This window comes from Cibotium barometz, chromosome 44, assembly GCF_041138505.1.
Source record: "Cibotium barometz isolate CiBa-2024 chromosome 44, ASM4113850v1, whole genome shotgun sequence".
Classification (NCBI taxonomy): domain Eukaryota; kingdom Viridiplantae; phylum Streptophyta; class Polypodiopsida; order Cyatheales; family Cibotiaceae; genus Cibotium; species Cibotium barometz.
In genome coordinates, this window is record NC_141089.1 from 12336874 (window position 1) to 12408962 (window position 72089).

Here is a 72089-nt window from a genome sequence, read left to right on the forward strand (position 1 = left end):
AAGGCCCCATTTCAGAGAGTTCTAAGAGAGGTTTATGATCAATGGTCTTGGAATGAGGTGGCAGAGAAGTGCACTCTACACCCTTCAGGAAGCAGCTGATGATTTCCTTACAAAATTCTTTCAAGACACTATGTTAGTAGCTGCACATGCACACATGTTAACAATCATGCACAAGGACATGGAGACATTAAAGAGGGTATGTTGGAGATATGACAAGCTTCTTCATCCTGTTGAATGGGTGGACATCAAGATGAGAGATATTCTCCTAGTACCACCACCACCACCAATAAGAAAATCAAAGCAAGTTGAAGAAGTGAAGGTGCTAGAAGTGACACATGAAAAGAAAACAAGGGGAAATCTCTTTATGAACAATCTCTCATGAAAAAAAGAGATCCTGAAGGTGATACTTTGGCTCAAGAGATTGCCCTCCAAGATGTTTAGAAACTTGAAAAGATTAGCAGATCTTGGAGATAGTGTGTATTGAAATAGATGAGATTGATGTTGAAAGTAGGACTGCACTATACAAAGACTATTTGAGGATCTTGAGAAGGAGCACAAGTGAATTGTTTGACACAATAACTCTTGTGGCCTTAAGGTAATTTTTTGAATATCTCATTCTGTAGTAGCATGTTATAGGCTATCTTTGGAAGCACTCTCAAAATTAATTTTACTTATGCAGGATTTTTAGGTCTGAGTTATCTCTAGATGTACTGTAATGAATGAAATTTATCTTGGATCCACACTTTTCATTCTTTTTGAGGAACCCAAGAGAATCAAACAAAAAGCTTGTAAAGTGGTTCACCCATTGTAATTTTGAATATGTTAGCTTAATCTTCTTTCCCTCTACCATGTAGAGTAAGTAAGGTACTAGAGCTTGTCCTCAATATTATTCACTATTGTGAAGGGAGACTGATTATCCTGTTCTTATATTATTGTAGATCCCATTGGAGTCTTGTGGTAATCGATGTTACTGACAAACAATGCTGGCTTTTCATTTCTCTTAGGGATACGAACTTGGATTGTATGTATTATCTGTTTAGTCAGTTTGTTCCTTTATGTTTAGTTAGTTTGTTTTAGTTACAAGATACTAAAATGTCATATGTTGTAGATGTTTGAAGAGGCTTTTCTTTGTGTTGGGCCACTTCCCTCCAAATACTGATCTTCTGGGGTCTGTAACTCCACTTTGGATTCCTGTAAGTACCTCTTCCTCTTTCCTATGTTTCAAAAGTTTTTCTCTTAAATGGAAATAGTCTAAAGTTTATATTTTTTGGTATATAGGTTCCACCTCAACATGATGGTTTCTCATGTGGGTGGAGGATACTTATCCATGCAAAATAGACAGACCATAACTGGTAAACACAAAACCCTCAAAACCAATAATGTGATGCAAAACACAAAATAGACAGACCATAACTGGTAAACACAAAACCCTCAAAACCAATAATGTGATGCAAAAGCATAACACATAACAAAATGTAATCATTATTATTATTTGGATTGTAGAGGACCTAAGAGAGTTACGATGACATATATGTAGACAGATTTAGAGCTAGAATGAAAAGTTCAATACTTGATCATGCAAGGAGACCCCCCCAACCCCCCTGCTATATAGAAGAAACACCTCAACTAGTAAAAGATACAGGGGAGGCCTCCAAATCTGCCACTACAAAGGAGGATATCAAAATTGAAGCTACAGGTATAGATACTTTTGGAGAAGTTAAAACCATAGAAGATATGCCCAGGGAAAAAGAGCATGTGCTGAAGTGAAGGCTATATAAGAGCATGCTAAAGTAAAGGCTAGAGAAGAATAATCCCCATCTGTTGAAGTCAAACCCACATAAGAACCCCCATCTGAAGTAAAAGATATAGGGGAGGCCTCCAAATCTTCCAGTATAAAGGAGGATATCAAAATGGAATGTCCAATTACAGATACTTTTGGTGAAGCCAAAAACACAAAATATCAGTCCATGGACAAAGCAAAAGAACAAGTTGAAGTAAAACCTACTTAGTAGTACAATGCAATTGTATATTTTGAAGATAACAAAATGTACTTGTTGTCAATGTTATTGATATGAATTCAAAAGACTGATTTAACATAAAGTGAAATAATAAAGCATTACATGGAAATTACCTTTTTGTTGTTAATAATGAATGTAAAGCTCTTTGTGGCAAATTGGGTTCAATTTCGGTAAGACGGTTATGGCGTAGTTGAGTGAGTGTACAACATTGCCTAAGAGATATAACAGCCAATAATATTCCCCCTTCATATACCTCTATGTTAATAAATTGACTTCCTTCACTAGATGCATCCAAATCTTGATCCATTGGGACAATTTTGTCACCAATGAACTGACTACGTTGATAATAGACAGACATTATATAATTTTGAGACCCAATCATATACTTCACTAGAACTATTTTTGGCACAACTTCACAAAGCACCTTATTGGGAATTTTCTTGTCCCAACCATAATCAAGAAAATCAAGACCTAATGCATCATTAACTCTATATGTGAGAACTGTCTTGCTAACCTTTATTGGGTACTTGTTGAAAAAGTCTACAAACACTGAAATAGGCATGCATATTTTCACTTTAGTAATTCTTGTTCCAATACCTGGCTGTAATGAACGTTGAACTTACGCAAAGAGTTTGGCTCTATAGGATTCACTAATAGAAGCATTTGAAATTGGCTAGCATAGAATATTCCATGATGGTAATTGTTGTCTTTCCAGGATACCATATGTGTGTTGGTTATCCATTAACTTATAGAAATGGTCATAAAAGAAAATACCAGTGTGCCAATTATTGTGTTGAAGATCTACCTCTGTATTGCAGTTCTCCTATTGTCCCATGCAAAACATCAAATAACCCCAGTATGCATTGTATAGACTACCATTCTTCATAAGATGATGGATAAACATCGGTGTCAGTAGAAACAAAAACAAAATTATAGTTAGATAATTTTCAAAATTAAAACAATAGAGATAACATATTTATCTATCATTTTTTAAGCACTTATAGTTGGCCGATGTTGATAGTTTGGATAATCATGGACAATAAGCTCTTTGTGCATATAAACATGCTAGAATAATATTTCCTTAACGTTTTCCTTCCAATCAACAAACCTAAAGTCTTTCACTTTGCCTTTCCATGCTACTAAGAAAAGGTTATTAGATCTTGCTCTCCTTCTCCTATTTGGTTATTAGATCTTGCACTCCTTCTCCTGTTTGGTTGCATAAGTACCCAGTTTCCTTTTGACACAACAAGTTGCTCCCATTGTTGACTCATTGAAGAAATTGTATTTGCCACTACTATTAAAGAAATAGAAGAAGTAGGTCTCCGTTGTTTAGAAGTTACCTCTTTACATATTGTTTGTTCCTCCATATTTTGTTCCAAATGACATTTTGCACATGCACGTTGATATTTTTCAGTTAACATTTTTTATAAACAGAGGAGAAATAGATGACAAAGAGTAGAAACAATGGAGAAATACCTATCAAAGAGTGGGAAAAAAATTGCTTAGCCATGAGTGGGAAAAGTTGTTTGGGAGGGAAGTTTTTTCACTCAACTTTGATTTCCTCCCAAGTGCATTGACTGCTGTTTGACAACCTAAAAATCTGGTCAAAAATAAAAAAAAATACACCTACATTAAATGCATGACATTCACATTCAAAATAAAGAATAGTTTTAGTCTTTTTTTACAAATTAGAATTTGATTTACGAGTTTTCTAACATTACGTCGGCCTTTCTCTCATTGGAGGAGAGGGAATTTTCATTCAAGCCAAAAGGCCCCAAAATGAGTTCTGATTTTTCCTAATGTGATGTGTGCATATTGATGTGAGCATAGGGTCCCTTAGATTTAAGATGATGTTTTGTAGAATGTTTACACACAAATGGAAACATTATGATGTGTCTCATGGTCCAAAATTTTACCAACTTAGTGTATGGACACTGAGTTTGGGTGATAGTTGTGGCAATAGGCACAACATACCACAAGTGGGAGAGGTTTTAGGGATTGTGTTTGATTGAGCTCATCCCCTTTTTGGAGTTTCTTCTCAAAGTTTTCAAGTAAGGCTATATAGAATTTTGTAATTGACATTTGAGAGATCAATTTCTCTTTAGCCCTTGCTTTAACCAATTTCAATGAGGAAGAGTTGATTTCATATTTATCCTCCATCATGTTATTACTTCTTTGCAATAGTGATCAAAAGAATGTGAATTTGAGACTATGATCTGGGGTTGTGCAAAATGTTTCCCTTTAATCGCATGGGGAAACATTGCTTCATTTTCCCATGGTGTATTTATTTAGCAAGCATTTTTGGCCGAGCACACATTTTTTGGTTTTAAGGCTTCTCTCTCTATTGTTTCTCTCTCTACTCTTGCTATTTCTCTCTATTGTTTTTCTCTCTCTCTTCCAAGCTTCTCTCAATGTACTACAGTTCCATAGTGTGTTTTTTTTAAAAAGAGAGTGTACAAAGATGAAAATTCCAATGTATTCCAAGACATTTTCATATTATGCCCACCACGTACGAGATGTTGAGCACAAGACACCATGGGCTACTATCATTATTATTACTTTTTTACAAAGACACCGTACAGAGATGAAACTTTTAGTATATTCCAAAGAAAAATTACAGGACTAAAACATATTATGATGAACACCTACAAGATGTTGAATACCTACAACATATTATGACGAACACCTACAAGATGTTGAATACAAACAACAATACAACAATACATGAGAGCATGTGGGACCTCAATTGTCATCTTTAACTTGAACGACTACCCTAAATTTGCAATGAAAGTGGCAACTTCTCCTCAAACAGGAGCCTCTTTTTCCTCTTCAATAATTCCAAAGGCTCTCCACATCCCAATGGCAGTTGACACTTTCACCTCTAATGTGTTCTTGTGAGGTCTACCACCTTCTCCATTGTGAGCTTCTTGTAGAGCTCCTGTAGTTTGGACATTGTTGCCCAGGCCTCCAAAAGGGCATCCGGTCATGGTTCTTTTTCTTTAAGGTGCATGAAAGAGACAAGAGATTTAATTAAGATTCTTGTAAACATCTATTATTAGAGGGATTGTGAATGAACCCATGATAATAGATATGAAGAGATTCACGGGGTGTAGAGTACTTGAGAGGGTGAGAGGGAGAGAGGAAAGAGTTTGAGGGAGGAGGGTGAGAGGAAGTGAGACTAGTGATTATGTTTGAGAGGGGAGAAGGGTACGAGAGGGTGAGAGTGGAGGGTTTGAGAGGGTAATAGGGGTGTGAGAGTGGAGGGTTGAGAGGAGGGTGAGAGGGGGTGAGAGTGGAGGGTTGAGAGGAGGGTGAGAGGGGGTGAGAGTGGGGGTTTGAGAGGGTAATAGGGGTGTGAGAGCATTTAAAATGGGGCCTTCCCAACACGACAGGCAACCATGTGTTGCATACATGCATGTGCAACACACGCATACATGTTACGCATGAAACACATGTGGTGCCTGCCACATGTGTTTCATGCACAACACGTAATACACGTCATAGTACCATGTGTGCTATATGCACAACACACACATGCATAGCACACGTCATAGCACCACGTGTGTAGCATGCACCACACACGTGGCATGCCATGTGTGTGGCTTACACACAAGCAGGTCACGTGGCAGTGCCACATCATTGGGCCTCTCCCCCCCCTCTCTCTCTCTCTCTCTCTCTCTCTCTCTCACACACACACACACACTCATTCACCCACCCACTTCCTCCCCCCCCCTCTCTCGCTCTCTCTCACACACACACACACACTTACCCACCAACTTCCCGCTCTCTCTCTCTCTCTCTCTCTCTCTCACACACACACACACACACACACACATATGCACACATTTCCTCCCACCTCCTTCTCCCTCTCTTTCTCTCTCTCTCTCTCTCTTTCTCTCTCTCTCTCTCACACACACACACATTTTCCCCCACCTCACCCCACCCCACCCCACCTCACCCCACCCCACCCCCTTCTCCTCCCCCCCCCCCCTCTCTCTCTCTCTCTCTCTCTCACACACACACACATTTCCTATTGGAATAAATAGTTCAGCTTTAGGATTATCTTTAACCTTTGTGGTGGGTACTTTTATAAGGAGTAAAAGGGACTAGATAAGCTAGTTAGACATAGGAGTCTAGGTGGCATGGGTGTCACATGGCATGGGTCAAGTAGGAACCCTATTTGAAGAGGTCTTGGAAGTGGCCTTAGATTCTCTCAAGGGGCACTAGACATCATGGATGATTTCATGGAAGTAGGCGCCTTCTTCTCCCTCTCCCTATAAATTGGGAGGTGACACTTAGCTCCTTTACGACCATTGTTTAACTCTTGTATTAGCACTTGAATAAAAGGGCTGTGTGCCTAGTTCTTTGTGGACTACATCTAGTGTCTTCTTGAGTTATTTTGTTGCTTAACATGCTTATGGAGTGCTTGTAGATTTTGGGTCAATTTCTAACATGGTATCAGAGCCATGTTGCATATGGCAACACTCTCTATGTGATTTTTTCTTGGTCATGCACTTGGTGAAGCATGTCTAGCTTGTGGTTTAGCTCTTTGTGATGCATGTTTGGGTAGGAGTTAACTTTGTGTTAAGTTCCTAAACTATACATTGAGTTGGACTTATCTTAGTGAGGATAGAATCCTATGTGGAGCTATTTAACTAATTAAGTCATCAGTATGTTTCATGTCTCTCTAATCATGCTCTTTAATCCAATAAAGCTTATATAATAAGAAGCATTCTCTAAACGTTGTTAAGAGAGTAGAGGATAATATTATATAGGGCTAAACTCTATTTTGAGAACCTAAACATTATGTTTGATGGGGTTTCTATGAGAGTAACCATTTCTTATTTCTAGAGAGAGAGAGAGAGAGAGAGAGAGAGTGATAAACTTCACTTCTCTGAGAGAAAGGGAGAAGGAGGGTTCTTTGTGAGAAAACTTTTCTTAGAGAGAGAAAGAGTTTTGAGCCTTTAATCTGAAAGAGTGTTTCTTTAAAATAAGAAGCATTACTACTGATTAGTTGCTGAGGTGATTTGCTGCTGAGGCCAATACTGAAGCTACAAAAGAGACTGTTTTTTTCTTGATGTCTGACTGAAGGACAACAACCGCAGCCATAAAAGTGGAGAGCATCAAGTAGAGGCAACTGTGGCCATAGAAGAGTGGGATTTGCTGTGGAGGACACCTTGGAGAGTGTTGGCCGACTGATAGACGAATGCAGTGGTCATCCTACAGTGGTCGAGAGAAAGGAGGTTGACTTTCAGTAGTTGACTACAAAGACAAGAGAAAGGCTTCAAACTCTTGACAGTGCTTAACCGTGACTAAGATCATTGGGTGAGATCCAGCTGAGAACTGATTGTGGTTGAGAGTCAGTTAGCAAGGAAATGACTTAATTCAGTTATCGTGGTCAAAACCAGTCAAAAGCTGCTCAAGTGCAAGGCGGTGAGCAGACAAGCGAAGGCCAATTGAAAACAAGGTGGTGAACAGATTAAGAAGAGCTGACTGTGATTAAAGCGGCGAGCTGGTGCTTGTGCACCATTTTTCAGTGAATGGTGTAGAAGAAGGTGAGTTGGAAGATTCCTTCAAAAAAAGGGGAAAGTTTAAATATGGAAAGGTTCCATGTGGAGGCTTCTTAAATCAAGTAAAATAAAATCACTTTAATGCACCATCCAAAAGAGGTAATTTTTGGTGGGTGGGTCAACCATAGTATATTTATGTAAGGGTCTTATTTGGGGCAAGTTTTGTGTATACTCATTATTGTGAGAGGAAAAAATCACTTGTAAAAGGTTCTTACTCGGTATGATGAAATGAACATAATAGAAATTTCTTCAAAGGAACAAGAGTACAAGGGGTGGTAGAAGTATCTTCAGACTCGTCCATTGAGTTTCAAAATACTCAAGCATGGGTCGAGAGGGAGTACTTTGCAGCTCAAAGCACAGAGGAGGTCACATCCAAAAAAAGAGAGCAGACTTCTAGAGTAAAACAAACTGTCAGAAAAAGGACAAGGCATTTTGATACACTTCGGGTTAGACAACCTAAAAATCAAAATTCAAAAAGGGAGCAATCAATTGGGAAGGGAGAATCAGACAAGGAAGGAGCAAAAGAAAAGCCCTGGTATTACGAGGTTGCCCTAGCTCAAGGACTTGGAGATTTCTTAGCTTCTAATATGGAGCTCTATGGCTATGGTGATGGATTCTAAAACATTGGTTTTATCATTTGACTTGTATTAATCTTTCAGTTGTTTCTAAATAGCCAAAGTTGTTTGATTTTTCTTAATCTTGCTCTTCAAAATCTTAGTGATGGGAAAGGACTTCTTTGAAAAGAGTGATGGATTTGGCCCCATGAAAGAGAAGGACTATTGGACCATAACAAAGGGTGATTACAAGAAACCAACCAGAGATACAGAGGCACAAAAAGTCTGGAAAGCACTTGACACTCAAATACCATAGGTAGCAAGTGCTGCTTCAGCTAATGAAGCATGGACTAGGTTTAAAGGTATCTTTAATGTTGCTTCAAGATTGTGGTTAAGAAAGAGACTGTATAGACTTGACATGGCAGACAATGATAATGTTGCAACCCATCTAAGCAATATAAGAAGTCTTATGAATCAACTTTCTAGGGCAGGGGTAATCATTACCGAGGAAGAAGCTGTCTTTGTGTTGCTTTCTTCAATGCACCTAAAGTTTGATAATGTGGTTGGTGTTATTGCCAACCAACCAAATTTAACCCTTGTTAGTGCAGCATCTCATTTGGTCATGAAAGAAGCTCGATTTGGAGTTTCAACTCATGGCATTGATTCCTCAAGTGTGGAAGTACTTATTATTACAGAATCTGCCATGATGTCCAAGGAAGAGAAGAAAAAGAAGAAGAAGGGACCCAAACCTTGCTTCTACTGCAAGAAGAAAGGTCATATGATCAAAGACTGCTTTCAAAAAAAGAATGATGAAGAAAAGCTGAAGGAGATTAAGGAAAAGGGCAAGGAAGAGGCCAACATGGTCATTATTGATTCAAACTATGCTTTTTAGCAAAGGGTTGAATAAACATTGTAAATATTTTTAGCCAGTGGGCATTTTTATGTTTTTGTGTGTTTTCAAAGAACTTGAACTTGAACTTGGTGAGAGCTTACCCTGTGTGGTGAAGCTAAACCAAGAGGGAGTATTGGAATTAATGGTTTAGCTTTAGGATTGTCTTTAACCTTTGTGGTGGGTACTTTTACATGGAGTAAAAGGGACTAGATAAGCTAGTCAGAAACAGGAGTCTAGGTGGAATGGGTGTCACATGGCATGGGTAAAGTGGGCACCCTATCTGAAGAGGTCTTAGAGGTGGCCTTAGATGCTCTCAAGGGGCACTAGACATCATGGATTATGTCATGGAAGTAGGCACCTTCTTCTCTCTCTCCCTATAAATTGGGAGGTGACACTTAGCTCCTTATGACCATTGTTTAACTCTTGTATTAGAACTTGAATAAAAGGGATGTGTGCCTAGTTCTTTGTGGACTACCACTAGTGTCTTCTTTAGTTATTTTGTTGCTTAACATGCTTATGCAGTTCTTGTAGATTTTGTGTCAATTTCTAACATTTCCCACCACCCCCTTCCCCTCTCTCTCTCTCTCTCTCTCTCTCACGCACACGCACACACACACACACACATTTACCCCCCATTTCCTCCCCCCCCTCTCTCTCTCTCTCTCTCTCTCTCACACACACACACACTCACACACACATACATGAAGGAATATATACTATTAGCACATGTGCAAGTGTTGTGTGTGCATGCACATACACACATGTATAAAGGTTGTACAAAGATATAATCCTTGTGGCTACTACAACTCTCTTCCTCCCTCTCTTGATGGAGGGAGATAATCTTTTTGGAATTTTCCTGATTCCAAAAAAGCACTCGACAATGGTTATCTTCTAAAGCCTCTAGGAAACGCCTGAGCCATTCCACTCGGATCCATTCTCGAAAATGACACCCTCCTTGTACTTATCATTGCCTATTTCTATAATACTGAAGGAGCAATCTTCATGCTCAGCTTGAAGTCGGTAAAATTGCTTCATGTTCTGCAGAGAGTAGCAAACTTTTCTCCTGCCTATAGCCTCTCCCTTCCCTTGCATCTCCCATCGACGACTGGTTCACCCTCCATCACAAACTCGGTTTTAGGTAGATTTCGGGGTGCCTCAATACGTGGCACCCCATTTGATCGGGCCCACTACAAGACGTTGCTGCCATACACGCGTTCAATACACGCGATAAGTTACGGGCGCGTGTATGGTCGCGCATGTATATGAGTAGTATCGGGCGCGTGTATATTGGCATCTGAATTCGCGTGTATACTGGTTTCAGAAACGCGTCTACCAGCGCGTGTATATTGGCATCTAAATTCGTGTGTATATTGGTTTTATACTGGTTTCAGAAACGCGTGTATCAGCACGTGTATATACACGCAATTATACACGCATTATGACACGCGAGAACTTTATTAAGAAAAACTCCATTCCTTTACAAAATTTAAAACCATTTTCTTTAAACCATCTCATAGTACATTATAGTATATATCATTACACAATCCCACTACATGCATTTACAACAATGAAATATATTCAAAAATAAATCATGAGATGATAATTAAAAGACAACATATACAATAGAAATGTCATCAATTTAGAACGATACAGTGATGGATTGGTTAGGGTTCGATCTCATCTTCAATAAGATCCATCCTTACCAAACGATCAACATCAATATCCATTTGATCAGTTTGTAAGGCTACGATTAAATTTATTCCACTATCGATATTCTATCCATTGATAATGGTATCGATGCCCTGATCATCCTCATCAACATCACCATCATCCTCAATGGTAGGGTCATCCTCATGATCATGAGAAATGGCACGCTCATCCTCATTATCATGATCATCTCTTATTTCTTGCAGATCATCGATCACAACATCATTAACATGTTCGACATCATGTTCATTGCGGCTTGTTACATCCTCCATATGCTCCATATCAGTGAATGTATTATACATCACTTTGGAACGTAGTGCAATAGGGATGACGTACCACCATTTAATGTCATACACCATTGGCAGATAGATAACCTACTCAAATACACATACTGCAGTAATTTAATTAGCATATCAAAAGTCAAGGGGTATGCGAGCTTAGATATATATGTACATGAAACACATTAGTAAAAAAATGCATACCTGCTCACATTGTTGTGGCAATACGAGCCTATCTTTCTTTGTTTGCCAAAACTTTGTAGAGTCAACAGTTACATAGCCACTTGCATGGTGTTTTATCGTTGCATTAGGCCCTTTTTTCACCACGTTCATTTGCCATTTGACATCCAAAACATACACAAAGAAGCGACGAAAGTCAAGCCTAAATATGTCTTGGATTGTGCCACAATAATCATCCATTTTTCCATTAGCTCCCTCAAAGCTACTAATGACACCGCAATCTTGTGTATTCCTCTTTTCATCAATTCTTTGTGTTCAAAAATGCTTGCCTTCACACCATATAGCATTGAACATAGTGCACTGGACCAAAATAGAAGCAATATTTGTGTAAGCAATGTGAATAAATATTAAAAGCAAATCACTTACAACTAATGTAAAACATTAGTTCTATGTACCTTTAACATGCATCCTCGTGCATACACCCATTCTTCCGTCGTGATATGCAGCCCCTCGCCGCTCTCTGCTCTCTCCATTTCCTCATGCAACCAATCAACATGGATATCATTCAGAAGTGTTGCTAGATGCTTAGGGTACGCCTTACGAGAGCCATGTTGCCTCCGAAAGAGAGCTCTTTTTGCTTACCTTTTTGTCTTTGCATCCTTATATCTTGTAACCCATCTACTCATCACATCACTATTAAGGATGCAAGTGAAATTGAGATCATCAACAATCAATGTTCTGTCAATTACTTTACTCTGTCCTTTTCCTTGAGGCACAATAGAGGTCATCCTCAAGTCCTCTTCATTGCTCCATAGTCACGGCAAAGAGCTGTCCACCTGACCAAGAAATTCTGAAATATATACAAGAGACTCTTGTATCAACCAACCCTCGGCCATGCTTCCTTCGGGCCTTGCACTTTGCCTACAAAGTCTTTTAAGGTCTTCATGAAGCGCTCTAGGAAGAACATCCAACGTGCATGCACAGTGCCACATAAAGCAATTTCGTCCACTAAATGCATAATGAGATGTAGTTGACTTGTGAGAATGGTTCGCGGAAAAGTCTCCTCTACCAAACAAACCACCTCCACTGCCATAACACGCGCATCATCCAACGTGGCATCTAACGTGGCTGGATCAATTGCTTTGGAACTAACATATCTGAAAAATAAATGAATAGTACGTTAGACTATAATGAAGGGTGATCTGACATGGGTTTTACATACCTCAAAAGCTCGCCCATCTTATAAATACATTTTTTCAAACTCTTGTTTGCACAATGGTCGATGCTAGTAGGTAGTATGAACTGTGCACATAAGAGCACATGTATGTATGGGTTATGGCATTACAAAACTTAATTTCAATGTACAAGACTTGGAAAACACTTACTTGGAGCATCTTGTGCAAATCGTGGGACTTCAACCCATATAGTTGCTCAACGCCTCTTTTCTTAGTGGTTGTAAAGGCTCCCTTCAATGATCTCATGCATCCAATGGGAGTACGCAAAGTGGTGATGGCCTGTTTTACCTGCTTCTCCTCTTTCTTTGATATAATCCATGGTGCAGGCGAAAGACGAACGTGTCCACCCTCCTCTCGTGGCCAAGCTTGACGCATACGTCCTGCGACCCGCAAGTCCTCCCGTACGCTAACATTGTCACGTTTACCAATAACATGTTCCCAAATACCAGATCCCACATTCTTGAAGATGTGCATGGGATCAAGAAGATGGTTGATCTTAAGATGGGTCCAATATGGTAGTAGCCGAAAAAAATGGAATACCTACACAAGGGATTGCTCTATGTGATCTTTAATCCAATTAGAGACTACACAAGGGATTTCTCTATGTGATCTTTAATCCAATTAGAGACTACACAAAACAAGATTGAAAAACATTACCGTACCTGTTCGTGCCATCTAGAGGAAGAACATTTGTAGACTCCCAAATATGCTTCCAATCTTTTGCATGAAGCGTTTGTGGAGGAATGTTACTCTTACTAGACATATTTAGGATGATCTGACGGGAGAAATCGATGATGATTATCGAATATGGTCTTACACAAACTGTCAGCATACTCATGTACTAACGAAGGTCCACAAAAACAGGACATGCATGTTTACTCGATGTTTTCAAACCTGTTAAAATATAAATAAAAGTTAGAATAATAAAGTTAATAGTTATAATTAATATAGCCAATAGTATTAGAGTAGGGAGGTAATTAGAATTCTTACCAGAATAATCGTTGTATCCTAGAAAGTTATGCATTGTCCACATCAACACTGCTTTTAAGTCGAACTGTCGAGAGGAGGGAGGCCTACTAATGTCCATCACCACAACACCTCTCCATAGTTCCTCTAACTCATCAAACAACGGTTCGAGATAAACATCCATATGCTTGACTTTATGTTTCCCTGGAATTAGAAGGGATAACATAAGATGTCCCTTCTTGATCATCATTGATGGTGGAAGGTTGTAATTCACCAACACAACTGGCCACACGCTGTATGCGGTGCTTTTGAAACTGAATGGATTCACTCTATCCATACCTAGGCCAAGTCTCAAGTTTCTGGGCTCTGTTTTAAAGATGGGCCACTCATCTTCAATATGCTTCCAAGCAGGAGTGTCCTGCTTCCAAGCAGGAGTGTCTGCGGGAATTCTCCACATGCCATCATCCGATCGATGTGAGGAATGCCATGACATGAGCTCTGCTATGGATTTGCACTTGAACATGTGTTTGATGCGAGGAATTATAGGAAAGTGTCGCAAGACTTTACGAGGTATATCAAAACTCTTCACATCTGTTCTATACCTTGCTTCACCACAAGTGGGACAATGTCGAGCCTCCTTATGCGTCCCACGAAAGAGAATGCAATCATTGACGCATGCATGTATGCGATCATAATCCAATCCTCCAAGAGATGCATGCGTCCCACGCATGCATGTATGCGATCATAATCCAATCCTCCAAGAGATGTCACATAGCGCCTCGCTATGTCTCTTGAGGTGGGTAGTCTATTCCCCTTTGGAAGCATGTTTGATAATAGCCTGCATCCAATATCATCAATTAGCCCTAAACCCTAAACCACTAATTCAAATTTGCAAGTTAGAATGCTTACTTCAATAATGCATCAAGACTTGCATTACTCCATCCATAAACTGTTTGTATATTGAGTAGTTCAAGTGAAGCACGTAAAATAGAGAATGTGCACCCTTCAAAAACCGGTGTCGATGAAGCCTTGTAAAGATGCTCTTGTTCCATATCATCGTCGTCCATACCTTTGGGATCATTCCTAAAAAGATACTGCACACCATATCATCAAACACTTTCTCTTTCACAACTTCGTGGGGTGTAGGGCTATTGTCATCCCTTTCCCACTCATCTCTGACAATAGATCCCAAAGCTCCAGCATCATCTCGTTGACGTTTTGCGTGCTCTCCCCGCGCGTACGGCACCATGTTAGGGTGTGGTACTGCATCCTGCTTCAATTAGAGTATATATATTACAACTCCATTAATTTAATTTGGATACCATGAGTCATTTGAATACTATCAATTTACATCTACTCACCTCTAAACCTGTTTAATTCCATTCTCCATACATGGAGATGTGATTCAAGGTAATTCGATGCGCTCGTACAATACATCCTTGACATCGATTACACATACACTTGATCCTTTGTCCCAACCACACATTGCGATTACGATGACGCATTGTCTCATCCTCACCAGAACTGCTTGAGGAGGTTGATGACATCCTATGTACAAAAGAGCAAACACATAATCATAATCAGTTTTTACTGAAAGTATAAAAAGTTTCTCTGTTTTAAATCGCGTGTATCAGCGCGCCTACATCCTAAAAATCGCATGTATCAGTGCGTCTCACTATTTTAAATAACATGTATCAGAGAGTCTACATCCTTAAAATTGCGTGTATAAACGCGGCTACATCCTTAAAATTGTGTATATAAACGCGGCTATTTTATTATACACGCGAAAATACACGCGCTCCTACACGGGACCACCTGTCTATACCTAAAATAACCCGCCATCTTCTCCAAAAAACCATTTTCAAACTCAACTTTCCTCTCCTTCGTCACCGCCTCTTCTTCCAACAGAGCACTAAAGCCAAGTGCAAGGAGCAGACATGGGTGCAAGGAGCAGACACGGGTGAAGGAAACCAGCCAAAAAGAAGACTCACTTTTTCAGAGGTGAGTCAGTTTGTCCTTTGTCCTGTCTCTTTTATTCCATTTGTTTATGTGATTGTCTCTTTTCCTTATGCGATTGTCTCCGTCCTTCTCTGGTAGTACTTTTGTGAACGATTGTGACAGTCTGGGCTTTTTTTATAAGAAAGATTTGTCGGTGGTTGGTCATTTTCGAAAAAAAATTTGTGCAGGCCGCGTGTAGGAACGTGTGTATGTCTGCATGTACCCTGTTTGCGCAGACTGTTCACGCGCATATACATGCGTTTTTGGACGGGTTTTTACACGCGACTGTGTTTCACCCATGCTTGCGATCCAGGTTCTTCAGAGAGATGATCCCATCTGCATATGGCTTGCCTTCACAAACTTGCCTTTACAAAATCATATGTGCTAGCTTGCATTTGTGCTTTGATAAAATCATGTATATACTTTTATTTTTGCAGATTCTTCATGGATCCAGGTTCTTCATCCGATCCATTTGCATACGGCACTTGGATGATGGAGATGCTAAATCATTTTAGGTGCCATCCTGGTCCAGTTGAGCTTACAGAGTACATGTATGCCCATCCCCCTCCTGGATGATGGAGATGCTAAATCATTTTAGGTGCCATCCTGGTCCAGTTGAGCTTACAGAGTACATGTATGCCCATCCCCCTCTTGGATGATGGAGATGCTAAATCATTTTAGGTGCCATCCTGGTCCAGTTGAGCTTACAGAGTACATGTATGCCCATCCCCCTCCTGGATTGCCTGGTATCTATATCCCGCCCCTGAGTATCCATGTCACTCCACTGCCGTCTATGCCTGCGAGTCCAGCGAGATGGCATGCATCTTCTCCTCTTCCACGCCCATCGAGGAGACATACCCCGTCCCAGGAGACATCATCCATGCTCGTGCCATCGTGCCAATCTGAGTTACTTGTGGAGGGACATCCACAATGTCAAAGTCAATGAGGTCTTCATCAACATCCCGGATAAGGTGACAGTAGAGCTCTTCCTCCCTCAAATCCAAGACCTCCAGGACATCTTGCATGAGCAAGTACTGAACACCATCTATAGTGATAGCACTCAATGATGCAAGTTTTGTATTCTCAGTAGGATGGGTTGCCTCTTGGTGGATAGTCGACAAGTCCAAAGACAAGCTACGTGTCTCCTCTTCTTGCTTGTCTAGGACTCTCCTCTGGCTCCTTCTCTTCATAGGTGAGAAGAGGCACCACTAGCTCCTCATCATTCTCCTCTTAAAAATCAAAGCATAATATATAAATAGCAAAGGAAATATCCCACTCGATGAGATCGATCGGGTTTGCCTCCTCAAAAGTGAGGGGCATAGAGGTAGATCGGAAGGGGGAGGGGGAACATGTGCAAGTGCTCTTTGCACAACCTTTCTATGGTTGTCACCACTCTGCATAGAGAAGAGGAACTCTAGGGGTATCCACTAAGCAGTGGAGTCAGGGATTAAAAATGTGATATCATCATATCCCACGCAAAAAAAATGCAAGCACTGAACTATCGAGCTCTAGAGTCCTAAATATATTCTCTAGCTCAACACTCTAGCAAAACCTAGAGTAAATCTGATCCCACATCTGACCGTTAACGGGGGTTTCACTCATCCACTATGCGAACGCATCATGATGAGAAGCCATGGGGTGAAGACGTAAAGGGAGCAACAAGCAAGGTGGATAGAAAGTGAGAGATAAATAATACAATAGAAGTGAATGAAAATAATCCCTATTTATACTTATAAATATAAGTTTATATATTATTTCATTAAAACTTTAATAAAGTAATATATATTTTATTAAAATTTTAATGGAGTAATATTTATTTCATTAAAACTCATGAGGATGTGATGGCACTCAATGAAGCTAGTGGTGGATCATGACTTTGGGTTTCGTAAGATTGGATGGATGCAATTTATACTTATGTTTATTATTGTACTTAAAATATCTATAAACTTATATTTATTCTAATACCTTATGTTTATACTTTAGTAAATAAAAGACACTTTAATAAAATATAATAAATAATAAATCATACTTCTATTTCTTGTCACATATTATTATTATTATTATATTTTATTATTTACAAAGTTACTTATATTATTACTTGCACTTAAATATATACTTAAAGTTATATTTATTTTTATACTTATATCCATAGACTTAAAATTAATGACACTTCATTAAAATATAAGAAATCATACATCATATTTATATTTCTAGAATAATTAATTATATTATTATTTACACTTAAATATATATTTATACTTATGTTTACAATTATACTTACTTATACTTATCTTTATTTTCTTACATATTAATGGGTTTGAAACACAGTAGACTTAAAAAAACCACTACAATTTATGAAAATGAAATAAAATTAAATTTACAACACTTTTAGAGAAACAGTTTTCAGTATTCACTTGAAATAATAAGAATTACATGGACTCTACAATTTCAAGGATGTATGAAGCAACACACTGTTTGCATGTTTTGCAATGTTCACTTCGACTCTCAACCTTCCTACCATCCACAACTCAAAATAAAAATTACAAGGGGGATCATTGGACATGAGTTGAATTTCCTGCCTCGGAAAACTAAGGGGCCAATGACTTTCTACATTAACACTAAAAGGGTCATGACCCTCCCAAAGAATATTCACATCAATGAGTGCTGAATATGTGCCATCTTGCATGTCTTGGTCCAAGCTAAGCCACTCCCCTGTAGAAGTCACCACCTCCTATACTTAGAAGAATGCACAAAGTTTGTCTTTTTGCAATGAAGTACATGTCATAAAAAACAAACAACCAATATAAAAACATAAAATCAACAATCAACAATCAACAATCAACAATCAACAATCAATGTCTTGCAATGAAGTACTTATAAATAAAAACCATCAATAAACACACATAGTAATTCTGCAATCTTACCTAAAGGTAACATCTGACACAGTAATTTTGCACTCAATGATATCATCATGGTGAGTTCTTTTGAGATGCCATGACTCACCTAGTAACTGAGTCATCCAATCCTCAGATGGGCACTTGCTTTGATAAGTAATCTTAGTTTTCTTAACTACTTCACAGGATCCAAACAAATGTGCAAACAAACCAAATGGTACAAACCAACTTAGATGCACATCTCTAGAGCCTGTGAATAGTTTCATGGCAGCATGAACATCAGCATAAACATGTTGAATGAAAGCCTCTGTTATTGTACTCATACCATTTGTGTGTCTCCTGAACTCTATGATTCTACCTTTCCATTGCTTGTTGGGGTCTGTGACATCTTTGAGCTTGACCTTGAAATTACCACGAGTACTTGGTCGCATTAAAATCTAATTCAACTTACTGTACTAATCAGGGATCCAATTACTTTCATCATCTCTCTTATTAAACACCTCCAGTGTGTGAATATTATTGATATTCCTCCTCCTTGAAGACATCTAAATTAATAAAGCATAAACAAATCCTAAACCTATGATCATTACTGTGGTATTTTATGCCACTTTAAATCAATACTATGCAAAGAAGATTGAAAGTAACAAATAAAGATTAAAACAACAAGAAATAAACAACTTACTGCTTTGATTTACACAACCTTGTTGCTCACAACCTTGCTCCTGAGAAAATAAACAGCAACACATTAAGACAAAACATAAATAAATCCTAAACCTATGATTATTACTCACATCCAGACAAAACATAAACAAACCCTAAAACATATGATAATTACTCACAAGAATTTAAAGCCGCTTCACATCAAGATAGCTATTTGTGGTGCAGAGAAGAGAAAGTTCATGTGAGAAAACAGGAATAACTCACAAACGTTTTGTCCAAATGAGATGAAATTTTAGGAGAAGAGAGCTATGGTGTAGAACAACATGACTGTAAATGTTCGTGAAGAAAGAACCAGAGTTGCAGAAGATATGGCGAAATCGAATTCTGCCAAAAAAAAAGGAAAAAATAAAAAGGTAATGAAATGCAAAAGGAGGGAAAGTAAAAAGTTAGATCAGAAGACAATATACACATATTTAGAGCACTTAATTTAACTGTTATTAAACAATGGAAACAACATCAGCAACACAAATACTGAAAATACTGAAAATAAAAATGACACAAGCACTGGGACCGGAAAGGGCTGGCCCCTCCCCTCAATACTTTTTGTATTTCTTGGAGTATTTATATTTGTACAAGTGTCACAGGCCGGACAGGCTAGATTTCTCCACAAGGGAGTGAAACAACCAAATAAAATTGGTTCAAGTCGATGAAGAGGTGTTGGTCGGAGTAGCCCCAAATCACATGCTCATTCCCACCTTCACTGGGTGGATACATGCCTTTCAATGGTCTTCCGGAATCGTGCACCAACAGGCACGCCCGTCCTAACGCAGGCCAAGGAGTACATCGTGGAGGGAACGTGGCCTGGTTCTCCCCAATGAGCTTTTCTCCCAAGTTCCCTAGGTAGTGAGTCAAACCTTCACTGGCTCTCAGAAGCTTTGAGAGCGCGGTTAACAACACCACACAGGGAAATATACTAACCACACCAGGAAGAACATTCCTGAGCATGGTCAAACATACATGCTTTGCTCCAACATGGTTAACAACACCACACAGGGAAATATACTGACCACACCAGGAAGAACATTCCTGAGCATGGTCAGCACATACATGCTTTGCTCCTGCACTACACAACTTAAAGAATTCTCTGAATTTTAATTAACAAATTTCAGAATTACACAAATGAGAAAACATGAGGACACCTGGTGGTACAATGAGTACAATTTCGGTACAACAAGTACAACTTGCCAGCAAGTACAATCAGGCACATCAAGTACTTTACATGTGTGCAGGTACAACCAACCAGATAGTATTCAGATTCTATACTTGTAGCAGGTACACTAGATGCCCCACAAGTGTGCAGGTACAACCAGCCAGCAAGTACACATGGAAAGCCAACAGTTGCAAGTACAGCAGATTCTGGTTAGGTACACGTGGGCAGCCAATAGGTACACATGGCAGTAAATGAGCAAGTACTTCAGGTACAATAGGGACAGCAGTCAGGTACAACAGCCAGGTATATGTGTGGGCAGCAGCTAGGTACAAGCGTGGACAGTCGTCGGGTACAGCAACCAGGTACAAGCGTGGACAGCAGTCAGGTACAGCAGGTACAAGTACGAAGCAGCCGACCAGTACTAGGAGTGAAGGAGAGAGAGAAAACCACCAACCTCACACGTGGGCAATTTCCAAAAAGAGTCCATGCAAAAGCCTTTATTTTTAAAGGTTATAAAACCTTAGATCCAATTTAATACTATGGGCACCATCAAAAGGAAATGTCCATTCCCGTTTTTAAAATGTGTGTGAACACATTAGCTTATAAACATTAAAGTTAACCATAGTTTATGGATTTTACCTTTAACAAAGGGCAAAATGAAAATACTTACCACCTGTTCACACGCCACACCACCAAGTCAGCAAACAGCATTCCACATTACACTGGGGGCGTCCCCAACCAGTGTACTGGCATGACATAACAAGCAGACACACGCAAACAAGTCATGCAAAAATAAGTTTATGCATGCAGGCATAAATGCATGTGCACAAATAATGGACGAAATCTCCCTTTCATGAAACTTGTACAAGAGGTTCCTGTCGGGCACAAAACTGGCACGACAAATATAAATAAATTATCCTGGTCTTCCTATGGAGTGATAGTCCCATAGATAAGACACCATCCTGGCCATATACGAGTGGCACCAACAGGCTCCCGTCCATACAGCACGAAGCAAATCACACACAGGTGACACGAAACTGGTTCCCGTCCATGTGACACAGCACTGGTCGCACATGGGTGGCACTGATCTGGCTCCCGTCCATGTGACACCATAAAACTTGCCCTTTTACATGGGACACTAGCCTGGCCCCATGTGAACATGGCACAAATCTGGCCACTCTATGGAGTGACAGTCCCATAGAAGTGGCTCCAAAAATGGAGATGGACCAAATGGTGACATCCCCCCGGGCTTCTAAACAGTTGACCTCAACTGAAAAGCCTCAAGATATGCCTGTAGAAGATAAGGGTAGTCAGTAAAATAATCCTTATCTACCCACTTTGCATCAATTGGTAAATAATTTTTAAATTTCACAAGGTATCTCCTAGAAAGCTTCCCATGTGGTAACTTTCTCTCCTTGTGAAATACAATCTGCTATGGCTGAAGGATCTCCTCAAGCTCATCAACTTCTGGCGGATCTTTTGTGACAGGCTCCTCTCGATCTGGCCCCACATACTTCCGCAAAAGACTCACATGAAAAGCATTGTAAATCTTCCAATGGCTGGGTAAAGCAAGCCTGAAGGACACTTCATTGATCTTGTCAATCACTTGGAAGGGTCCATAATATCGAGTAGAAGGCTTTGGATATGATCCCTCTCATCCTGGCCTCTTCCGAAGCCTCGCTTTCTCAAATTTTAGCATACCCAATCACCTTCCTTGACTTGCATGTCTCTTCTATGCTTGTCAGCAGCCCTTTTATGCTTATCTTGTGACCTTGCAATGGCTATCCGCACCTGAGCAAAGGCTACATCCAAGTCACGCACATACTCATCAGCTACAAAAATCTCATCCTTTGTACGAAGGATGGGTGGCAAGATCACTATGCCATAAATAATCTCAAACGGGGTCTTTCCCGTGGAGGCATGAACTGTGTTGTTGTAGGCAGACTCTACAAGTGGAAGATACTTCTCCCATGCAGTCTTTTGATCTGCCACATAACACTTCAACAAATCCAACACGGCTGAATTTGCAGCTTCACTTTGGCCATCCGTTTGGGGATGATAAGCTGATGAAAACTCAAGTTTAGTGCCCGTTATCAAATAAAGCCCTCTACAAGAGGCTCGTAGTCCTGGGATCTCTATCCCCAACAATGGACTTAGGCATACCATGATGCTTGAAGATCATAGGAAGAAAAAGCTTCACCATATGATCAACTTTAATGGTTTTCTTGACAGGCAAGAAGTGAGCTTGCTTTTTGCTAAACCTATCCACAATGGTCCAAATAGCATCATTCCCATGCTGGGATCTAGGCAAGTCCATAGTATTACTTTCCCATGGCTGCGAGGGAATAGGCAATGGTGCCCGAGGGGATGTCACCATTTGGTCCACCTCCATTTCTGGAGCCACTTCTATGGGACTGTCACTCCATAGAGCGGCCAAATTTGTACCATGTTCACATGGGGCCAGGCCAGTGTCCCATGTGAAAGGGCCAGTTTTATGGTGTCACATGGACGAGAGCCAGATCAATGCCACCCGTGTGCGACTAGTGCGATGTCACATGGACGGGAACCAGTTTCATGTCACACGTGTGTGATTTGCTTCTCGTGCTGTATGGACAGGAGCGTGTTGGTGCCACCCGTGTATGGCCAGGATGGTGTCTTATCTATGGGACTATCACTCCATAGGAAGACCATGACATATTTACTTATATTTGTCGCACCAGTTTTGTACCCGACATGAACCTCTTGTACAAGTTTCATGAAAGAGAGATTTCGTCCATTATTTGTGCACATGCATTTATGCCTGCATGCATAAACTTATTTTTGCATGACTTGTTTGCGTGTGTCTGCCTGTTATGTCGTGCCAATACACTGGTCGCCCCTAGTGTACCGTGGAATGCTGTTTGCTGACTTGATGGTGTGGCGTGTGAACAGGTGGTAAGTATTTTCATTTTTTCCTTTTTAAAAGATAAAATCCATAAACTATGGTTAACTTTAATGTTTATAAGCTAATGTGTTCACACACATTCAATAAAAAGGGACTAGATAGTTCCTTTTGATGGTGCCCATAGTATTAAATTGGATCTAAGGTTTTATAACCTTTAAAAATAAAGGCTTTTGCATGGACTCTTTTTGAAAATTGCCCACGTGTGAGGCTGGTGGTTTTCTCTCTCCTTCACTCCTGGTAGTACTGGCCGGCTGCTTCGTACGTGTACCTGTTGTACCCGCCGTACATGCCTTGCATCCCTGCTGTACTCGACTACTGTCCACGCCTGCTATACCTGCCTGAAGCTACCCATGCTTGTATACCTGGCTGTTGTACCTGACGGCTGTCCATGCTTGTATACCTGGCTGTTGTACCTGACGACTGCCCACGCTTGTACCTGGCTGCTGTACCCGACTGCTGTCCACACCTGTACCTGGCTGTTGTACCCGACTGTTGTCCCTGTTGTACCTGTAGTACCTGCTCATTTACTGCCATGTGTACCTACTGGCTGCCCATGTGTATCTGTTGGCTACCCACGTGTATGTGACCAGAATCTGTTGTACTTGCAATTGTTGGCTGCCCATGTGTACCTGCTAGTGGCTGGTTGTACCTACACATGTGTGGAACATCTAGTGTACCTGCTGTACTTGCTGCAAATACAGAATCTGACTACTACCTGGGACTGGTTGTACCTACACACGTGTAAAGTACATGATGTGCCTGATTGTACTTGCTACAAATTAAACCTGTTGTACCAGAATTATACTCATTGTACCAGGTGCCCTCATGTTTTCTCATTTATGTAATTCTAAAATTTGTTAATTAAAATTCAAAGAATTCTTTAAGTTGTGTAGTGCAGGAGCAAAGCATGTATATGCTGACCATGCTCAGGAATGTTCTTCCTGGTGTGGTCAGATATTTCCGTGTGTGGTGTTGTCTTAGAGCTTCTGAGAGCCAATGAAGGTTTGACTCACCAAGGAACTTGGGAGCAAAGCTCATTCGGGAGAACCAGGCCACGTTCCCTCCGCGGTGTACCCCTTGGCCTACGTTAGTACGGGCGTGCCTATTGGTGCACGGTCCCGGAAGACCAGTGAAAGGCGGTGTCCACCCACCAGTGAAGGTGGGAATGAGCCTGTGATTTGGGGCTACTCCGACCAACACCTCTTCATCGACTTGAACTAGTTTTATTTGGTTGTTTTCACTCCCTTGTGGAGAAATCTAACCTGCCAGGCTTGTGACACTTGTACAAATATAAATACTCCAAGAAATACAAAAAGTATTGAGGGGGGGGGCAGTCCTTTCCGACCCCAGTGCTGGTGTCATTTGTATTTTCAGTATTTCCAGTATTTGTGCTACTGATGTTGTTTCCATTGTTTAATGACAGTTAAATTAAGTGTTCTAAATAGGTGTATATTGTCTTTCGATCTGTACTTGTGGCCCCACTGCATGTGACCTCGCTGAAAGATGCCTTGTCTCGCCACGAAACAACTCAATGGGCAAGGTCTTTTGGCTTGCATGCCGACCACTGTCCCCATGACGTACATACCTAGAATCCAAATGGCCTTCGGCATGCATAAATCTGTTTCCTCCTGTGCCATGAGGAGTGGATGCATGGCGAGAGGTGACCGATACTTCTTCTTTATGCAAATATGATCTCAACCTTTGAGAGGCTAGGTCTCCATCATGCTGCAAACGGGGTGGATTCTTGAACATAAGCTGTCCATCCTCTCCCTCTTTAAGGTCACCCTTGCGGATAAGATAAGAGAGTGCCAGCTCCCTTGGCTTCTTGCCCACTTCTCGAGCCATAGACTCAAAAGTCATGGCCACCATAGCATCAGCTTTCTTGGCTTCTATGACACTTTGTACATGAGGGTTTCATGCAAGAATTTCAACTCTTGCTCTTTTGCCTGCAAGAGCCTCTTTATGTGCTCTAACTCAGCCCTCAATGCATTGGGCTCTTCCTCGTGCATGGGTTCTTTACCACGTGATGGCTGTCCCATGTATGCACTGTCATAGACTCTCTCAAGAGTCTTATGCCTTCCATGCAAGGCATCGGAATCCCGTGAAGCGCTTGATTGGCCCCTCGAATTCGACACTTCCAATGGGTTGCCTTGGCTATCCATTGAATTAAGTGTGCGTGCTTGCTTCTGATCTCAAAACTCCGTGTCACCTCTTGAGAAAGAGAGACGACCGGGCTCTGATGCCGAGCTACATATGGATATCTATGAGAAAGAGCTCTTGGCTGTAATTCATGCCTTAAAGATATGGAAACATTATCTTCTTGGGACTAAATTTGTAGTCAAGACAGATCATGAAAGCTTGAGATACTTATCTCAAACAAAGCTTTCGGAGAAGCAGATGAGAATGACAAACTTTCTTTCCATGTTTCATTTTTAGATTGTACATACTCCAGGAAGAAAAATGTGGTGGTAGATGCATTATCCAAGAGGCTTTATGTGGTTGCAGTTTCAGTGGCCTCTCATGGTGGGGACTTATCTGCCATGCAAGATTTGTATCATTTGGATGTTGATTTTTGCCATATATGGATTGATTTGATGGCTGGTCACTCACATACCTCTTATGTGATCAAAGAGGGTTATCTTGTGAAGGATAACTGCTTATGTGTGTGGTGAAGGATATACGTCCAAAGGTTGTGGAAGAATGTCACGCTCCACCTTATGCTAGTCATAGAGGTATCATGCCTACTACACGCATGATTGAGAGAGATTTCTTTTGGCCAAGCATGCGTAAAGACATTGAGGCATATGTACGTGCATTCTTACTTGCCAAAAGGTGAAATTTGACAGGCAAAAGCCTCCAGGTTTGCTTCAGCCATTGCCTATTCCCTCGCAGCCATGGGAAAGTATTACTATGGAGTTTATTATGGACTTGCCTAGATCCCAGCATGGGAATGATGCTATTTGGACCATTGTGGACAGGTTTAGCGAGCAAGCTCACTTCTTGCCCGTCAAGAAAACCATTAAAGTTGATCATATGGTGAATCTTTTTCTTGCTAACATCTTCAAGCATCATGATATGCCTAAGTCCATTGTTGGGGATAGAGAACCCAGGACTACGAGCCTCTTCTGGAGGGCTTTATTTGATAGCATGGGCACTAAACTTGAGTTTTCATCACCTTATCATCCCCAAATGGATGGCCAAAGTGAAGCTGCAAATTCAGCCGTGTTGGATTTGTTGAAGTGTTATGTGGCAAATCAAAAGACTGCATTGGAGAAGTATCTTCCACTTGTAGAGTTTGCCTGTTTGAGATTATTTATGGCAGAGTGGTCTTGCCTGTTTGAGATTATTTATGGCAGAGTGGTCTTGCCACCCATCCTTCGTACAAAGGATGAGATTTTTGCAGCTGATGCGTATGTGCGTGACTTGGATGTAGCCTTTGCTCAGGTGCGGATAGCCATTGCAAGGTCACAAGATAAGCATAAAAGGGCTGCTGACAAGCATAAAAGAGACATGCAAGTCAAGGAAGGTGATTGGGTTTTACTGAAATTTGAGAAAGCTAGGCTTCGTAAGAGGCCAAGACGAGAGGGATCATATCCAAAGCTTTCTACTCGATATTATGGACCCTTCCAAGTGATTGACAAAATCAATGAAGTGTCTTTCAAGCTTGCTTTTACCCAACCATTGAAAGATTCACAATGCTTTTCATGTGAGTCTTTTGCGGAAGGATGTGGGACCAAATCCAGAGGATCTTGTCACACAAGATCCGCCAGAAGTTGATGAGCTTGAGGAGATCCTTCAGCCAGAGCAGATTGTATTTCACAAGGAGAGAAAGTTACCACATGGGAAGCTTTCCAGGAGATACCTTGTGAAATTTAAAAATTATTTACCAATTGATGCAAAGAACATAAAAAATGAAAAAAAAATCGATTTTCAAACTTCCATGTGCTGACCACAAGGTACATCTTACATAAAAGATATGGAATCTAACATTTCTCTACTTTTTTAAGATATGGACTCTATTATTTTATTGTCTTAAGAGATTTTGGCAAAGATATGACAAAAAGATCCATGTTACATGGATCTAGAATCCCAGCTCTCTCATTGGTCGGGCCAATCTTTTTTTATTCACTCCTTAAGGGGCAAAATGGAGAGTCTATATTTTTCCTAGTGAGAGACTAGATGATTAGTCATTTGTTCTAGGGAGGCCCCAACTCCACCTTTTTCCTATGCCTTTGCTTTTTGCTGCGCAAGCATATCACTTGTTATGACACCCCCCCATGGATTCAACAACATGGCAATCGCTTATGGTATCTAAACAAGCCTCAAAGGTGGTGGCGTGATGTGCTCTCACATATTTGGAAAAGTAATCTCTCTTAAGCAAAAGGTCTTTTTTATAGAGATGTGTGGTGAGAGCATTGCCGATTGGGGTTTTGTTAGCCCGTAGGCGTATTGCATCACCAGATTGTACAAGATGCTCTCGAACACAAGAAACAGTCCCCCACATGCTATGGTTTTGCCCCTTTTCTCATCACAATCTCTCGACATGTTTACGCATCAAATTTCCAGGTCAAAGATTCGAGCAAGACTTCTGGCTGTTTGCCACAGTTTCACCACCATTACTAAATTATACACCCTTTCTTACTTGGATGAGATTGTGGGCTCTATGGACCATCTACATGGCCCGGAATCATCTTATCTTTCATACTACTGATTTCTCTTGCTTCACTTACTTCAAGAGATCTCTGTTGTCTCTTTAAGATTGCCATGGTCTTGGACAGCTTCCTTACAATCAGTTTAGAGGTGTTTTATCACTGTTTCTTAGCGTGTGTCTTACAGTGAGACGCACTCCTTTGCACATTTAATTAATAAACAGAACAGTGCTTTCACCCAAAAAAAAAAAAAAAGTGTGTGTGTGTGTGTGTGTGTTCAAGCCTTGGCTATATACACGGCATGTGGGAAAGGTGGGCACTGATAGTTGTCAGATGAACTCCCCAAACCCTGAGGCGAACTCCAGAATCCCTAGGCAAAGACGGTGCTTGTTGGGAAGCGGAGAGTGGTTGGTGGGTGGGGTGCTTGCTAGAAAGCGGCGGCGCTGAAGGAGCGAGCTGAGGGCGATGGACCAAGCAGGGGCTCTAGAGAGGAGTGCTCGTAGTTGTGTTTCACTAAGACACCTTCGCCATGGTACCTCAATTCATGCAAGTATGAACTTCCTCACCCTACATTACATACATATACATAATTAGTGCTACATCACTTTTATATAAAGCTTCAAAGAAATTAAAACCAAGTGATTCTTATCTTACATTATGTGAGTCAAACCCCTTTGAGTTTATATGGCAACAATGCTCCTCAATGTGCAACTAGTTTGCTTTAACACATTCTTATACAAATAAAAATTATAGGAGTGCATTGCCCTCTTAATATCCACCTACTCTTCTGCACTTGCTGACTGAGATCTCTGAATTGCCTGTTTCTTTAACCTCAGAGAACTCCAAGAAAGAAAGGCCATCTTGTGCAGGCTTCTTCTTCATCTTGATCCACAGAGAGTATGTGAGCAGTCAGCAAAACTGAATTATCCCACCAATATATTGCAGGAATGTGAAGCTGATCATATGATTCCGTTTGCTTAGCTTGAGTTGCCATTGTTTGCATGCCATTATGGCAACGCAATTACTAAAAGCCTCTCACAAGGACTGGGCACTTCACACATTAGCTAGTAGCCAGGTCCATGGTTTTGCCATTGATTATCTTGCTTGCAACTATAATCCCTCTCAAAGCATTGGTGTTACAGAAACGATGCACAAGCTATGAAAAAGAACAAACTCCTCAAGTAGCCGAGTCTTGAAAAGCTTCTACCAAGGCTCGCGCTCGTGCTTCAATTTCTTTCAAATACTCGACTACAATCCTTTGCTGGTACGAGCCACTCTCCTGCATTTGGAACACACCTAATGATTCTTTCACGAATACTCAAATGAGCAAAAGGATGCAGATTTTTGAAAACTGAGCAAAAAGTCAATGTCTTCTCACAGTTCGCATGGTGACACGTTCAACCCTCTTTTTGATGACTTCATACAACTCTTCTGGCTCTATTTGACCCCCTCCATAAACCATGCCAGTCCTCAATAAATCCCCCCATCTTTCTTCATCAGCTGCCAAAAAGAAACATTTAAATGTGGCATGTTAGGTACTCCTGCTGGAGAATGTTCTCAAAGATGTATGAACAATAAATAATTATGTTTTTGGAAGCCCTTTCTTGCACACGTGTATTGGTCCCAAGGTTCATTAATCTTATGGAAAATATCTTTTATGTTTTATGTTCTTTTGAATCGTGGATATTGCACATATGTTTTTACAGTGAAGAAATTAAGTCTCCAAGTGCTGTTAATAGTTGAACATTTATTCCCATTTTTAGGTTCCTTTCTGCTATAACATTAAGCGCAATATCAATACCTAAGTGAATCGGAGCCTCACAAGTGGTATCAGAAAAGTGTCGCTATTTGGGAATTTGAAGCATAGTTGCATGGAACGGGAAACGAGACTGAGAACAGGAGTCTAGTACAGAACGGGAACGGGAACGGGATAGGGTAGGGAACATGAACGGGTATGGAACGTAATGATGTCAAAATACATACACAATCATGACAAAATAAGAATGGGAACGAAGGAACGGAAATGGGAATGACACAGAATGGGAACGGTGTTTCTGAGTTCCATATGGCCAGAACGACCATTTCTTGTGACTATGATTTAGAGTATTGGGGACAAAGACTTGAGACTTAGAGTGAAGAGAGACTCATTTTGGGGTATAATTAAGCTCAATGTTAACACCCTTGTTGGTAGATTGGACTAACAAAACTCTACGATTAAGAGTTTAATTGAACGAAGGAAAGATTAAAACAGAACTTACGTCCAGTGAAAAGAACCACTTCTAGGATTTCATTAAGTGGGGAGGTAATCAAGGGCTAGAGAACATACAAGAAGACGGTTACAAGGACAATCTTGAGCAAGCGGACTCAAGGGATAAATCTCATTCCAGACAAGAAGGGAGCAACCTTAAAAAATAAGAAGAGAGAAGGACAAGGTATGCACCTTAATGAAACCATGATGGGAAATCAAGTCAGGAAAAACTTTGATAGATTTGTTCAACTCCAAGGAAATAGAAGGGAAGACCCAGTTGATATGGCTATTAGACAAGTATTTAAGAGGATTAGACTTTTAGAGTTTGATGAGGCCAGGAAAACTGGCAAAGAAACCAAAGCTTGGATCGAAGCTTTGAATTAAGAAAATTTGGACAAAGTGGGAAAGGCCAAAGTGGCAGTTTTGCAACTCAAGGGATCTACCAAACTTTGGTGGAAATAGGTATTGGCTAGCAAGAAGAGTAGGTCCAATAACTTGGGCAGAGTTTAAGGAATTTGCTGAGAAGCAGCACTTTCCTCCCAAATACAAGATGTAGAAGATGGAGTTTTCAAATCTCAAGCAAGAAGGCAAGATAATAGAAGAACATAGAGATCAATACTTGGGAGTTTCAAAATATGCTCCAAAATTTGATGCTAGAGCTCTAACAAGCAAGTTTGTAGAGATCAATTCTTGGAGTTTCAAAAATATGCTCCAGAATTTGATGATAGAGATCTAACAAGCAAGTTTGTGGAGAACTTGGATGATAATATCATGGTTTATGTAAGGGGAAGTACTACTATTAGACTTCCATGATGAAGCAAAGAAAACTTTGAGAAAATACATGTAACTCAACATCAGAAACAAGATAAAGGGTCAGCTGGGGGTTTCAACAAGAACAAGAACTCGGATAAACAAGGGAATCAACTGGGAAACTTTAGAAGAGGCAATCAACAACCCGTGACTCAAGGCAATAAAGGTGGATTTCACAGAAGGAACCAACCCCCAAGACCACAACAAAACCAGGCAGGCAACCAAAAGATGCCGTGACTTTCCACTATATCAAGAAGGCACCTTTTCCTAAGCTGGATCTCAAGGAGATAAAGGCCAAGTTATTCAGGTGGAAAATCCTACAATAGAGGAGCAAGAGGGTGAAGAAGGAGCAAAATCCTAACTCACCTATGCATGTTTTTACTTTTGTTGAATCACGAGTCAAATCAGGAAAGGCATATACACAAGCTTCAATCATTAAGACAACAGGTAATATTATGGGTCAAAAATGTGAGTTTTTGATAGATTCACTAATTCATATATCCAAAGTTGATAGGCCGTAGAGTTAGCTAGTGGAAGGAAAACCTCCACTAGTGGTATGCTCCCCTCTAAACTTCAAGTTAGGTGTCCACTAATCCTCCGAATTCAAAGTGTCAACTTGGGTAAGTATGACTACATACTGGGGATGCATCAGTTGACCAAGACCAAAGCCATTAGAAAAAGAAGAAAACCCTCACTATGTGAAGCTGCTATTAGAGGAATATGCCGATGTTTTCTCAGCAAGAATACACTGAATTGAAGCAACAACTAGATGACTTACTGAAAAAGGGATTCGTTAGACCAAGCCTTTCACATGGGGTGCTCCTGTCCTCTTCCAAAAGAAGAAGGATGGAACCTACTGTCTACATGTCCACCATTGAGGGTTATACAAGCAAACAATTAAGAGCAAGTATCCCTTGCCACACAGATGTACTTGTTGGTCCAGTTATCCAAGGCAAAAGTCTTTTCTAAGATTGATCTTCCGTTCGGATACGTATACATGCCCTTTGGAGAGAGGGGGGCCAAAATGTGCAGCATCCTCAGCCAAATTTGTTGCGCCTGTGGACAGTCCCATAGGCAATGTCTCTGTGTCTCGAATGGGTGGCCACATTGGACGCAGGCCGACGGAAGGCCACTGTAGACAAGCAAGGTGCCAACTGCAAAGCCCCTGTGGGCAACCAGCCACTCGAAAGTCGAGATCTTGCATGCCTGTCGGCTATCCCAGAGCCTGGTCCAAAAATCCTCCAGGAACTCCTGTGAGAGTCCCTGTAGCCGCCAATGCTCCGATGCAGCTGGAGAGACCATCCTCCTCGCAGTCAAAATATGCCTCCCCAGCCACACAATGTACTGGAAAAAGGTGATCTCTGTGGCCTTGGGGGACGCATAAGGATCCTGCCACTCGTACTCGCCAGGGTCCCACTAGAGCCGGGCCAAGAGGCGCGCAACATATGCCCATATGCGCCAATCAGAGTCCACATCTGCAGGGTCTGGATCAATATGCCACTTCCGAGAAGCGGCGGCCACTACCCGTATCCTCTGAAAGATGCACTCTGCAACCAAAGGCGACTCCGCCTCCACTCTCTGAAGTCTGCCCTCATCCTGTATCTCATAGTAGAGGCATCTACCATCCTCAGTGCAAGCTCTGACAGCAATCAGGATCTCCAACTGTGGAGATAGGTCTCGTCTAGTAGGTCCTTTGAGATTGCAAATTAGGGAAAGTCTTAAAGACTTCGGATCTTTTCACTTAATTAAAGGGGGGATTCAAATGAAAGTAAAGATGTGTGGGATATGGTGCAAGTCTCATCATGTTTGTAAATGTGAGTGCATCATCCTACTTGACAACCTAAGAGACAAGAATCCAAACAAACCTAAGCCTTCCTACCTCTCCAAGACTAAGAGAAGGAAATGTGAATTTTTAGTCTCTTTACAGAACAAGTCTCCCGAGCTCCCTTGATGCCTAGAGCTTGGGACTCCTCTTGAACCTGGAATTAAGGAAGAGGAAGCCAACCAAGAAGAGCTCAAAGCAGGGAACTTTGCAGTATGTTGTGGAAAAGAGCTATGGTTGGTCCAACCATTTCATTAATGGTTTTGGACATGATGATCTAGAAGTGGGATGGGGACCCCTCCAAGATCCCTGAAATAAAGTGTGTTTCTTCTTGGAAAGGATTTCTTAGAGGAAGCCAACCGAGAAAAGCTCAAAGCAGGGAACTTTGCAAGCAGTATGTTGTGGAAAAGAGCTATGGTTGGTCCAACCATTTCATTAAGGTTTTGGGCATGATGATCTAGAAGTGGCATGTGGACCCCTCCAAGATTCCCAAAATAAAGTGTTTGTTTCTTCTTAGAAAGGATTGCTTGTTGTAATAACACTATGAAGCATGGTATGGTCTTCTTTTGATTTATGCATAATAAGAGGCTATGAGGAGTCATTTGTGGACCCCACTGTGGTGGTTGGCCGACACACTACTGTGGTAGGTGTTTAACTTCTGCAGAAGTTCCTTACTCTGCCAAGTTGAGATGGGACCCCACTGCAGTGGCAGTTCCTAGCATGTCAGTGCGATGCATGTTGACTTCTGAGGGAAACATAGTTGCACCTCTTTGCAGGGATGGTGTAACCTAGATCCTACGGGGTCATGACACAAGTTACCACTGTGGTGGGAAACATGGGTAGGTGCTTACAGGTCCTACTGGAGCTCGGAGATGGTTAGAAGGTTATGAGCTCTTGCGGGAGAATGTCCCCAAAGATGAATGAACAATAAATGATTATGTTTTTGAGAGCCCTTTCTTGCACGTGTATTAGTCTGATGGTGCATTGATCTTATGGAAAATGTTTTATGTTCTTTTAAATTATGGATATTGCACATATATTTTAAAGTAAAGAAACAAGTGGTGTTAAAAGTTGAAATTTTTTATTATTTCCATTTTCCAGTTCCTTTCCACTGTGAAGTAGAGTACATTATCAATACCTAAATGAAACAAAGCCTCACATGTGATCAGCCAAGAAACTTTTAGTAACATTACTTCACAAGTGCCTACAAGACATCGTAGTACGTCATGAAGTATGCACATTGGCATGTGATGTAAAACTATGCTTAAAATGTAAGAAAGAAAGAGAAAGGCAAGAAATGCAGAGAGACAAAGGCCAACTAGTAGAAAAAAGGTGTAAAGAGTGATGGTAGGATGGACTGATAAGCCAATAGGTGCACACCGTGCCGTTAGAGACCCTATAGTGTGCACGCGAAGTAAGGTGTGCCTCTTGAATATAGCCACTCAGATGATGCGAACCCACAATGAGAACCTCTAGATCAAGTTGAAGTGTAGCAGCATGCTCTCTCCAAATCATGGTCATATATCATGTATAATTATCAGTGGGCGCCTGGTTTGGATCTGAGATGTTGGTTTCAGTCTCAAACCAAATTCCACCGGGTGGTCACAGAGATGTGCTATAGGTCTACACAGTGCACACCCAAATCACATCTTGGAATATCCTGGGACTAGCTGGCCATTTCTCAAAAACACAGAAGGAGGTGATGACTTCCACTGATTGGTTGGAGGTATGCTTGGCTCTCAACATTTAACTCTCAGCCATCTATTCTCAAGAAGGAAGAGGCGAAAACAGGAAAAGATTGCAAAATATATCTCTCCTGGGATAAGTAACATTATTGGCCTTGGATCTAATAGTAGATAAGACATCTAAAAGGTAGTGCTCCTCTGTCTCTACCTTCTCAACCTTACAAAGCTTTTGAATGCTGCAGGATAATCTATGACTATGTTGCCTTATAGTCTTGTCTCTCCTCTTAAAAGACTCTAATCTGGCTTACAGCCATTGTGTATGAGACACGTATCTCCTCAATCTTCTCAGCCCACTCCAAACTGGTCAAGGACTAAAGCGGCCACTTTGTTTTTCAGTGCGCTCACACACACACACACACATGGCTTTATGGGTGCAGGCATCCCTCAGAGAAAGTACTATATGCAGCTAGGATAGGGAAGAAGCATGCTACTCGACTCAAACATTGTACCAGATACAAAGACTCACATCACAGAAGTGCATTGAGTAGTAGGTCTATGGTTACATGTGGGTATTACTCCTGGCTCTGTGCATAACTCTGGCACTTCTAGTGGTGCATATGCCATCTGTATCAACTACATGCTTATCCTCAGCTCTTAATCTCCAAAACTGCACCTGCGGCTTTCCTGTATAGCTTCCACTTCTCTTTTATTTGGGTTTTCGCCTGTCTTACACTCATACATGTCACAAGTGTTTTCACCCACAAATAGCAAGAAACAAGGTCGAAGGCCCAAGAATACCTGAAATGATTGATTCCAAAAACTCCTCTGCCTTATCTACTTGCCCATCTAGTTACATGATACAAAAACAAGAGCGTGAGCAGGCCACAAAATCTTGTCATAAGTTATAGCTATAAATTAAATTATACACGCAACCTCGATGAAATGATGGATCTTGAGCAGATCTGCATATCTCACCTTTGACTACATAGCTTCTTTTCAACAAAATTTGAGCAGCATATAGCTGTAATACTTTCTGAAGAATGGCTACAAGTCCAGGTTTGTCCCCATCTTCCTTGGCCTGTGATAAGATGTATCTCCATCAAAACATTGTTTACTAAGGATCAAAAGCTCTCTCCTGAATTTGTACGCCAAATGTGGCCTCTTCTTGGTGTAGCATACGCCAAGCTAGGACCGTGTGAAACAACAAGGCCTTCTTTAAACCTGAGATTAGTGAGTCTTTAGCGATCCTTTAAACAACATACATGAATCTGAAAGATGTAGTCGAGACGACACCAGATGGGGTCCCAAATTACCCTCACAAAGGGGTCATGGCATACAAAAAAATATCCTCAAAAGTGTCATGTGCACAGTGTGTATCTATCGTGTGCTACACGCACGCAAGACTAGCTTCGAGGTTTGGGGAAGCTTGGAGCTAGGCAAGCTGATTGGCGAGCTGAGTTAGGGATAGACTAACGGGCAGGCACCCAAGTATGGACGGGCGGGCACCCAAGTGTGGACGCCCGATGACCGGCCAAGAGCTTATAAAAGGGTGGCCAAGGTTAGTCATTAGTCATATAGAGTCTCGCCAGATTTGTGAGAGCTCTATGGTCTGGAGCCTGGATCTAGTGCAGACGTGCACCTACTTTACGCAGCCGAGGCCAGCAGCAGTCTCGAGGCCCGTGAGGATAGCTTCGTGGCGGTATGGGACGTCGCGAGATAGAGATTGGTCGGTACGTCAACCTAGTTAGCTCAGCTCGTGGCTCGGTGGGGACAGCCAAGACTGTGGGCTTGCCCACGGCTGTCGTGGTTGGGAGGTGAGTCAAGCCTGCACCCCCTTCTTGTTTATTTGTTTGTTTGCAGGTTTCGAGTCTCGAACCAGGAGCGTTCTACGGGGAGCTCCTTTGGGGGTTTTGACAGTGGTATCAGAGCGTGCCTCGTGAACAAGCAAGTCGGTAGGTAGAGAAGATGAGGTCGAAGAGAGGTATGTGTTCAAGAAGCTTGCTGTTTTATTTAAGCATGCTGCTGTTTTTTCAGATAGTATGTGCTTTTTCATCAAAGAAACCCGTGATGAGGGTGTAGGTAGATGGTAGGGTTGTTTTGCTTTGCAAGAAGAAGGCTGAAGATGCTTGTGCAATCACATGAACAACTCGAGTGAGAAAACAGAAAAAAAAAAAGCATGTTCGTTTTTTTTGTTTGAACGAGAGAGAGAAAGCGTGAGATGTGGTCGTGGTCGATCGGGTGCTGGTCAAGTACTGCTGGTCGGATACACGCGTTGCTACCGGCTATTGTAGGCGAAGGCATGTAGGCAGCCAGGCCTACACTGGCAGCCAGGCCTACGCAGGCTTGTGGCCAGGCCTACGCAGGGGCCACGCCTACGCAAGCAGGCAGGCGTAGGCAGACACGAAAGCGCCGGCAGCCACGGTCACCTGAGCGCAGGCGTCGCCGGCAGAACGAAAGCACTGGCAACACGGTCGGCGACGGCCACAGTGCAGGTGTGACGACAACAGACAGGCCGGCAGCGATAAATCCAAGAGGGAAGAGAAAAAAAAACCAGAAAAGCATTGAAACACCGATTTGGGCTGTTTCGTTTTTTTCAAATTAAACTTTTTTTTTAAGAGTTTAAAAGCCCTCTCTAAGGTTTAAAGGTGTGTTTTTTTTAAGAAACTAGAATATATATATATATATATATATTTATATATTTATATATTTATATTTATATTTATTTATTTATTTATTTATTTAAATTCTTTTTTTTTTTAACACAAAAGCAAAAGCTCAAGTTGCTTTTGGGGAAGGTTATATAAACCCCTTAAGTGGGCTTCTTGCCACACATCTCTCAAGTTTTCAAGCTCTCAAGCTCTCAAGTTCTCTCGCACTTTTATTGTGCAAAGATCGAAATTTCTCTCCACTTGCCCTCTTCAAGATGTCGACCCAAGAATCGGAGTTGGAGCCCATTGTCGAACACGAAGGCTTGCCGACTACGGAAAATACCGATGCCAATCTTTTTGACGATTATGTATCAAAATCTGATTTCCAAGAGTTCAAAGTAGCTCTCGAAGCTTCTTCTTCAAAACGTCAGGCACAAATCGCCGCCCAGATGCAGGCTTTGCAGAACTCCATCTCTCTCTTGACCACTACCCTCTCTACTCTTTCGGGTATGGATACCTTGGCCTCTGCTTTAGGCCCCAACATTACTCCGGAACCGTTTGGGGGGGGCGAGCAAAAGCAACGTACCAAGGAGATCATGGACACTTGGCTACATAAGTGGCAGGTCCATTTTCAGTTTCATCCATATGATGATGGAAAAAAGATCCAGTTAGTAGCAGGTTTCCTCTCACGCAAAGCTTTGCTTTGGTGGAAGGAACTCAACCCTAAGCCGACTTGGGCACAATTTGAAGACGTCTTCAAGAAGGAATTCCTCAAGAAAGAGGATAATTATGATGTTGTTGCCCGCTTTACAGCTTTGACCATGACCTCGCAGCACCTCACTTATCCCACTCCTCTTTTGGGGTTCTTCGTAGCTGGTTTGCCAAAGTCATACCGTTTACAAGTTAAAAATAACAAATGCAAAACATTGGACGAAGCCATTCATTCAGCTCGTATCTATGATGATACAATGGTCTCTTCCAAGTCTAAACCCATTACCGAGCAGGGGAACAAGCATAAAAGAAAGTTCTCCGCACCTATGGCTAACACGACTGAAGGAAAGTCTTTGGACCAACCTTCGAAGAATTCAAGTTCAACACCAGCGAAGAAGAAACGACTCCTTAAGGCTTTAAAGCTCAAGAGGGAGGGACGTTGTTTTATCTGCAAAGAAAAAGGATACATGTGTAACGAGTGCCCGAAGCAAAAGGGTGCAAAGACCAACGCAGGACCCAAGCCAAAAGCAGCTAACCAGTTGTCTTTGACAGGTACGTCAGTTACTGTACTTTCTCGCCCTAGTTCATGTTCTGATTATTTGTTTAACTCTAAAATTTTTGGCTTGCATGATCTTCTCCGAGTTTATAGAGAAGTGAATGGCCATAGAATCCACATTCTTCTAGACCCTAGCTGCTCACACAATTTTGTTAACTACAAACTTGTGCAGAAATTGAGTCTTGATACTACACCCAACGATCATACCTATGAGGTACGTCTACCTGCGGGAAGGCAAGTATGGAATTGAAAGGTGGAGATGTTACCAATCCGGATTCAGGGCTACAAAGATACTTTAGAATACTATGTTATGCACCTAGAAAATGTAGACTTGTTATTAGGGATTGAGTGGTTTAAGACTCTTCAAGTCCAGATAGATTGGTCTAGTCATATTTTTTCTTTTCAGCATAGGAACACCCAGTATAGTATTTTAGGTGATTGTATACATCCCTCTCAGGGACCTCTTGTAAATACAGTTGATTTTGGAAATATAATGGATTCTTCTTTGTATACCGCATTGTGTATTGATTCCACTTTCTTCATTTCTCATACCTTCATGGATATCAATGAATTAAGTGTGTTTGAAAGCAAAGAATTACAGAAGATACTTGATTCGTTTCAAGATGTATTTCCTAAGGAACTGCCATCGGGTTTACCACCTGAAAGGGCAATAGATCATCGTATTGATTTGATCCCTGGTGCTCATCCTGACAATATTCCACCTTACAGGATGAGCCAAGCTGAGGAAGATGAGTTGGCTAAACAACTCGAAGATTATTTGAGGATGGGCCAGATCCGTCCAAGTAAATCACCTTGGGGTGCACCTGTGTTGCTTAGGAGAAAGAAGGACAACACCTGGAGAATGTGTATAGATTACAAGAGATTGAACAAGCTGACAATTAAGAACCATTATCCTGTCCCTAGATCAGATGACCTGATTGACCGGTTTAGCAAGAGCGAAATATTTCACGAAGATAGATTTATGTACTGGCTATCACCAGATACGTATTCATGAAAGGCATGTCGAAAGAACCGCCTTTTGGACTAGGTATGGCCATTACGAGTTTCTCGTATTACCTTTTGGGTTAACCAATGCTCCAGCCACTTTCCAGCAAATGATGAACGATCTTTTTCGTGAACATTTAGGGAAATTTGTGGTGGTGTTCCTGGATGACATTTTGATATACAATTGTATTCTTGAGGATCATGTTAGACACCTCACGATTGTCTTATCTATTTTAAGATAGAATCGACTATATGCTAAGTTAAGTAAATGTGAGTTTTTTATCACGGACATCATTTACTTGGGACACAAGATCACTAGAGATGGATTGAGCATTGACTATGACCGAGTTCAGAAGGTTCTGGACTGGCCTATACCGCGAACAGTGAAACAACTTCGTTCTTTTCTCGGTTTTGTTGCTTTTCTTCGAAAATCTGTGCGGGAGTACTCGCAGCTCACACTACTGATGACCGACTTATTGAAAGGTCATGGACGTAAGTCAAATCAGCCTATCACTTGAAATAACGATTTGGATATGGCCTTTAGACTTTCGAAAGATAAAGTCAAGGAAGCACCTATCTTAGCATTACCCGATCCTAGTCGGCCTTATGTTCTTGAAACTGATGCCAGTGACTATGCCATCGGGGCTGCTCTATTTCAAGATGGTAGACCTGTTGCTTTTGAAAGTAAAAAAGCTAGACGACACTCAATCTCGTTGGCCAACCCTTGAGAAAGAGCTTTATGCTGTGATTCATGCTCTCAAGGTTTGGAGACATTATTTATATGGCTCCAAGTTTGTGGTATTGACTGATCATCAGTCAATCAAGTATGTGGGTGATGCGGATGATTTGCAAGGAAGGAAAGCTCGTTGGCTGAGTTAATGCAAGATTTTGATTTTGAGATTCGTTATCGAAAAGGGTCCATGAACAGTGTTGCAGATGCACTTAGTCGAATTAGAGAGGTGAATACTTTGTCGTTCACCGAGATTTCTACCGACTTATTTCAGTCATTGAGAGGGTTTTGCAGGACTGATAGTTATTTTGATCCATTTTGGCAGAAGATCCCGGACGGGAGCTCATTGATTGACCAAGACTCGATGACTAAGCAACCTACCATTCAAGCTACACGAGGCCAGTGGGATGATTCGGAATGGTTAACTATTCCGTAATGACAAAATTTGTGTACCACAAATCCCAGACATTCGGTCCAAGATTCTTAAGGAGTGTCACGACGCCCCTTCTGCTGGACACCCTGGGGTACACAGGACACTATCATTAGTGAAACACACTTTTTATTGGCCAAAGATGAAAGGGTATGTAGAAGATTATGTTCTCAAGTGTCAAGTTTGTCAAGCAAAAAAAGCTGAACGCTTTAGACAGGCTGGGTTGTTGCATCCTTTGTAAATCCCAGGTAATAAATGGGAAAGTATTTCCATGGATTTTATTACCGGATTGCCAAGAACACATCAAGGCCACGATTCTATTTGGGTTGTGGTAGATCGCTTGACAAAAATGGCTAGATTTTTACTGACCCGAAAGACTATTACAGCTACGTAATTAGCATGGCAGTTTATCGAGCAATTGTTTAGACTGTACGGGTTACCGCAGGACATAGTCAGTGATGATAGGGACTCTAAGTTTACGAGTGATTTTTGGAAACTTGTTTTTGAGAAGTTGGAAACAACTTTGAATTTGAGTTCCTCAGATCATCCTCAATATGATGGCCACACTGAAAGAGTGAATCACATTTTGGAGGATATGCTTCGCGCATATGTATCCAAAAGACAGAGTTCATGGGAGGATTATCTTCCTATGTTAGAATTTGCATATAACAGTACTAAGCATATGAGTACAGGTTTTAGTCCTTTCATGCTTATGTATGGTTTTCAACCTAGATCACCTGTTTCAGTAGGATTCTCAAGACTTCAGCATGATGCAGCACGTAATTTTTTGCAAGATATGCAAGAAATGTTACAAGTTGCGAAGGAATCTATTAGAAGTGCTCAAGACCGAGACAGATTTTATTCTAATAGACATCGTTCACCCAGAGAGTTCTCTGAAGGAACGATGGTGTATTTGCGAGTTCCGAAAGATTCCGGGACTTTACGGACAAGTCAATCTCTGAAATTATCCCCTAGATATTGTGGACCATTTCTTATTACACGACGGATTGGTTCAGTTGCATATGAACTGGATTTGCCTTCTCGTGTGAAAGTTCATCCTGTATTTCATGTCAGTAGACTTAAGGAAGTACTGGGTGGAACAGACCAGTTAGTTACTCCTCAAGAAATCATAGATGTCGAGGACATGACATTTGTTCCACACGAACCTGAAAAGATTCTTGGATTTCGTGAAAGAAGATTGCGTAATACGCTTATTACGGAATACAAGATCAAGTGGAAGGATTGTGTTGAGGACAACACTACATGGGAGACATTGACTACTCTTCAGAGAGATTAACCTGGCTTCTTAGTGAGCTCAGGAGTGAGCTCTTAGAGAAAGGGGAGTATGTCATGTGCACAGTGTGTATCTACCGTGTGCTACACACACGCAAGACTAGCTTCGAGGTTTGGGGAAGCTTGGAGCTAGGCAAGCTTATTGGCTAGCTGAGTTAGGGATAGACTAACGAGCAGGCACCCAAGTATGGACGGGCAGGCGTCCAAGTATGGACGCCCGATGAGCGGCCAAGAGCCTATAAAAGGGTGGCCAAGGTTAGTCATTAGTCATATAGAGTCTCGCGAGATTTGTGAGAGCTCTATGGTCTGGAGCCTCGATCTAGTGCAGACATGCACCTGCTTTACGCAGCCGAGGCCGGCAGCAGTCTCGAGGCCCGCGAGGGTAGCTTCGTGGCGGTATGGGACGTCGCGAGGTAGAGATTGGTCGGTACGTCAACCTAGTTAGCTCAGCTCGTGGCTCGGTGGGAACAGCCAAGACTGTGGGCTTGCCCATGGCTATCGTGGTTGGGAGGTGAGTCAAGCCTGCACCCCCTTCTTGTTTATTTGTTTGTTTGCAGGTTTCGAGTCTCGAGCCAGGAGCGTTCTGCGGGGAGATCCTTTGGGGGTTTTGACAAAAAGGTACTACTTCTATACATGATTCTTGCACTATTGATGAGCTAGTTTGTCACTGTGTACCACAGTGCATGGGTACCCCAGTGACATTCCCTCTTGCTTAGCTTGGCGGCAGGTTCATGGCTTTGAGGTAGTCCGCTAATTATTGTGGATACTCGAGGAAGAATTCTTCATCTAGCCAAACGGCTTCATGGGTCCCTCGATCTTTGAACTTGGTATAAAATTGGCGAAGTCGTCGTCCAGAACCATGCTTCCAACGATGTAGAAGGATCTGTTCGAGATCTACCACTTCTACTTCATCAACCATTTCTGGATGCTGCTCTTCTGGAACATTTTGCAATGAAGGTCCAGTATAAGGCTTTAACCAAGAGACGTGGAAGACGTTGTGCATCGTCCAACTGTCCAACTACATGGCGACATCACTTATCTTCTTTATGATGGGAAAAGAACCAAAACTCCTGAATGACAACTTTGGACAACCGTTGCCCACTTACTTGAGTCTTCGCTTCATGATCCTCAAGTATACCCATTCACCTTCTTTGAAGTTGATGTCTCTCCTTGACTTATTTGCATGTCTGGTGTAAGCCTCCTAAGCTTTGGTAAGACGCTCTTTGACTGACTCAATGATGGCTGAAAAAGTATCTGATATCTTGGTAGCTTCCAAGGAAGGAGATATCATCCGCGTGAGAAGGGATGAAAAACTTCAACCAAAGGTTGCCTCGTACGGAGTTCTGCCAACATTGGATGAGAGTGTGTCATTGAGAATCACCTGCACCAACGGGAGATGAAGCTCCCACTTCGACTACTGATCATGGTAGTACGCTTTACGCACATCAAAAGCCAACTGATTGTAAATCTTTGTTTGGCCATCGGTCTGGGGATGGAATGCACTGGACAATTGCAATTTGGTACCAAAGAACAAAGCTCACCAGAAGTGAGATGTAAACTTTGGATCCCGATCTAAAGTAATGGTCCGTGGCAACCCACATAATGGATACCAATCTCAAAGAAAGAGCCGGGCTATATCTTCTATTGTGGCCGTCTGTTTGCATGGTATAAGCATACAAAATTTACTGAATCTGTCAACTACGTCATACGCTAAGTATGCCAAGATCCAGTAGATACAGAAAGTGGTCCAACGAAATCCATCAAAATGTCCTGAAACAGACCCTCGGTGTGTGACAAAACAGGCCCAAAAGGGGCAGCAAAAAGGGCCCAAGAAGGCCCTCTATATTGACCTTTCAAAGGCCTAAAAAGGCCTTTTCTCCAGGTCGGTTGGGCTGACCGACAGGGCCAGCCAACCTGCCCTTTTTTGGGGAGCCAGCACTACATAAACACTGCCCCTCCTCCATCGTACACAGATCATTGCGCATCAGTGCTCCACACCATACTGCAGCCGGCCTGCTCCCACAGTATTTCAGCATCGGCATTTTGCTCCTGCGCAGCCACAGCAATCCTCTGGCAGCTGCCCAGCCCTGCTCCTGCAGATCCAGCGACGCCCTGCTCCATCCAACATACCGCAATGCGAAGACCTGTTACACAGCATCCAGCCTTCGGTACTCTGCCCCCTGCGCAGCATACATCAGTGCCCAGGTCAGCACAGTACCTCCATCGACATCATACTTGCGTTTTGCAGGCCCTGATCAGCACCCTGTCTACATCACTCGGAGTGCCACCGCAATCCCCGACATGAGCCTTCGTCATCGACCGTGCTCTTGGTCCAACTTGCTTCATTGCCGGTCTACTTCTCAAGGTCACTTCATCAGTGTCTCACCCATAGGCCCTCTTGTGCTGGATTACATTCACCATTATACATATATTCATTCATCCATTTCATGATGTGTTGATTTGCTCTGATCTCTCACATATCAGGTTCTTTCGTCCTTTTGCCCTCACATGGTATCAGAGCTATCATGAGCAAAGGAACCAAAGACCTTCAGAGCACACAGCATGGATCAACTACCCGCGATTCCGGAGGATCAGCCTTTGTCACCAGAAGTTGATTCTCCTTACTCAAATCAAGACCACAAGGAGGATGGGACTTCTTACTCATTGGAGAGCCCCATTCGAGGTTTGACATTGGGAGTCGACCAGCGTGTCGACACCTACTCACCTTCTACACCTTTGCCATCTCGAATTTCCTCTCTGAGCATACCAGACTTCGCTTCTAGAGGGGGTACACAAGAACAGCGACACCTGTTGGCCCCAAAGCTTGGCGCCCCTTTTGGTATTTCTTTATTCACATTCAATGGAAGAGTTTAACTGAATACATCATGGCCACTCATGGCTTATACATATGCATGTCCAAACTACCAGTCCTCTGGACCTCTTAGCATAGAGTTTCACACAGCCCTATGCCCCAAAACACCACACTGTTATTCACCTCTAATCAGCCAAGATAGTACATTCATGAGGCCTTGAATACGCATCTAACTGGCCCATGCACATAGCCAGAAACACAGCCATACATCAGCCCGTAAACTCTTCCCAAACCAATGTGCTCGTCGGTGGTTGGTGGGTGTGAGTGGGTGCGTGCGCTAGTGGGCCTGCAAGTGCATTGTGTGTGTGGCGTACGGGTGTGTACAATTGAATATACAGTCAGATATAATTCATGTTCAATTTCCTTGCAAGGTGGGTTGTTCATAGGGATGGTTCTCATATTCTAATGCAGGAGAGAGACTACTGGTGTGCTCAATGTCAGCTCTGTTCATCACTTTGAAGATCATTCAACTTGTCTAACTCACATCGAGACTCAAGAGAGAAAAAAGAGGGATCACTGAAGGAAAAAGAAATAAAAAGGAAAAGGCTGCTTAGGCTCAAAGGATTCCATCCTTCGGAGAGTATAAGTAATATTTTATGAGATCTCTTTGCGCATTGTCTACGGATGATCTCGGTAATGGTCCATGTTTAGCTTCCTCTTATGCATTCTTTGGATCTTGGGCCACCTTAATGATGCTGGCATATCAGATGTCTAAACTTGAATATGTCCTGGTAACCATGGCATGCTCTATCTCCTTGATTGAGCATGTTTGGTCCTCTAACAAACCAGCCTTACGTCAAGAAGGAAAAGGCCATCAGCCACTTGAAAACACCAAATACAGCAAATGCCATCAGGAACAATCACATATTACAGCTAAACAAGAGATGTTTGATGTGTAACAACTTGGCTCCAATACCAGAACCTCAGTAGAAGACTCACTTGTCGCATTTGTGCACTAACTTCTGAAAGGAAGCTCTCATCCAGAAAGCCCTGCTGCTCTTTCCGCTCCAACTCCTGATATTTTAACAGGAACTTTCATAAGTTTGGCTAAGATAAACATGCAGAGAAGCAACACACATGTGCATGCGCCCCCCTGCTCACCTGTCACTGCACATGTGTACGCAAAATGCACACATGCATCATTGGCTAAAAATACATACAACCATTTGTGCATGATAATAAAATTTAATATCATTTGCTTTTGCAATCAGCAAACGCATGATGATGAAGTCCTTGTCATGGGCATTTATGCCATAATCCTCAAATACTCACCTTAAACATAATTTTACTTGTCAAAAGAATACCCAGATTCTAACCTTTTTCATGTCTGTGATCCCATTTGGATCTTGAGGAGGCCACACGATCTCTTCATCTTGCAGGATGATTGGTTTTAAGATGGACTTCAGAATATCTGTAGATGATTCTATCTTTTCCTGGAAAGGCAAACTGCTACAAGCATAAGGAAGTGAAACTGACCAACAAGTTTTAACAGTAGAACTGATTCCCTGGCCCAGAAAAATGTAGCACACTTTAGCCTGAGGACTAATTTGATAGGTCTAGTCTGGAAAAAAATACCTCTGCCTTGCGTATGACACGTTCAACCAAAGTCATTATTGAGGCTGCAAGCTCCTCATAGTTTCTCTATACATATCACCAGATTAAACATGCAATTGGCATTTTATATAGAAGATCAACAAATGTAAAATCAATAGATGGGCCACTTGGAGCTCTCGTTGATCAGAACCATTTTAACGGTTTCTTGGGATTGCAAGCTGTAGCAAGTACTTGGACATCGTAGGTAACATTTTGCAGTCTTACCTTATCATCGTTTGAACCACAAAGATCTGCTCTAGCTGCCAATCGCATCCAAAATGGAGTATCAAAAGACAGTACATTTTTAGCCACAAGTTCTGGAAGCTGTAAATGCACTTTCCAGGTTCCCGAATTCAGATCTCTCTCTCTCTCTCTCTCTCTCTCTCTCTCTCTCTCTCTCTATACACACACACACACACACACACACACACATATATATATATATATTCCATGGACTCATTGTACTCTTTTGGTCTCATAGTCCCATTGGACCTTTTGAAGACAAAAATCTCTCTCTCCCCCAGAGTTTTATTTTTTTTTCAGTTTTATGCCTCTTTGGCATCGATACCCAGAGTGGAATGTAAATGGATGTACCTGATCTGTCCCATAGGTCGGATTCGGCCTCCCGTGGACGTTAATATAACTTTCTCTCTCTCTCTCTCTCTCTCTCTCTCTCCCCCCCCCACACCCCCCCCCCAAAAAATAAAACACACTTTCCATGTCACCATGGAACTGCAATGGCAAATGCTTCACAAATCACACATCTCTCTCTCTCTCTCTCTCTCTCTCTCTCTCTCTCTCTCTATCACTGAGCACCATCTGATACTCAGAGATACCACATACATTGTACATGGTTTTGTCTCTTAGGCCAGTTCTCTTTGGCCTAAGAGAGACGTTAATACAATCTTTCTTTCTCTCTCTCTCCACACACACACCCCCCCCCAAAAAAAAAAAAAAAAAAAAAAAAAAAAAAAAAAAAACTTTCCATGTCACTATGGAATTGCAATGGCAAATTTTGGTTTGCATTGGGCGATTTCGAAACCTTTGAGGGTTACGATATTCCCTTCTCCACAAAAACTCACCAAAGCCCACACCAAGGGTTACGAACATGTATATGAGGATGGGTCAAAGGCTCAAGAGGGGTGGCCATGCTTCACAAATCACACTCAAAGCATGATGCTCTCAAATTTCAATGGTGCCAAGAACTGCACATGCTGGGTACTTAGGGATCAGTTACATAGGTATGTATTCATAGTGGTATACTAATCCCTCCCAAGTAGAAGTCAACATACTCCAAAGAAATCTCTAAGCTGGAATCAGGAATCCCATATCATGCCTTGTATAAGGACATGGAAGAATCTCCTTTTGCAAGGAAGAGAGATTACAGTGTACACATAGGGGAATTCCATGCACGCATAGAAAAGAGACAACCAGAGATGCTCGACTTTGAAGAGGATGCATTGATTTTCCATACGATGATGCCATATGAGATGGACACATGAGCCAACTAAGATATTACATGAGAAACAGTTTATTGCAATGGGTACAATACATGGCTTGCTCATAGTACATGGAATGGCATGCTGGCCTACATCCTCTGGCTCCACTTGCCTTATTGGGTCCCCCACCATGATCATCGGGACACCTCAATTTCATGTCCTCCCTCTCTCAAGTTAGAAATTGACCATTGTCACCTTTATTCTAGCCTCAAATAACATAAGCTACAACATCGACTGCGGCTTTGTTGCTCATGCATGCATGAAATATTGAGAAGCAATAGCTCCCTGCTGAATCTGTGCCCGCACATCTCCCCCCCCCCCTCTTCCCAACCACCACACACACGCACACACATGGGCATTCATGCCCCTTCGTTTCCGAGTGCCCTGCTCCTCCCACCATCATCCATCTCTCTCGTGTTCGCCATTCCTCCCCTTTGCCCCCTTTTAGCTGCATGACCCCTTCACTCACTCCTGCTCTGCCTCACTTTTGCTCTCTTACCCATTTCGAGCACTCCACCCCCCAACCCACACCATTGTCTTCTTCCCCTTTCCACTGCCATGCTTCTTGGACCTTAACCCAGTCCCGTACCACCTCATACAATCCGTCCCCCTGTGGTCTTGTCCTCTGCTGTATCACCTGCCTCTTCCTTCTCGACTGCCCCTGGTCGATACCTATTCCTAATCAGCAATTGGATGGTTTTTGCCCCCCCCTTCTTCGGGGGACTCCCATGGCAGCCGCTCCATCTTGCTCCATCTTCCCCGACTCAAGGCCAGTCTCATTTTTATGGAATTCTCCCAAAGATTTTGTAATCAGCACAAGTTTGTTGTTTGTATCTTGGAAGAATCTCATTGCCTGACTCAGGATTCCAAAGGAAGCCACAAAACTTTGTAAATTCAAAAAAAAAACTTCTGGTGATAAAATACCAGGAGAAGAAAAAAGGGCAGGGATGGGGGGGGGGGGGGGGGGTAATATGGTGTGTTTGTGGGGGGGTGGGGCAGTGTGGTGTACAATGGACACATAGCATTGTGTGGATCAATTATGTGATATTATGCGATGAATATGTGAATGACTAAGCAAAAACCGTCAACATGTGCCCGTTACAGAATCCTTACTCTTCTTCTTATTGACAGTTGGAAAAGAAAGCCTCATCACCATTGTTGCAACTCTACTTCCACATTTCCTCATCTCAAAGTAGAGATCTCGAAGTAGAGAGCTGAACTCGTCAAAGGTGAGAGTCATTGGCTTGACACCAGCATTCAGCAATGTGACAAAACTGTCATATTTAACTCGTAATATACTGAGGTAGCAGCACCCTCATGCCTGCACTCAAGGATTGTGAATTCCGATGAAGAGCACCTCCACCGCTTTCACGTTACTTAGCTTCTCTTGCCGAAGCTAATTTTCAAGAGTATAATTCCTTAATGGATTTGTGGTCTCATACTGACTCTGACTCTGTAGCGTAGCCCGAGCTGCTTCAGCAGCTATAGAGACATGATGAACCATGGTCAACTCACTATCTTCCACACTAGTGTTGATAGTGAAAAGAGCACCTACATTAGTTTGTTTCCAAGCCAAAACACCGTTGGAAACCAGTGGTACTGGAGGTTCTTGTGTATCAACCACTGATGAAGGATGAACATCAACACCAATGATTGTATCCAAAAGCTCAAAGGAGGACAAGATATCCTTCAGCGTGGACTTCCATTGAGGATAATTGGTGCCATTGAGTTTTTTATTAGCAGTGAGTAATGGTGGTGGGCAGGGCCTTCAGAAAGAGGTCATTTCTCCTACTCTTTTGTTAAACAACTACTAGCGAAGAAGTTTTGATAACATGTAAGATAATACGATGTAGGGTGAATGCAGGCAATACTCACAAGAGATAGAATCTTTTGTAGCACTAAACTTAAACTCAAATTGCACAGTAAAAGAGATGAAGTACAATATTTTATTGCTGATGCGATACATGGCTAAGCTCCACACCCATGTGCTTATGTGAAGGGAGCTTCAATGGCTGGTCTAGACCTGTTAAGATGGGAGGTTGTATGCTCCTAGAATCTAGGATGTAATAGATAGTAACACAGGTTGGACTATGACTATGTACATAGCTTGTGTGAACAGCATTTGGTACGCAGGGAGTTACTCTATGGTCACTATATGGTAAATACAGACTCGGTACGACATGACCATTCAACGTACAAATAATGCTAGTCACAAGGGCCCCACGATCTTGCCACACCTTCCAAACCCATCAGGAACCATCTGGGCAGTGGGTGTCTATTTGAGACCCACAACCATTAGACATAGTATTCATAAGTGAAATCTACCAACCCATGTAAGGACTGCCATAAAGATAACAGTGCACTCTAGCATGTAACCTATTTGCCAGTATGCCAACTCCATCTAAGCCGTCTCTACACCATCTAGCCTCCTAGGCCACCATCCCATGTGGATACGAAGACACCACGTGCCCGGGCCATTCAACCATGGCTACTCCTCAAAATGGGGACTGTACATACATGGGTTAGCTAGTGCCTAGACATCACATTGTGAGTGTGGAGCATTGATATCCAACAGAGAATTCCAAACATAGGAGACATGGATACTTTGTAGAGAATGGGACCTAGGGAAGCCCCATGCATTATAAAAGCAGGAGCTGAATACAGTCATTGGAGGTGGCATTTTGCTAATACATATTCATAGAACATGGATACATCCAGAGACTCTCCCTTCCACAATGAGCTTGTACCAAGACCACTTTCTCAGGTGGTTTATCCATACACCAGGATACCTAGGTATTCGTATGTCACACAGACACTAGATTGAGGCTGGAGAGAGAGGTGGCGCCAATGTGAGAGTGCGCGTATGCAGGGTGTGAGATGTTTAGGAGATTGAGACAGAAGAGCACCGCATCCTTCAAAGTCCACCATACTACGTGATCAAGGGTTGATTTTTCTGTTTATTGGGAGAGGGGTTTGGTCCTTTTGCCCAAGTCATTGAGTATGATAGGGATGAGAATGTATCCAGGCCATGCATTGGATCAAAGGTCATCTTTCTTCTTCTTTATGATGCTGCTGTGGTTCCCCTGACTCATTCTATGAAGGATGCTCAGAAATCAGCAGCTGTCCTGGAGTAGGTTATATACGTGAGTTCTCCTTAAGGAAAATTGGGAAATCAAGGACTTTCTATAAAAGTGAAAGGCATAGGAAAATTAATGGACACTTACTGGATGCGAGCAAAGCAAAACTCCTACACTTTTTCGCTTATGATCAGTGTTCAAGGCCCGATCATGTTCCATTGATTCACAAAATGTTGACCATGACAAGACGACTAAACAGTTTCAAGTATGGACAGCTTTGAGTGAAACAAAAAGAGAAACCATAAGCCTTTGTAGCATACGTTTCGAAGATTAGCTTGGCGCAGCTCGTCAATAAACTTGTCGAGCTCAACCGTGGTTTGAAAAGCCTTTTCGGCATTTGAATTCTCAGCACATATGGGATGCCCCCTGTATATTCTGAGGCAAGAAGAACAGTTAAAAATATTGCATGTTCATGAACAAAAATGCAACAGGTAGAGTCCAACATATATTGGAGCCGGCAATAACATGTATATTCTAAGTGATCTGCGGTGCAACTGATGTGCACACCTGTTTTTGAAAAATTTACATGAACTAGAAAAGCGTACCTTTTTCTTTGGGAAACATTTAGTACAGGAGAAGCTCGATGCACAGTACGGAACGCTTGTCCTCCCTAGACCACAGTTTCCAGAAAGCTCCATCAGGGAAACAATAGGGGACACATACAAAATATGGTAGGGTCATAGAGATGAGAAGTCTTGACTTCATGTCTACCCACACACAATATCATCAACCATCAACTCCCATCATACAGAGTCATACTATGAGCTATTAAGCAATGCCAACCATCAATTTCAAGATGCATATCATCCTATGTGCCAACATACCCCTGATGCATCCACCCTGACAGGGCTGTAATGGCAGAGCATGCACACTAGCACGAGTAAGGCAAGCATTCATGCATAGAGGCATATCCACATGGAATGTGTTGATTTTATCCACCATGATCTAGGGTGTGAGATCCATGAGGCAATAGTGTCAAAACTTAAGCTTACCCCTTTACCCGCACTCGGACGCAAGCCCCTTCACTTGGAACCCTAGTACTAGACATAAGACCTTATCTTCTGTTGACCAACCGAGCTACCTCCTTAACGTGGAGTACTTGGGAGTCAGGCAAACCTGCACTCATGGGTTCCTCCTCCAACATGGGTCTTCAAACTTATAGCCAAAGCCTTTTCCCTCTTTTCTACAGCATAACAGCATTGGCCTCAACTTCCATATCAAACACATGGGACCGGGCTTCCTTTCGGATTGTCAGGCACGAAGGACCCGCATGATATAATGCCCACCATGATATTTCTACCTATAAATGCACATATGCTAAATAGTATCCTTTAAGTGCAGCATCATAAAGTTTCCACCATACTGCACATACAAACATGGTTGTATCCTGAAAGTGCACCCATGCACCATAATATCTCTACCCATAGATGCATAAAAGATGATGAGATCCCTAGTCATAGTATGTGCACGTCATTGAAGCATGATAGATGCCCACACAACATGATATGCCCACTCACATGAATATACTTGAAGTCTGATATAATGTGCAAGAATTGTAAAGATGAAAATGGCCAGAAATTTACCTGCGAAGACACGCGGACAAGTAGTGGTGTAATTCTTGGGTGAAATGAGCGCGCAGTCGTGGAGATAGCAAGCGGGAGAGAGGCAACTCCGGCAGCTGCTGCCATGGCCATGCATGCAGCTGTATTGGCTGATCGACTCACAATAGCTCTATCCTAATTCCTCTGCCTTATATTTTTATTAATGAAGAATTCTAATAGGCTAATTTTTCTTGTGTGTGTAAAGGGGAAATTTATATTTTTTTGAAAAAAAAAATTGCACAAATTTTTATTAAAATAAGAAGGTGATTACAAATTGCTTTTTATCTTGTGAATATATATATATATATTTATTTATTTATTTATTTATTTATAATTATTTATTTATTTATTTATATTCGTGAATAAGAGATAGAGAAATAAGAGTTTATTCGAAATTTTCAAATTTTTTAATTGCACACATTTTCTATCTTCTCTTAAACTTTGAAGTAAATATTTATATATTGATATATTGATATCAAAGAGATTATAATGTTCGCATTTATGTGATTTTTTTTTTCCAAATGTAAATACAAATGTGTATACAAAATTAATAGATATAATATATTAATTTAGCCTCCATATATATAACACGATATTGCTACTTTAGATTGTCAATGTGAATAGATGTGTATACAAAATTAATATGATATAATATATAAGTTAGCCTCCATATACATAACAAATATTGCTACTTTAGATTATCAACGTGAATAGATGTACTCACTTATATTAAGTTTTCATTTAGAAGTGTTAAATTTTATGATTCTCTCTCTCTCTCTCTCTCTCTCTCTCTCTCTCTCTCTCTCTCTCTCTCTCTCTCTCTATATATATATATATATATAGTCAACAACTTTAACATTTTGTCATCCCAAAAATTCAAAGTTGCAACCATGAATCAACTTATCAAGGGATATATATAGTCAACAACTTTAACATTTTGTCATCCCAAAAATTCAAAGTTGCAACCATGAATCAACTTATCAAGGGATATTGCAAAAAAAAAAACCTCAACTTATCAAGGGATATTGCAAAAAAAAAAACCTCAGCGGATAAGAATTTTAAGGAAACATATTAAGTTGCATTAATGATAGGTGATAGGTACCTTATAGTATGAAAAACCAATTAGAGTACTCACAACTACTCTTAATAGGCCCCATTCTCGTGTTATAAAGTCCCTTTGTGCAACTATATGTTTTACAACATTTGAAGAGAAAGAGAGAGAGAGAGAGAGTACTAGTATAATAGTTTAAACCCTAGCATTAGTATAGTATAATAATAGCGATTAAACTCTTTAAAAAAAGATTGTTCGAATAAGATACATGTTGCCTCAAACAAATCTTATTTTTTTCTTAGGGACTATCCGATTATTGCCTCTCATGGAGGCAAGCCAAAATCAATTTCTTATTTTGTAATGCACATTTTAAATATTTTGTATAAAAGTTATTAAAATTTAAACTTCTTAGCCTAGCTTGTAAAAAGTAGGTGCAAGTGATGTTTTTTTGCATGACTAGAATGCTTGAGGGAAGGTGTGCATGTGGTTTCTTGTGTACATTTAAACTGTACACAATACAAGGGAGATTCCAATAATTGAGAGGAAGAGTACATCAAGAAAAGTTCGTTTCGATTGTGCACGCACACACACACGCACACACGCACATATTAGTTATTTTATAATATTTTATAATAAAATTTTGTAATATATTCATAAAATAAAAATGTGTAATTAAATAATAAACACACACACACACACACACACACACACAGAGAGAGAATTGCGCCTATTTTATAAAGTAATTTTTGGTAATATATCTTCTATTACGAAAAAAAAAAAGAGAGAATTCACCTGTTTAAATTTTTTTTTTTAAAGAGAGAATTCACCTGCTTAAATTTAAAAAATAATTGCCAAAAACAAGGCGAATGCTCCAATCGTTTAGTATAGAAGAAGCCTCAAAAATCCATGCACATTAACATGTTTACAAACTTCAGTTATCAATAAAGTTAAAAGTTTTAACTACGATTGTGCATATGTATGTGAAGGAAAAGAAGAAGAAAAATAGGAAAAAGAAGGAAAAGACCATGCACGAGGTTTGGAGGAGAGGTGGTACAAATCTCCCCTTAAAACTATAATCATAGGGGTATGTGGCATTCCCCTGTTTAGATGAGCACTTTCATCAATGAAAATGGAGGATAGAAAATTGATATAGAACCACATAGTATGCGATAATATACTCATATGGTGGGCACTCACTTTGAAATCATTTTGGAGCACTCCCTTGCTTGTTTAATATTTGTGACTAAGTTTTGCTTTAGTAATAGTAATATTTTATAATTTGCATATACTATCAAAAGTATGCCAAAATATTATTAAATGGTTAGTTATTTATATAAATATACTTTACATTATTTGTAGTGAGTGTATGTAAAATAATTTGAAACAAAGAATACTCTCTCATGTAGCTTCTTTATAAGAATACCTATGATACTAGTGGCATTAGATGGTTGTACACGAATTATATACACAAATTGTATACTTGCTAGCAATTTATATGCATAAATTGCTAGCAACTATAGTTTTTTTTAACCAGATTTAAAGAAGCTATATTGAACAATAAATTTGTAATTCAATCACACACACCTTTAGAGAATAAAACAAATGAGGTGACACAACGTTAGCATATCCACCATTGCCCCTTAAACTTATAAGGCTTAGTAGTTGCATTACTTATCTTGTATTGAGTACAATAATAAAAAAACGTGTAGTATATATCTTTTGAATGCCATAAGTACATTAACTAAAATGACTTATTGCCCCAAACGTGTAGTATATATCTTTTGAATGACATAAGTACATTAATTAAAATGACTTATTGCCCCCAAATAATATAGTATTGAGTACAATAATAAAAATGTTTAGTATACATCTTTTGAATGCCCATAAGTACATTAATTAAAATGACTTACTGCGCGGAACACCTAGACAAGTACAACAAACTAGCCCTTGTAAATAAAGCTCAAGCCTCCAACTTACTTGAAACATGGAGAAGGGAAAAGATCCACCCACCTTCTTGGGGGTTCTTCTCTCACATATACAACAATAGATCACTCTCTTGCAATAAGAGAATGTGACCCTAAAGTATGTCTTCAAGGATTCAAAGGCCATTCTTGTAACTTTTGAGTCCAAACTAGATGTGGAGATCACTTTACCACAAAGAGGAAGGTCAAAGAAGTTAAGAATACTTTGTAATAAATGGTGGTAAATCTTAGGACTCAAAACATATCGGAGATCATGGAAGCACAAACATTGTGAATCAACATCTCCCTCCTTAGTAGTTTCTTCTTTTTATACATCTCTCTCAAAGCCGTTTTTGGGTCTTGACTTTACACATGCTTGGCCTCCAGAGACATCTCTCTCAAAGCCGTTTTTGGGTCTTGACTTTACACATGCTTGGCCTCCAGAGACATCTCTCTCAAAGCCGTTTTTGGGTCTTGACTTTACACATGCTTGGCCTCCAGAGACATCTCTCTCTCTCTCTCTCTCTCTCTCTCTCTCTCTCTCTCTCTCTCTCTCTCTCTCTCTCTCTCTCTCTCTCTTTCTAGCACCACCAGTGCAAAACATGTAGCCAAAGGTAATACCTTAGCAGAATTGACTTGGACTGACTTCTCAAAATCTCTCCGAGAGGAAATAAAGACTAGCAAAGCTCTAAACAATGTGCACATGTACCGAAGAAGGAGAGAGCTTCGTTGGTATTCCATTTGCCATCAAGGACATACCACACCCAGTGAATGTTCAATTTTAAGAGCTCGTTATAATGGTAACTATAGCTTTTGTGGATGCTATGCTCACGAAGCGCGAGATTGCTGAACGAACATCCCTACAGGCTATTGCCAACATAATGAGACCACAGTTAACCTTGCCACCACAAAGACTAGCCCTCGGTTCTATAACAAATCAACTAATGGTTGAGTATCCCACACAACAACTCCTATCAAAGGGTCTGCAAAATGCACTCAATGTGCCATTACCTTCACCAGTCTTAGGACCGCAACCTCCTCCACCAAGGGTGACACCTCTTAATCAAGTAAGCTTCGAGGAGCCTACTAATTACCAAGAATATGAGGTGGATGTCGAACCCATTCCACACCCCTTTGAGAACCCCAATAGCTTTATCTTAGCTATTATGTAGTGGATGGGAGAGGAGGAGTTAAGCCATTTTACCAACTTACCACTATGGGAAGGGGTTAGGACATCAATGCAATGGGAAGGAGATGCCTCTTCAATGTTACCACTATCAAGGTCCCCATCGAGTTTCAGAATGCTCTATAAAGTTTCCTCAACTCAACCAAGATGTGCCCTCAAACATGCCACCAGCTACTTGTAATCATTGTGGCATAGATGATTGGATTAAAGACTGTCCCAACAGGTCTATGTGGTGACAAGTCCACATATGGGACCCATCATCACACCCCTGGAGTAAGTGATCAAACCCAATATATTCTCGAGCAACGATCTGTGGCCTCGATAGTAGAGTCTAAGAAGAAGAAGGGCCATAGGAGAAAAAAGTCAATAAAGAATGGGAAAACGAAGGAGACTAAAAAGACAGATTTGGGAATGCCTTGAGAGCCTATCTTCATTAGGGACTTGGATGAGGACTCGGACTCCTTGGACACAGGCCGATTCTAAACTTGCCAGGGAGACACCACCCAAAACCAAGAGCATGGGAAAGGACACCCCACGGGAACCTATAATTCCTAAAATTAAATCACACATGATGAAACTTGGCTCTTATCCTAACCCTCAAAAGGAGAGTGAGCAAGTCCAAGAATTTAGTGATTTAGTTACAAAAACACAAGAGGAGCTGGAATCAAAGCCCAAGCGAGAGTCTGTACACCCTAGTACCTTAACAACTACTACTGAGATTCACAAACCCCTAGATACGCCCAATGTGAGATTCAGGCCTCCACCAATCGTAGTTTAATCATTGATTGGTTCAAGGGACAATTACTGTATGGAGACCCTGAGCCCATCGACACATTTTTATATGGAAAGGAGGTCATGAGTTCGCCACTAAACATCCCCAAATTGTTGGATTTTATGGCCTCACAAACAATAGTGAGTTCGCCACTAATTGCCCCGATTGAGTGGAGATCCTGAATTGTTTGAGCAATGAGAGCTCTCCTTAATGGAGAACTCAATGTAGGATTACCTCCATTTTGGCATGCATAAGGCACATCCCCATTATACAGTGGAGACACCTTGAGTTGTGCCCAAATCAACACTCCCAGTGGAAGAAGAAAATGCCAAATCTATCATTAAAATTTCACCTAATAAATTGGGGCAATACTTTGAAGGTGATGAGTCTAATGCATTACTACCAGTCATTGTCAAGGGCATTACTACCAGTCATTGTCAAGGGCATTACAATTATGGGAGTCCTAAATGTTGGTGCAGGAGAGCATAATCACAAGAAATGCTAGGACAAGATGGCCAAGTCATGTCTGGAAGTCTTAGATATCATTGTCAAGATGTCTGATAGGAGTGTTGCCAAACTTATCGGGATGTCATGAGATTTTAAGATCAAGTTCCTTAAACATCAAGTTAAACATACCTTCATTGTTATGGACTTTTCCAAGAACTCAAAACGTATGAAATGATCTTAGGACGCCCCTTCACATAAGAGAGGCAAAGATGGTGCATGACTAGTCTAAGAACCATGTCTATCTCTAATTCGATGATTTCATCATCCGGGTTGATCTTGTGACTAATTGTGTACATTTTATGGGTAGTGGAGGAATTTTTGAAAATCGTTTGGACACCACCACTCATTTAACCCTATTGCAATACTATTATACTTGTTGCAGAGAAGAGACCGATGTAGGGAAGGACCCACCCTACAAGGATGCTGAAAAACAAGTTATTAAGCTTGAAGATGATCTAAACTAGATACATATGATGGCTACAATCGATAGTTGGGGAACCAGAGGATCTACATGGGTTACACCTGATGGTCAGGGCTCCCCAAGGTTGTGCCATTACGAATGATTCGTGCTCTACCTTTTGATGTCAAGGGGATTAGTTATAGTGAACTTGCTTCCACATGGGATAACTCTGACACAAGAACCAATGGCGGTGAGGCTTCAAAAACAGAGATTGGAAGCGATACCAACTCCTCAGTTTTACTATGATCAAAACAAAGCTGACAACATTAGGAGAAACAATGAAAATAGAAATAGAAATTGTAGGGAGTAGCTCTAAATCTAATACTGAGTCCTAAGAAGAAAGGTATGAAGTTCTTCAAAACACTAAGAAGAATCTTTGAAAATGGCAGAGATGTAAATGCGATGTGGCCAATCATCATAGAAGGCTACAAGAGAGGACAATTATTGCCCAATGGTGGCTACAATATGTTGGTGCATTCCATTCACATCGCAAGTTTATTGACAATGGGGGAGAGGAATTACAGAAAATTATGTATTGTAACCCTCCTCCCACTGAGTTGATAGCTAAAATCGATGTCACCGATGAAACAAAGCTTAATTGCTCCACTAGCGGAAGATGAACAAAGAGTTCACCCAAAAAGACAAGGAAGCGGAAGCGGAAGCGGCAGCTAAGGTAGCTGAAGAAAATCAGGCTTGCACCTGCCCCAGAGCACTATAAATCTTTTATAATTAGGGACCACAAGTCAGTGTTTAATAATGTCATATGAAAACCAAGTAGTAAGGCAAAATGAGTCTATGATGGTCCAACTAAGTAAAAGAAATAGACGACTGAACCTGGGGAAGAACCTAAGGCAGTCTTTATAGCAAAAGTCCTCACTCCAAATCAAGAAATTGAACTCATTGATCTCCTCAAGGAATATAAGGATTGCTTCGCATGGACTTACCATGATATAAAGGGAGCACCTCTGAGGTTGTGCAACACACAATTTGCACGTTACCAAATGCTAAACATGTTCATCAGTGACCTTATCCAATGAATCCAAAGTATGCTAAAATTGTTAAAGAAGAGATAGACAAACTCATCGATGAATGTGGATTCATCTACAAGGTCATCTTGGAATTACCCCCACCAACAAACTACAAGGGACTTTAGAGATTTATTGACCATGTCAACTACTACCGTTGGTTTATTCTTTTCTGTGCAGAGGTCGTCCTTTGTACAGACTGAAGGTTATATTTGTATGGACTAAGGAGTGCCAAAACAAGCTTATGACATGCTAAAACAAGCCTTGGCAAGTGCTCTGATTTTGCGAGCACCTAACTAGGGTGTCATCTTCCATGTGCATTTGATATCAGCCTCCAATTTTACAATTGAGAACACAAAATCAACTATCCTATTAGTTTTGCAAGTTGGTAACTAGATAACGCTGAAATAAATTATACTACCACTGAGCGTGAAGGGTTAGCAATGGTTTATACTGTAAAGAAATTTCAGCATTACCTTATTACTAACAAATTTGTTTTCTGGGTCGATCTCATCAAACCTTGTTGTATCTTATGAACAAACCATGCTCTACGAGAAGGATCACGAGGTGGTTGTTGATTCTTCTTGAGTTTAATTTTAAAGTACTTGTGAGGCGTGACAAGAAAATGTCATGGCAGATCATCTATTTCACATACCTAATGGTGAAGCATCAATCAAAGTTGATGATGATTTACCAGATGCTACACTATTCAAAGTAGAGGCAATCCAATGTCATCCCCTCCAAATCGACATCCACTTCACCACCACAAGGTTCTTCATCTTCAAGCTCCACATCCACATCTACCTCTATAAATAACCAGCTACCAACATGGCATCAGCAAAAGGAAAGCCACAACCTACCCTTAAGTGGGTTCCTAGCTTCTCCACCAGTTCTCACTCACCAACCCACTATCAAGAGACCCAGGAGGCACTACAACAAAAATCAATCCAAACCATTGAATACCTCTCAATGGATTCCAACTCTTCTTCTTCAAGCTCAAGGCTAATATGAGGGTAACATGTGTATTTGGGTGTCAAAAAAAGAAATCAAACGCCCATAACCTCATCAATGACAGTAACATCTATGGGCCGACCCTCAATCTTGTCCACTCATAGTGCCAAAATTGACAAAGAGAAGAACCAAATTCTCATCAGTCTCTCAAAAGATTTGGATTCCTAGGGCTGTCAACACGATGGAATGCACCTTAGGAAGGGGGGGTCATACCAAACCTTTAGCTCCAACAAAACATTTACAAGGGCCTCAACATCAAGCCAGGCTTCATCTACAAACATACCTCTAGAAAGCCCACCACCTGAGAAAAGGACTACTGATCAATAAGTTCTTACATCAACGGCACCACCTTTCCAAGAACTTGACAGTCCAATCCGTGCCTATAAAAGTTTCTTGCCGCCTTTAATCCTTAATTGCTAACTACCATCAACAGCCAAGTGTACCCCTAAGCAAGAGTCCCACATGGATAGAAGCTAGAAAGGATGGCTACAAAAGGTGTACACAAAGTCTCTGTGAAGTCTAGGGATGACATGAGATAGGAAGGGAGGCATTTCTATCAACTTCTATATATGTGCCCCCTAGAATTTTTACTCCCTATTAACCCATTCTTAGAGAGTTAACAAGAGCTACTACCATTATCTTATATCAAGGAGTCAAGGTAGATACACCAAAATGTCATACATTCAAGATATGAAAAAATGGTGTCCAAATCTACAACTTGGACGAGCGCCCGTAATGGTCCTATGTAATACTTATGGCGATTTTTGTGTCAAGAGCATGTGGTAGTAAGTTAGGATGACGTCCCAAGTGATGCACTTCATGTGTATATTATGAGAGTAGTCATTGTAATAGCATTAGGCCTCTTATGAGCCTAAAGTGCCCAGTCGGCCATAGTTTAAGTGAGTGTGAACACTTATGGCTATGTATATAAGTGAATATCTCTCATAATACAAAGACTCTCCTATTGTGCAATAGAGTCTTGCTCTTGCTAATCCTCTTCCTAATCTCTCTCTCTAATGCATGTTAGTGTGTGTGTGAGTGATGTGAGGTGAGAGGAGGGACGAGTACATATAGTGCAACGCGGCGGTGTGACAACGCTCGCAGGAGATGCAGTGGAATTGCTTCTCAAGGAGTTATAGAGCTTGAAGACCTTAAGTGTTATGAGCTTAGCCATTGGAAATATCATAACGACAATTACAGCTCACCAAGTAATCTCTTATTAGATGTGTTTCAAGGAGAGTTAGGGTGAGCCATAACATTTTTGGCACCGTTTGCCGAGGAATCATCCCTTGGCTTTTTCCATCGTTTTTTCTCTAATCTACACATTACCCATTGCCCATTGTCTTGATTAATAGTTTCCTAATATGAAAAAGATATGGATTTGATGGAGATTTGGTGAGAAATAGCTCTCTTTTTCAAATTCCTTTTGGAACACCTTTAAAAATGGGACGCGAAATAGGAAAAATCTTTCCAGAAAAAAAATTATCTTCAAATAGTGATGGAAAATAGGTTTTGAGACCTCCATCTGGGATGCTACTAGCATGCACGTTTTCCAGAAACATATCTCTAAGAGGTTGTTCATGTGCGTGTTGCGCCTAAGCTAATTAAGATAAACGGACACTCATTTGACGTAGAGTACGCCAGGTCTCTTGAGGCTGACGGGCTATAAGAAAACCTAAAAAGCAAGAAAAAAAGTGTGCTTGCTCATTAAAGGAGCAATTGGCAACATCAAGACATGGCAACAATAGAGCGACTACGTGGGCCGACATTCTCACTAAACCCAATGGCTGACATCTTTGAGCCATTGAGATCCATGCCCCAAATGCACCTCCCAATATCATTTTCTATGAAGTGACAGGGGGTGTCATCGGGGTTTACGCCCCCTGTCACTTCAATCCCACCGGCGGGCTTTGGTCCTCTGCCTAACATTCCCACAAATCCTATAGGTACCAACCCTCTTCAACCCATAGATGTTCATACCTTGGACATACTGGCTAATGTAGGAAGGGGGGTTTCCAAAATCATGGGAAATACGACGATGGAAGGACTGATTGTGTTCAATTCATACAAATGTTTGAATAGAGATACAAAACCTTTAGAAATCCAAACTGCCCACCAAGGTACATGCATTGAACCTATGCTTTAGTGGGAAAGGCCAGACGATGGTTCATCAAATTAATGCCTGTAGTCAAGACGAAGTTCAGAACTTTGAGAACAGCCTTTGTCCACGGCTTCTCAAGACAAGGTGATCAGTGGAGTGCAGCAAGAGAACTCTATTCAATTGAGCGTAAACCAAACGAAACCATTAGAGACTTTATCTTTCGGATAAAACTCTTGGACTCATGATGTGAGGCATGGAAAAGATTAAATGATTCTCAATTGAAGACATGTTTCATGATGGGCTTAAAGAATAATAGCTTACACAACTTGATCATTATATCCAATCTGGACATATTTGATCAACGTTGTAAAGAAGCAATACGTTTAGATGATAACATGATGGAAGATGATCACGATATGAGATTTTCCTCATCTAAACCAAGTGAAGCAATGGCTAAAGAAAAGTTGATCTCGGAATCATCATTCCTTGAATTTTATGCAGCCTTGCTTAAAAACTTACAACTGACATCTCTAGGAGAATGAGCTCCTCCAAAACCAAACATCCTTAATGCCTCTCCAAGTGATGAGTGAAATGCCTTGTGTCCAGCGCAATCACTACAACCATCCCAATCCCCATTGTGCATACAAAGCGCCTATTTTTCTGTACTGCATATATTGCAAAACCTTTAGTCACGATACATCCCAATGTCCCAATTCATTTACAATTAACTCAAAACCTAGAAACTTGAAAATCATAATCATATGACATATGTGGAACACAAAAAGCAAGCTCAGGGGAGAATGCTTAGCATTGTTGAATGTCATACAAGATCACTGGTTGTGATTGAACCTCATAATACCAATCTTAAAAAAGTAACCAAAATACAAAACCCGGAGGAGTACTGCTTCCCCTTTCAAGAGAAAGAGGCACTCTCTACATAAGAGTCATTAGAGATATGAATTATGCAATTGAAAAAGCATGTGAGGAATTTGATGAATCCCTTATAAAATTAAAGTAGTCTCAAGGAGGAGTGCTCTTCTCTCTTGGCGAAGCCAGCATAGCGTTAACATTTGTATTATTAAAGGCTAAAGACAAGTTATACCAAGACATAAAGAGCTACATAAAACAAGAATGTGAGGATTCACAAGTCTCCAAACAGACCTCAATTAGAATTGTTAGAGGACTAAGTGTGCCATTGTACACATTGGGTACTATTGAAAAAGCTGAGAGCCAAAAAGAGGATGAAAGTGAATGGGAATATGAAACAAAAACGGGATCTGAAGCTGAAACAAAAACCAAAACATCCATGGTTCTACTTGAGAATTCTATCATGGTATGGTTAGATTTCCCTACAGGAAATGGTGTTAAGCGTAAATGCGCGGTGATTAGCCCTCAAGCTAGTCATAATATCATGACAATAGACACTTGGGTGTCATTGGGACAACCTAAAATCATCCCTAAAGATAATGGTCTTGCAAGAGATGCCAATGGACAAAAAATTAAAGTTCCAGGTTACTTTAGCTATGCTACTCAAACAATCTCTGGAGATGTGGAATTTAGATTCCATGTTATCCTAGATCCCCTTGAGTGTGATATCATCCTTGGCGAAACTTGGATATGTGACTCATTGTACTCAATTGATGAACCCATGCATATAGTCACCTTGAACACTCCTACAGGCATTGTGCAATTGCTATTCTGGGAGGAAGAGACCTTGGAAGAGTTGGACCTTCCAACATATCTTACAGAGAATATCCCAAGAATTATAGTTGGGATTGGAACTTTCCAACATATCTTACACAGAGAATATCCCAAGAATTATAGTTGGATTAGAACTTTCCAATAAAATCACCACAATTCAAGCACAGCTTTATCCAACACAAGAGCAGAATCTGATGACCCTCGAGTTATGGGATTTGTTAGGTCAACTAACACTTACGACTCATCCTGAAAGAATTCCATTTACACAAGATTTGAACATGCCATGTCTGGGGTACTTTGAACATACAATGTATATTGAAACTAACCCCCTTACTTGCAAGTTTTTTGTGGTTGAGTATGTGTTGGAAGTAGATTTGATATTAGGGCATAAATGGACTATCGCTACCCAAGCACCATTGTGCTTTGCTAGCGATAGGGTAATTATGATGGTCAATGACACAAAGTTTTACTGCATAGAAGAGTATCCAACTCTAATGGATTTCTATGATGTTGAACGCAAAAAGTTACAAGCCTCTTCCACAGAAGCCCCTCTACACAATGAACTACCAGCTGTATCAATGACCAACTGTGAGAAAGCATCTACCCCTTCAGCTCCATCCTCGCCAACAAAGTCCAATACCACAACCTCGCAATCAGCAGATATTCTTGAAAAAGTTCCCCAAGTGTAACCATCTATCTCTAAAAAGGAACTCAAAGAAAAAGCCTTGACCTCGACAACTCCTCATTTACCACCCTCATCTCACAGGAGACGAGTGCATACCCAAAACCCTCATCTTCGAAAGCCACTCCACAAGAGACTCTAGCCTCATCGTCAACAACTTCCATGAGTCTCACAACCGCAATCTCAACGTTAACCTATGTGAAGGAGTGCCCCACTCCTTCCGCTTCATTCAAAAAGAAAACTCCACCATGACAACCAAAATCAAGGTATCTTAATAGTATCAAAATGTGGGTGGAGAAAAAGCTACTTGTAGCCCAAGGGCACCAATCCAATTTGGGTGCCTCGATCATTAAAGCCTCTTCCTTAACGCAACACTCAGAGGCCAAGGAAAAATAAAAGTACTCCACAATACCGTCCACAAATGCCTATGCGAGTTCCTCAAAGAACTCCAACAAATCAACAAGTGTGGGTACCAAGAAGATTACTGCAAGCACAAGGGTACTACCAAGGTAATGCCAAAGCTTGGATTTTCAAGCGCATCAAAAAGTCCCCTCATTATGCACAAAAAGTCCCCTCATCAGCCACCAATTTATAATGTCATCAAATCTGAGTGCCTGTGTACGTGCTTCAATAACAAGGATACTATGATGGTAATCTTGTTATATAGTTGCCAAAATTGAACAAAGTGAAGACAACCTCACCACTGACTACAACCTTAACGGCTTCACCTAAGATTCGACAAGAATGGAAGCCCAAGCAACACTAAGTAAACCACTCAACCCCTCTCGTGCATTCAGCACCTACACAAGAGCTTGTGTGTTCAATCAACCCCAATGGTAACCAACCAAAAGCTGTACCTACTGTCTCGACAACACTTGAACCACAAATTCAAGAATTAATTCCCACATCTGCAATGGAGACTTATGAGCGCATAAAAGGCAAACTCATAATGCTCTTTTCATCCCTCTGGATGTGAAGCATAAGTGTAGATGCTACCTGGCAGACATAAGAGCCTATTCTATCAAAAAGGAGAGTAGCCATAAGAACCTGTTGTTCGTAAGGTAGTAGCCAACCAAAAGGAGAGAGATAAAAAATCAAAAATCAAAAATCAAAAATAAAAAACAAACAAAAAAACAAACACAAGGGAGTCACATAAATGGCCTACCTAAAAATGGTAGCATATCACAAGCAACTCCCAACGATCTTTAATAGCTATTACATTTTTGTTAAGCTTAAAGCTTACTATTCTTTTGGCTAAGTTAATGTAGCAGATGCTTTATGATTAAAGCTTACTATTCTTTTGGCTAAGTTAATGTAGCAGATGCTTCATGAGTACATATCCATACTCATGCAGTGGAGGATAATTCCACCAAGGCCTTATCATCGATAACTTTCTAGGTACATCTCTGGATGGAGGGGCCATGGTGGGCATAATCTTGGTCAATGGCTCAATCCATCGCCTGGATTTTTCCTTCAAATTTTAAACCTTTTCAAATGAAGCTACAGTCCTCACAACACAATGATATATAATCCTTCATGAATATATCTATCTAAGCCTTGCAAGTCAACGTTATTCTTTCAAGCCTCGCTAACAAGTGGCTACTTCAACAAGAGCACCTCAATAAGAGTCTATATGACTCAATTCTGTATATTTACTTCATAAGGCCACCTAAATATACATAAAAGCATAAAAAGCACATGGGAACAAACATGCAGGAATAGGTCCTATTCAACAACATTTGGCAAGAATCCTGCCACAAGAAGGGACTTCATTGAAGGCCAATTTATTCAAATGAAAAATGTCACTTCAATGAGTTAGATAAGGAACTGAGAATCACAATCTCATTCTAATGATTTTGTCTACGTTCCTTTGGATCCTTTCTTCTTTTCTCCCCCATTATTAACATCTCTTAGTTTCCCAACTAACACAAATCCCATGTAACTCTGCTTATGATTTCCAAACACAATGTAAGCAAAAAATATATAAAAAAGAGACACAAGAATATAAAAATGCAATCATTCGCAAATACCCCAATCCCCCCACACCATTAGGAAATTCCTCTAACCTCTAATCTTTTCATTTACTAACTATCCTTTCTGATTCCTTCTGGAGGAACAAGCACCATTGAACGTCACTCAACATCAAAAGCCATCAACTTGTCAATTATCCTCACACAAAGATCTTCAACGCAATCACAAGGACGCGATCGGCATCAAGAAGGGGAGAATGTTAACCCATTCCTAGGGTTAACAAGAGCTACTACCATTATCTTATATCATCGGGTCAAGGTAGATACACCAAAAGGTCATACATTCAAGATATGAAACAATGGTGTCCAAATCTACAACGCACCCATAGGTCCTATGTAATACTCATGTGGTGATTTTACACTTCAAGAGCGTGTGGTAGTAAGTTAGGATGAAGTCCCAAGTGATGTACTTCATGCGTATATTATGAGAGTAGTCATTGTAATAGCATTAAGCCTCTTATGAGCCTAAAGTGCCCGGCCAGCCACCACAGTTTAAGTGAGTGTGAACACTTATGGCCATGTATATAAGTGAACATCTCTCATAATACAAGGACTCTCCCATTGTGCAATAGAGTCTTGCTCTTGCTAATCCTCATGCTAATCTCTCTCTCTAATGCATACTAGTGAGTGTGTGTGAGTGATGTGAGTTGAGAGGAGGGACGAGTACAATGCTAGTAGCTACATCCTACCTTTATTGGCAGTGTTGTAGGCCCTACTTTAGAAGGTATGAAACCGAACTTCTTCAATTCCTTGTAGGAGTGACCTCACAACCGCATGATAACCAGAGTGTTCTCTATTCAGTTAGTGGATCCCATCAAGTGAGGGCTATTCAAGAGCAAGAGGTAGAGTAATGGAGGATGGAATGTTATGATGGCTTAGCACCATTACTCTATGAGATTTTATTGCCACCTACTTATCCGCTTTGGGCCATTGTAGGTGAATTTATTGATAGTTTCCATGGGGATAGATGTTTGGCTCACCTGCTTGTCATCCAAATGCCATTCTATAGTGAGGAACCCTAAGAGCTCTACCAAGTATGTTAGCATCACACCTTGCTAACATGGGAAAAACACACATGCCCCTACACATAGCCATGGAGTACACATATACACATGAGTATGGAGTAGGAGGCATGGTTCAAGAACAAGATAAAAGATACAAGATAAACATACAAGCCTAACAACACAACATCATCGTGTATTTCATATCCATAATCTTGTGTATCCAAGAATCATGTACATACCATAGTCATAGTCATGTCATGTCCAATTTGCATACAAGAGAGACTTTATATATCCATCCAACCATGCGACTGTTGGGCTACCCATATGACTGTTGGGCTCCCATAACCTCCACAAGAACCTAACTCCCCAGTAGCCTTCGTGTAACCACTTCTTAATATGACATATTTTAATAACCAAATCCCATAACTCATTAGCATAAGCTAATGCTACTAATGCTAGGAGGTGTTCACACCCAAGCTAATGTCAAAATACTAGGGGGTGTACACACCCATCAACACCTCTCTTCCCCTTTGCTTAGTTAGGAGTGTACTATCCTTTATCAATGCCAAGTACATCATGAAAATCTATGAATAAGTGGCTGCCAGAGCAGAAGGTACAATGTAAGCCATTTTAAGTCATACAATACATCATGTAGAACCACAAAAACTGATGGTATACCAAGGAGATGGTGGAAAGATGATTTCCATCAATCTGATGAAGAGTCCACAAGTATGTGTTGATGAAGAATCTCATCCATGGGCACTCAAGTATGCTACCGTCTGTGTTGATGTAGCCACCTGCTTCTACTCCATGTGTCTAGGAAGTCAGCTTCATCTCCAAAAGTCCCCAAGGTGAGTCCTCCCTTGGGTCCTGAAATTACAACACCCAACAAGTAACTGCATTCTAGAAATCATTTTCTTATGCTTTTAATATTTCCATTTTGGCTTTTGTTTGTTCCTTCGCCTTATAGGAAACTCGGTAGGGACCTCATTGAACCTTTTATCTGGACCTCATGTCTTCTCGCTGGGTCTTACGGCCATCTCGACAGGTATCTCACTAAGCTTTCTCTTGCAGTAGGTATCTCACTAAGCTTTCTCCTGCGGCTTTCATGCCTCTATATCCCGAGACTTATAGGCGACTTAGTAGGGATCTTCAACTGGCCCTCCTCCGGACCTCATGCCTTCTCATTGGGTCTTACAGGCGTCTCGATAGTATCCTCAGTGCAAGACTCTTCCTCTGGCCCTCATGCCTCGTTTTAGGACTTACAAGTGACACGATCAAGACCTCGCATGGGCTTCCTCATCACATCAGGACCTCATGCCTCTCACTGGGTCTTATAGGCATCTCGGTAGTATCCTCATCTAAGCATCTCCTCTAGCCATCTCATGCTTCCTCTGGACCTCATGCCTTCTCATTACGTCTTATAGGCATCTCGGTAGTATCCCAACTAAGCATCTCCTCTCATGCTTCATTCTTTCAATATTTAATATCATTTTTTCATTGATACCATATTTCAAGACAATACTTCAAGAATTGGCAAGTTACTTACCATTTAAGTTCATCAAGTTGTCCACCCCGAGTTTCCCATAGAGGTGAAGGATGTGTTTCATGTACTCTATGCAGTAGGCATAGATGAGCTGGATCATGAAAGCCACCATGTCATATGTCATTTTTAGTATTTGATTTGATTTTTAGTATTTGATTTGATCAAAGTCCCCACAACTAGTGCACTACACTAGCATAATACCAAGTGTGCACCCAATAAGTAGAGCTTGGTGCAATACCAAGGTTCTTGTTATTCACACACAAGGCTGCTTTATCTTAACTTTAGTGTTCATTTTATAAAAAACCTCTTGCTTATGTGTATTTCTTGTGCATGGAAATGCATTATTCTAAGGTGCCCAAGGAGTCATAATAACCGTATCATCCTCAATGACATGAGGATCATCATCGAGTAGCCCATGTGCATCATCGGCCATGGCTACATCTACATCAAAGAACACATCATCATCATTATCTCAACTATATGAGGGATAGCATCAAGTAGCCCATGTGCATCATTGGCCATAGCTTGGCCATAGCTACTGGCCATAGCTACATCAAATAAAACATCTACATTCTTAGTAAAGTGAGAGAGATAGTAGCTACCAACATAGTTCTCTTGGAATTATTACTCCATAGACATAAAGCAAATGCTCCTGCAATGAGGACAAAACTATGCCAAAGAGTAGTTATAAGCACATTCTACCATCTAAGAACAAGCCACTGAAGAGTGCATGAGGGCGGTGATGTCCTATGCACAGGGGGTATCTGGGGTACCTAGTATGTCCGCATACAAGAATGTGATTTGACCTTGATTAAAATGGTTAAAGCTTAGGGCCCTTACTGTTTTCTCAAATTTGTGCACATCCACTACCTTCTTGAAGTAATAAAATAATGCAGTGTAAGGGAAGTAGGTGACCTTAGTGCCTTTGAACCATGATACTGCTATAACAAAGACAATGCCATGGGTCATGGATCCCTTGATGTTCTTGATAAGGGCATAACGGATGATGACAAAATCAGCAACCCTGAGCCAAAACATGGCACTCTCCATTGCAATGGTTGAGGCATAGTAGACATTGCCGCGCCTGGAAGAAAGGATGATGCCCACAAGAAAGTACTTGTAGTGGATATCTTTGTTGGTATTGCCCACGATTGCACACATGAGGCCTCCCGCAATGGCTAGGAGGAGAATGGAAAGAAAGGAAAAGCAACAAAGAGCAAGACACTTGCTCTTTCTACTAATGGCCAAGTGACTACAATCTGCCCCACTGAGTAAAGACAAGAGAAGCCTCCCTGCTTCTTTGAAGAACCCTTCGCAAGAGAGAAGGTTCGATACGCGAGACTTGACAGAGTGGAGAGTGAGAGAGAGAGAGAGAGAGGGTGTGATTACTCACTCGATAGCCCAACTCATCGAATCATGGTCTGGCTACTACTACTGTTGATGTATCCACTCGATTCTGTAGGTCCTTTATACCTATTTTTAATTAATTCCAATTGCACATTGGAAAGTTCTTTTTGAATTTTTATTTCAGGGGAAACCATTTTAGACACTAGGAGGATTTTTATATCCCTAAATATCTCAATTTTGAATTACCTCCCTCTAGACATTTTCTCTCTCCAGGCCAGGGTAAAACAAGATCTTTCTTTTATTTCAGATAGGGGAATAATTATAAGATCAGAAGGGGAGGTTCTTATACCTGTACACCTCAAAAGCTGGAGGGAGGAATTTTACAGGATGCACATGCACATGGGATGGGCCTAGGCACATGGACTTAGGGTCATTTACATGTGGGATTAGGGCACATGGACCTTGGGACTCTAAAAGGCATGTGCTCTAGGAGTATTGTACCCTTTTGAACCTTTTAACATACTTCTTGATACTCATTACACTTTACTTTCCATATTGCTTACTACTAATCTCTCTAGCTTTCCTTAATCCAAAGTAATTACGATAATCCTAGGCTAATCTAAATGCACCTTTCTTTCACCATGATTAGAGTGATTATACTGATAAATTTGGTCTCTTTGTATATACTTAATTTTTCATTAGTCTTTTATTCACAACCCATTAGAGGCCAAGAGCATTGAATGTGACGAATCCTAGTGGGGGCATGTGTAAGAATGAGCCAAGGAAAGGGAGAGGAGTTTGTCATGAGTCTGTTGACCTTTACCAATTGTAATAGGTGTAACATTAAATCTCACTGTTCATTTCATTTCTCTTCTATTAATAGTTACCTTTTATTTTCTTTTGATTTGAAGTGTTCTTGGTATATATATTTATATATTAAAAAACTTTCCCCTTCTTTTTTTCCCTTTTATTTTGAGTTCTAATAAATTACTTTTTATTTTTTGTCATGTAGAGGTGTCTTGGTTTTAAAAAAAATAAAGACATCAATGTTCTCTCTCTCTCTCTCTCTCTCTCTCTCTATTTTTTTCTTAATTTTAAAAAACAAATCTTCTCTCTCTCTCTCTCTCTCTCTCTCTCTCTCTCTCTCTCTCTCTCTCTCTCTCTCTCTTATTTAGAAAATTTCAATTAAAAAACATTTTCATTCTCTCTCTCTCTCTCTCTCTCTCTCTCTCTCTCTCTCTCTCTCTCTCTCTCTCTCTCTCTCTTAAACTTTACCTAATTGACCCAAGCGGCCGTGCACCATGTCACTT

At 41.1% G+C, this 72089-nt stretch overlaps 1 protein-coding gene across 1 annotated transcript; it reads right to left on the bottom strand.

The window, feature by feature from the left end:
* Window positions 1-28360: 28360 nt before the first annotated feature.
* LOC147612971 (uncharacterized) lies at window positions 28361-52570 on the bottom strand. Its single transcript, XM_086782246.1, has 11 exons — window positions 52378-52570; window positions 51340-51404; window positions 51055-51169; window positions 46384-46482; window positions 46141-46206; window positions 45882-45998; window positions 45505-45579; window positions 35296-35398; window positions 35119-35166; window positions 29134-29255; window positions 28361-29034 (listed from the first exon to the last, which is right to left on the bottom strand). Exons 1-11 carry the CDS (start codon window positions 52486-52488, stop codon window positions 28933-28935), a joined length of 1023 nt encoding a protein of 340 aa, XP_086638372.1. The 5' UTR covers window positions 52489-52570; the 3' UTR covers window positions 28361-28932.
* Between the last annotated feature and the right edge of the window lie 19519 nt (window positions 52571-72089).

What these genes read in the sequence shown, in the direction of transcription:
- LOC147612971 (XM_086782246.1), bottom strand. Translation starts at nt 52,488, where the DNA reads ATGGCCATGGCAGCAGCTGCCGGAGTTGCCTCTCTCCCGCTTGCTATC. An exon ending in AATGTTTCCCAAAGAAAAAG is followed by an intron (nt 51,170 to 51,339) that starts GTACGCTTTTCT and finishes TTCTTGCCTCAG; the next exon opens with AATATACAGGGGGCATCCCA. An exon ending in TTTGGAATCAATCATTTCAG is followed by an intron (nt 29,256 to 35,118) that starts GTATTCTTGGGC and finishes TCTTTTTGGCAG; the next exon opens with CTGATGAAGAAAGATGGGGG.